At 40.2% G+C, this 72089-nt stretch overlaps 1 protein-coding gene across 1 annotated transcript; it reads left to right on the top strand.

Moving 5' to 3' along the window:
• Window positions 1-39493: 39493 nt before the first annotated feature.
• On the top strand, window positions 39494-69636 carry OPN5 (opsin 5). Its single transcript, XM_006093215.1, has 6 exons — window positions 39494-39645; window positions 43306-43425; window positions 46877-47047; window positions 50748-51082; window positions 65531-65772; window positions 69573-69636. Exons 1-6 carry the CDS (start codon window positions 39516-39518, stop codon window positions 69634-69636), a joined length of 1062 nt encoding a protein of 353 aa, XP_006093277.1. The 5' UTR covers window positions 39494-39515.
• Window positions 69637-72089: the final 2453 nt, after the last annotated feature.

Here is a 72089-nt window from a genome sequence, read left to right as displayed (position 1 = left end):
AGAAACATCAATGATGAAAGAGAATCATTGATTGACTGCTTCCTGTGCACCTCACACTGGGAGTGAGCCCGCAACCCAGGCATGTGCCCTGACGGGAAATTGAACTATGACCTCCTGGTTCATAGGTTGATGTTCAACCACTAAGCCATGTTGGCTGGGCTTGCTTTACTGTTCTTATATCATTTCATTATCTGAATAATTAAGGTGTCATAGGATACATTTTTCTCTGAGTAATTTCACAAGTTTCTGTTGTCTTTACCATACTGAGGCTTGTTCAGCAGTGGCCCTTACGTAGCCAGAGTTAGGAGTGGCTGGCACCCAGGGTTGCTATGAGTTGAATCTCTGTAGCTGTGTGAGAGCTTCTCTCTATGACTCATCTATTAGTAAGGGTTTCATCCTATTCTACATAATGCACAGAAGACTTGTTAGCACTGTTTGTATTTACTTTTTGCGCACAGACAACACCTCAGAAGTGAGAGAGAAAGAGAGAGGAAGGGAGAGAGACTGCATTTGTTAAAAAGCTGTCCCAAGCTTTGTCCTGTGTTGCAGCCATAAACATTCAGAACCTCTTTAATATCCTCTTATACTGCTATGTGATCTATAAATTCCCTGTAGGGGCTGGAGAATCAAGTCATGGTTAACTTCAGTTAAATCTAATGCTTACTTTATTCCTATACTGGAGAGGTCAGTGTTACAAGGGGCTCACAATGTAGCACCTAACCCCCAACTCAGAGAGCACACCATCATTAATCTCAGGATATACAGTATTCCCCCTTATCCATGGCTTTGCTCTCTATAGTTTCAGTTACCCATGATTAACTATGGTCTGAAAATATTAAACAAAAAATTCCAGAAATAACCAATTCATAAGTTTTAAAGTGTTGTTGTAGTGTTGAAAGATCATGCTGTCTTACGTGGGTGTGAATCATCCTTTGGTCCAGCATACCCACACTATATATGATGCTTGGAAATTAGTTTCTTAGTAGCCTTATCTGTTGTTAGATTGATTGTCATCGCACCTAAGTATTTGTGTTCAAGTAGCCCTTATTGTACTTACTAATGCCCCCAAGGTGCAAGAGTAGTGATGCTGGTGATTCGGATATGCCAAAGGAAAGCCAGGAAGTGCTTCCTTTAAGTGAAAAGATATCCTATCTAATAAAAGAGTAATATGCAAATTTACCATCACTCCAACACACAAGATGGCCGTCTCCATGTGGCCAAAGATGGCTGCCCCCATGTGGACACAAGATGGCCGCCACAAGATGGCTGGCAGGGGAGGGCAGTTAGAGGTGACCAGGCCAGCAGGGGAGGGCGGTTAGAGGTGACCAGGCCAGCAGGGGAGGGCAGTTAGGGGGGACCAGGCCTACAGGGGAGGGCAGTTGGGGGTGACTGGGCCAGCAGGGGAGGGCAGTTGGGGGTGACCAAGCCGGCAGGGGAGGGCAGTGAGGGGCAATCAGGCTGGCAGGAGAGCAGTTAGGCATCGATCAGGCTGGCAGGCAGAAGTGGTGAGGGGCAATCAGGCAGGCAGGCAGGCGAGTGGTTGGGAGCCAGCAGTCCTGGATTGTGAGAGGCCTAAACAGGCAGTCGAACATCCCTTGAGGTGTCCCAGATTGGAGAGGGTGCAGGCTGGGCTGAGGGACACACACCACCCCATGAACGAATTTCGTGCACAGGTCTCTAGTGTGTGTATAAGAAGAAAACATAGTGTATATAGGTTTTGGTACCATCTGAGGTTTCAGGAATCCACTGGCAGTATAGAAAGTATCCTCTGCAGATAAGGAGGCACTACTGTACTTTTCTTGAGCTTATCTTTGGGCATCAAATCCTGATACCTCATCCCAAATGATAATTCTGATATTCACATTTCAGTCTTTACTTCTTAATTAGTATTAGTGGAGTAATAATGGAATACATAGGATTAAGACTCTCATTTTATATAAGGCTGTATACTTCAGATTTTTGAGTTTGTGGGCATTATCAGATACTCTCCAAAAAACCTTTTGACTGTGTGGCTGACATTTATTGACCAGTAGAAACATGGAAAAAATGCACATAGACATCAACACTTCTTCCCATGAAAAGAGCGTAAACTCTATAGAAGAAAATCAGGGCTAGTTAGTGACTGAAGATCAAAAAATCAGATTTTTAACTAGTAGAAAGCTCTCTTCTCTGTATCATTTTCACCTAGTATGCCAATGTTACTGCATAGTTTTGAATAACAAATTGTGACAGTGTACGGTTTGATAGTTCTTTCTATTTATATGGATGTCTGTCTGTTTTATATCTATAGCTAATAGATGTATTGCTTCAAGTTACATACTCAAATATATGAGAAATAATTTCTTTAAAATATTGCAACTCAGTCTTCATTTTTAGCCTTTGCTCTATCTTAAGCAAAAGAAATTATGTACTATATATAATTTATATCTTATATAAATAATATACAATTATAGTACTTTATGTATTATATAAATAATATATAATAAATTTATTATCCATTATATATGTATGTATTTTATACATATTATATATCACAAATTCTACATATTATATGTATATATATATATATTTTTTTTTTTCATTCAAAGTAAACTTATATCCTCTAGGTCAATTTCAATCAGTTCAGAATACATCCCCCTTATCCCATCCCCATTCCAATCTTGCTGAGATTGCATTTAAGTTCTAAGAACTTCCACAGGAGTCATACATCAACAGAAAGGAGATGCTGAAACTTGGGCATGCCTATCACATATTGACATCTACTGTGTTCCATCAAGTCCTTGGGCACAGTTATCCCTCCATGCTGGCATGTGCTGAGATTTCTGTGAATATATTTGGTCCTTGGCCGTATGGTTTGTCCCACTTTCTTTCTCCTAACTTCCAGGCCCTTTTCTCATGTGTGTAGAGAGGACTCAGCTGTCATTCCATGACTCTTTGAAGTCATGCAAAACATAAGCTATTCCCACTCTATACTCCTTGTCAATATTGCATGAAGAATGTTCATAAATTTCCTACTTTCCAAAATTCCAGGCAGGGGTGTGAACAAAATCTTCCTTTTCTTGGACCCAAACTCATCATCTTCTTTTTCCTTACATTCTCTGCCAGTCTGTCTAACCCGAGGACAAAGGACCTGTCTCAAACACCTTCAACATATGAAATGATCTTCCTGCTTCCTCCTCTCTCTCCTACAACCAGGATCCCAATCTATTCTGTGGATGAAAAAACCCATTCTGAAATTGGGGAAAAAGACTCTTCAAATGAGTAAATTAAAAAGTGTGGTACATCTACGCAATGGAATACTACGCTGCTCTAAAAAAGAAAGAACTCTTACCATTCGCAATAGCATGGATGGACATGGAGAGCATTATACTAAGTGAAAAAAGCCATTCAGAGAAAGATAAATATCACATGATCTCACTCATTTGTGGAATATAATGAACAATATAAACTGATGAACAAAAATAAATCCAGAGACAAAGAAGCATCGAACAGACCGTCAAACTTCAGAGGGAAGGGGTGGGGGTTAAGAGATCATCCAAAGGACTTGTATGTATGCATATAAGCATAACCAATTAACACAGACACTAAGCGAGGTGAGGGCATGTGCTGGGGGTGGGGGTGGCCAGGGAGAGGTCAATGGGGGAAAAATGAGACATATGTAGCACTATATGTAATAAAGTATTTTAAAAAAAGATTCTTCAAGTACTATTTTAAGTCTTTCTATCTTATCCACAAAATAGGTTTTTCAAAACTAAAGTGCTAGGAATGTGATATTTGATTCCCTGGCAATGATTCTAGCTCTAACTGATGTCCACTTCATGTCTGTAAGCCCAAATGGAATGAAGAAAAAAGTCGTGAAATTAAAAGGAGTTTGTATGTGTGAAAAACATTGATTAATGATTCACACCTATCTAATTATCCATTTATCCATCCATCCATCCATCCATCACCTTATCCACTGATCGTCTGAATTCTCTTGACTTGGAAATGACAGGAAAAAGTATTAAAAACTGAAGCGTGTTAGAAGTTCCAGAACATATGGTAGGTAGCATTGTATAATGGCCCAGAGGATATATATGTCCTGTCCCTGAAACCTGAGTTATGTTAGGGAATTAAGGTTGTAGGTAGATCTAAATTTGCTAACCAGCTGGGCTGAGATAGGAAGATTATCTTGGATAATCCAGGAGGGGCAATGCAATCACAAGGGTTCCTATAAATGGAAGAGAGAAGCCAGAAGCAGAGATTTGAAAATGCTATGCTGCTGACTTTGAAGATGGAGGAAGGGGCTACAAGCAAAGGAATATAGGCAACCTCTAAAAGCAGGAAAAGTCAAGGGAACGTATTCTCCCTTAGAGCTTCTAGGGGAAATGCAGCCCTGCTGATAACTTGATTTTAATGCAGTGAGTCCCATTTTGCACTTCTGACTTGCAGATTTATACGATAATACATTGTGTTGTTTTAAGACCATAAATTTGTAGTAATTTGTTACAGCAGTCCTAGAAACAAATATAGAAGCTGTAACTATAAAGTCATAAGTAATTTACTGGCAAATTAATTTAAAACTTAGCAAACCAATAATGCAGGCACTTTATTTTAATAAATTAACCACTTAAGTGTCACCTGGTGGCTGAAATCCTATAGTGATTAATTTGCAATGACATCAGTTTATAGCTATCCAGTAAGAAGAAGTACCATACTCCAAGCATGACACTATGTTGACTGTCTGTGATCAAATGCTTTTTAAAATGTTGAAATGATTCATTTAAGTTAAAAATAATACATTGTAAAAAGAAACTCAACTTGTAAACATTCAGAAATGCAGCATCTTATAGCAATGACAGGTGATAGAAAATAGGCAGCTAGTGAGACCAGGCTAGGGAGTGAAAAGAACAAGAATGAATATTGTTAAGTAAAAAAAAAAGAGCAAGGAGCAGTGTTCATCCTATCTAATAAAAGAGAAACATGGTAATTAGCCGTACATCCGCTACCCTTCCCATTGGCTAATCAGGGCGATATGCAAATTAACTGCCAGCCAAGATGGCGGCCGGCAGCCATGCACTGAAGCGAACAGGGAGGCTTGCTTGCTCCAGTGACGGAGGACTCCAACGTTCCCCGCCTGACTTGCCGGCCTCTCAGCTGCAACTCTAAGCAACTATGTTGCAAATATAGAAGCTAAACAAAACCCCAGAAACCTGCTTTAGTCAGCCAGGCTTCAGCCAGCCAGGCTTCAGCCAGCCGGACCGCAACATTGTATCAAATACAGAAGGTAAACAAAGGCCAAAAACCTGCTTTCGGCAGCCGAGGTCTCATAGCTGGAGCCCGGCCTCAGAGCTAAAGCTGACCCAGAATTAAAAAAAAAGAAAAAAAGGACAGGTTGGGAGCTTCAGTCACCCGCCAGCCTGAAAACAGCCCTCAGCCTCTCACCCAGGCTGGCCAGGCACCCCAGTGGGGACCCCCACCCTGAAGGGGGTGTGACCAGCTGCAAACAGCCATCATCCCCTCATCCAGGCTGGCCAGGCACCCCAGTGGGGACCCCCACCCTGAAGGGAGTGTGACCAGATGCAAACAGCCATCATCCTCTCATCCAGGCTGGCCAGGCACCCCAGTGGGGACCCCCACCCTGATCCAGGACACCCTTCAGGGCAAACCAGCCGGCCCCCACCCATGCACCAGGCCTCTATCCTATGTAGTAAAAGGGTACTATGCCGCCCGGCACCGGGATCAGCGGATCCGAGAGGCCTCCCGGCACCGGGATCAGCATGACAGGGGGCAGTGCCCAAACCCCCTGATCGCCCTGCGGTTCTGTGTGTGACAGGGGGCGGGGCCACAACCTCCCTATCCACCCTGCTCTGTTCATGACAAGGGAAGGCACCCCAACCCACTGATCGCCCTGCAGCTCTGTGTGTGACAGTGGCGGCGCCCCAACCCCCTGATCAGCCCTGCTCTGTGTGTGACAGGGTGCGGTGTCCCAACCCCCCAATCGGCCCTACCCTGAGCGTGACTAAGGGTGGAATCGCAACCTCCTGATCCGCCCTGCTCTGTGCATGACAGGGGACGGTGCCCCAACTCCCCAATCGGCCCTGCTCTGAGCCCGACCAGGGGCTGCACCTAGGGATTGGGCCTGCCCTCTGCCACCTGGGAGCAGGCCTAAGCCAGCAGGTCATTATCTCCCGAGGGGTCCCAGACTGCGAGAGGGCACAGGCCGGGCTGAGGGACCCCCTCTCCCCCCCCTCCCCCCCGAGTGCACAAATTTTTGTGCACCGGGCCTCTAGTACATATATAATACTGAATCTTTTGTGTAAGAAAAAAAAAAGCTAGAGTAAACACATGTATTTGTTTATTTAAAATTATACATCCACAGGAAGGATAAAGCAGAAAGTGGAAAAGATGGTTACCGATAGCAGCAGTGCAGGATGGGATGGGAAATGGTTGGACTTGGTAGGCATGTGTGTTAGTTATGGCTGCTGTAACAAATGGTCACAAATTTAGTGGTTTAAAACAACACAAGTCTATTACAAGACAGTTCTGGGGTCAGAGTTCTCAAATGGGTCTCATTGAGTTAAAATCAAAATGTCAGCAGGGCTGGTATTTTTCTGGAGGCTCTAGGGCAGAATAGAACTCCTGGCCTTTTCCTAAGGCTGCCCACATTCCTAGACACTCTTCTTCCATTTTCAAAGCCAACATGATGGGTTGCGTCCTTCGCCCATCGGTTCACTTTGACATTGTCTTCTATAGTCAACACTCCCTGTGCTTCACTCTTCTAACTCCCTTTTCTACTTTTAAGGAAAGGTGTGATTGTATTGGGCCCATCCAGATAATACAAGATAATCTGTCCATATCAAAATCCTTAACTTCATCGGCAATGTCCCTTTTTGCATGTAAGGCAACATATTCACAGGTTCTGGGGTCTCTGATATGGACACCTTTTGGTGTGTATGTGGGAGGTGGGGGTGAGCACTTTTCTGCCTCTCAGAGTATACAAATGATATTATAATGTTTTAACTTTGCAAATATGTAAATGTTTTCATATTTTAAAAAACACAAATTAAAAAAAACCCCACAAAATGTAAAGAGTAAACATGAAAAGAATATGTACCAGGTACATTTTTTCATGATACAATCTGCCCTTGTATCTAATCTTCCATAAAATATAGGAGGTGGTGTTATCATGTACAGGTAACTGAATACCTTTGCTCTTTATTAATTTACTAAAATTATAAAGCCAGTTGATGGCAGAACTGTGATTCAAACTCAAGTTTTCATGACTTTAGAATATTTCTCAAGGTTATTTAATTCCACTAGCATTTAAAACCCAAACTAATGATCTTTCTGTTTTCATTGCTGCCCATGGTCAGCACACAAGTCTTTCTTCTCTTCAATCTCTTGTTTATATTAAGAGAATAGTAAAATCTCCATCACTGACAAATTAGGAAGTGTCCTTTTGATATTATTTTAGAAGTGTTAGTATGAGTTGCACATGTAAAGCTCTCATAGCTGGGATCTGCTAACTAGGGACTGATCTGGCTTTAGATAATAGTAGCTCTGGTAGCAGGTGGAAAGCAAGAGTCAATGATATAGAGCTGATGGGTGGGCAGCATCAATGGTGAGAGTCTGTGAAAGTTCCTTACTGGCTGTTTCAGTTTTCTCAGAGAAATAGAAAGACCAGAGTGGGGGAGTGAGAATGAGGGAGCAGGTATGGGAATTGTGGAGGAAGGAATGTGTCATTTTGGAGAGTGGGGTATCCTTTGACTCTGGACAGCATAAAGGTGCCACTGGATTGATGGTCATAATGTAACGAGGATGTAAGCAGAGAAGTCCGTGAATTGGCTTTAACCTAATTATGGGTTGCCAAACATGTAGGAACAAGTGAGAGAAGGATGAGAGAGTAAAGGGTGAATGACAAGGATTACTACTGGATTTCAGCTTGATAAGAAGGGCAGTGAAACCATCAAGAAGGTGAGGAACAGTAAAGAGGCTTAGAATGAAGAATCAATGATTGTAGATGTAAGCTGGGTAGAAAGATCTTTGGTTCAAGGCATTAGAGAGTAAAGCGTGGGATGCACATACCTGAGGTTATGAGGGGTACAGCTCTGTAAACAATGGTAATGATTAAGGTCTAAGGCTCTGGCCAAAGGAGTAGCTCAGGGGATGGGATTCTCAACTACAAGTGTGCTGAAATGACTGAGGATTAGGACCAAAGTGAATGAGCAGCAGTGAACCAGAGTCCCCTTGGAAAATGAGGAGGAATGGCTTGGGGTCAATAGATGACAGTTAAAATGTGGTTCAGAATTAAGGGGAGGAGAAAATGGCCTGAAATCAGCAGTCGGCGGGGAAGGGGGGGGGAGCGCGGCAAGGAAAACTCAACCTCCCTTCCAGGTCCAGGGGAAATGACCACAGCTAGAGATGATGCAGGATACACAATGTCCCCATGTCCCCCTGAAGGGGGGACATTGTTGGAACAAACAGTGAGGAAACATTTGGAAAAGAGGATGATAATGGAGGGGTTGTCCTGTATGACCTGCTGTGAATCTGGTCAGCACAGGGCAACAATCTCAGGATCTGGGAGGAGGTGGAAGGCATGAACAGAACTGAGGATATGGACAGACGCTGAAACTACAGTATGAGAGCTGAGGGATAACCTGAGGTTTGGGGCTTTTGAGGAAATTCTAATAATCGGGGATAAAGTGAATGTAACCAAGGGAGGGAGTGCAGGGAAGGCTTTGAGTAGAGGGTTGGACAGGGTGGAGCCCCATCTCTGTCCTCCATGGTGGGGGTAGACTTGTTCTTAGAAAAAGTATGTCAGCTCTCCCTTTCTCTGCTGAGGGGGTGGCATTACCCCAAGAGTGTCTATCTATCTGACCCCCTTACAAATATCCTGGAAGATTTCTGTAGATGCAAGTGCAATGTCAATCACACCTCTCTTCACCCATAATAATAAAGGTTGAAAATTTCATCTTGTTTCTACAACAATAGAGTATGACTTTCAAAGAGCAATGGGCCAGGAAACAGAGTTAAGTTCCCTTAAAGAGAGGGAAAACCTAACTGAGAGTACCTGCAAAAGTGATGCAAGTTTACATCACTGTCACAGGAAGCAGGCAGAGGCACTGAGAACAATAGAGTCCGGAGCTCTTTCTCATCAATTGATAGTGGGTGTCTGCTCCTCACCTAGCATTGTGCGGGGTGCTGCAGTGCATGCAACAAAGGAGTGAAACACAGCCTGCCCTTGAGGTGACTGAGTTAGAAAACAATGGAAAGCATTATATATACACTCCAGTGCTGTTCTGAGGGACACAAGCCATACAATGGAAATTGTTGGCATTTATCTTCATTCTTTATCTAGAGTTTGACTTTCATGAAGTATCAGCAAAGCAAAAGCAAAAACACCAGAGATTGATTTCTGTTTCCTTGTATTGCTTTCCTGTAGGCATTTTGGAATTTTAAATTTATTATTACACAAATTATATATAAACTGCAGCCAGAAATGCTAATGTACAAATCAAGTTTTTTTCTGTATTCTTAAGATTAAAATATTAAGAACTGAGTATCTTTATTTTATATTTCTATCTGATCATCACAAATAGCTAAAAAGTGGTAGATCAGGAAGTTCAGTTAATTGATTTCTAAGTTCATATTGCCTAGTTTGTCTCTCCTGTGATTTTTTTTCTCTTCCATCTAGATCTTGCCCTGTACCACCATCTCTCTTGATATCAATTATATTGCTGAATCACTGTCAACTATAGGGACTCATATGAGTGGGTCATCTAGAAACCTTTGTCCTATTTTAAGAACAAATTAAAACTTGCCTCAGTTGATGGTGTCTAACTCTTTAACTTAGAAGAGAGAAAATATTAATAGGACTCAACCCTGCCTATTTAACAGGTTGAGTTGGTCTGTGATGTCCGCGGGGATGCTTGAGGACAAGCTGATTAGCACTGAGATGTGTGGAAGCAGGATCGATAGTTTTCAGTCACTGAGGAAGATTACCAGAAGTCAGGGGAGCTGGACCAGGGGCCGTGCAGCTCTGAGCCAGGCCTGTCAAGCCCTTGGCAGGCGACGGAGAACGTCTAATTGTGGCTGATGATGAGTCATTTTACACTATTGGCACACCTTCTTTCTCCTTGTTCCATTTTAGGAACAGGATAACTGGCCCAGCCAGAAACTGCCTAATTTAAACCCCGACTCTCACCTGTGTGGATCAAAATGACTCAGAAAGTGCAAACACAATATTCTCGAGAAGGCAGTGTCTGTTTCAGTTTTCTTATAGCGCCTCTTCTCAGAACTGAGCCCACATGTGCAGAAGAGACACCAGGACTCAAGCACTGAATTTGGGTGGCAAGGGGAAGAAGAAAGTCCCGCAGGACAAGAAATCAGATCTTACACATTTCTCTTACTTGAGGATACAGGGTCGGCTGCTTTAAAAGGATGGTCAAAGTTTTAATTATACAAAAAATAAAGTATCGATTCTTTTAAAAGAAGAGAGAATTGGTGCCCTTTTAGTGTAGTTAAAACATTGATAGTAAACAGAAATAGAGGGTGTAGATATGTGTACAGGCATGCCTCGGTGATATTGTGGGTTAGGTTTGAGACCACTGCAATAAAACAAATATCACAATAAAATGAGTCACATGCATTGTTTTGGTTTCCCAAAGCACATAAAGGTTATGTTTGCATTATACTGTAGTCTGTTAAGTGTGCAATGGCATTATGTCTAAAAAAAACCTGTACATACCTTAATTAAAAAGTACTTTATTACTAAAAAATGCTGTTATTAAAGCTTTCAGCAAATGATGATAGACTTGTTCAGCACAGGGTTGCTACACAGCTTCAGTTTGTAAAAGCTGAAGTTCAATAGCCCTGACCAGTATGGCTCAATCGGTTGGGCGTTTTCCTGTGCATGGAAAGATTTCCCATTCAGTTCCAGGCCAGGGCTCACACCTGGGTTTTGGGCTCAATCCCTGGTAGGGGGCATGCAGGAGGTAGGCAATCATTGTTACACTCTCACATCTATATTTCTCTCTCTCCCTCTACCTTCCTCTCTCTATATAAGTCATTAAACTATTTAAAAAAAACCTGAAGTTCAATAAAGAAAAGCACAATAAAATGAGGTATGTTTATACACACACACACACACACACACACACACACACACACACTCTAATCCTCTATTTTCAGCTCCTATATGCCACCCATCCCCTACTCTCTGGGTCTCAACCATTCCCCAGTGTCCAATGGCTTTAGTAATTCTTGATGAAATGAGTAAGACTAATCTACTGTTTATGGCTAAGATTCACTTTGTTCCATTATTATTTATTAAATTACCACAGCCTAGATTCTAAAAAGAAGACTCCAGCCCTAGCTGGTTTTGCTCAGTGGATAGAGCGTTGGCCTGTGGACTGAAGGGTCCCAGGTTTGATTCCGGCCAAGGGCATGTACCTTGGTTGCGGGCACATCCCCAGTGGGTGGTGTGCAAGAGGCAGCTGATCGATGTTTCTCTCTCATCGATGTTTCTGGCTCTCTATCCCTCTCCCTTCCTCTCTGTAAAAAATCAAGAAAATATATTTTTTTTTAAAAAAGAAGAAGACTCCAGAACTCATAAAAGCATGGCATATGAAGTGAAGATCAGGTGACACTGAGCAATTAGACAATTCACAAGACACCATTTATTCCAGCATCCAACAAACATTTATATTTACAATAACAGCCTTGGATCACCTAGAATGCGATAGCTAACATTTATTTTTTTATAGTAAAATTCAGTTTTGAAGCTGCTTTGATATTTGCTCAAGTGATGTGCTTAATATTAAGTGATCCCACAAATCATGTATGTTGACTCCTAATGTAATGGATGGGGTAAAAATATATAATGCACCATCCAAAAATCTTGAGCATAAAATTCTTTTTTTAAAATATATTTTATTGATTTTTTACAGAGAGGAAGGGAGAGAGAGAGTTAGAAACATTGGGCCGTCGAGGACCCCCGCCCCGCCAGAGAAAGAGGAGCGCGGGGAGTGCCTGGCAAGAAGAAAAGAAAAAAAAAAAGAAACATCGATGAGAGAGAAACATCGATCAGCTGCCTCCTGCACATCTCCCACTGGGGATGTGCCCGCAACCCAGGTACATGCCCTTGACCGGAATCGAACCTGGGACCCTTCAGTCCGCAGGCCGACGCTCTATCCACTGAGCCAAACCGGTTTTGGCGAGCATAAAATTCTTGAAATCTTTGAAATAGTGAGGATGTAAAGTAATTTACTTTAATTATCCACAATATTTACCTATGTGAAACACATAATTTCCCTGGCTAATTATAGTTTAAATATAGGTTGTAATTTTAATGTGCAGGTAATTATTTCTCGATTTCTTTTTAAATTTTATTTTATTTGTAACATTAGGTTGTTTAAGAGCTTTCTTTTTTCTTAAGATAAGCATTTATGGCTGTAAACTTTCCTCTGAGAACTGCTTTTGCTGCATCCTGCTTGCAGTTTACTACTGTTTGCTATAGTCCTGTGGGACTTGTGATGCATGCCCTGTTGGCTCTCAGAGTTGGTTGATTTGGGGGTCGGGCCCTCAGGCGGCAGCTGAGTAAGTTGGGGCACTAGATGTGTGGGCAAGCTCCTTCTGGAGAGATACCAGCAAGTTAATTTTACTGTTGGAGCGAATAGGAGGGAGAAGATGGTGAGAGTGACCATTAGCTCCTCTAGACTTGGGAAGGATCACAGCCAGCCCCTAGAATATGTTTGCTAATTAGAAGTTAGGCCCTCAGGCAGCCCCTAGTAAACTATGCAAACTTCTCTCAGGGAATTACTGGGAGGCTGGTATTTTTGCCTGCACTCTCTGTGCTCAGCCTCCAGAGGCATAGCCTCTGCAAGTGCTTGGACATGAACCCAGCAGGAACTGCTGACTTGGCCCTAACCGGTTTGGCTCAGTGGACAGAGCATCGGCCTGTGGACTGAAAGGTCCCAGGTTTGATTCCGGTCAAGGGCATGTACCTTGGTTGCGGGCACATCCCCAGTAGGAGGTGTGCAGGAGGCAGCTGATCATCTCTCATCGATGTTTCTTACTCTCTCTCCCTTCCTCTCTGTAAAAAATCAATACAATATATTAAAAAAAAAAACTGCTGATTTGTTTACTACAGTCCCATTGTCTCATAAATGCAGCCCGCCCTGTTGGACATCAGAGCCAGGCAATCCACAGGCCCATCCTTCGGGCAGCAGCTGAAAACACTGGGGGGTTAGGCTTGTGTACAACTGCTTTCCAGAGGTATTTTGGTGACCTAGTCTTATTGTTGGAGTGAACGTCTTTGATTTCTTTTAATTTAGCTGTTTCTGTTATATGTTAGAAGGTCCCTTTTTAACACATTAGTAATGTGTTTCCATATTGAATTGTGGTGTGGATTATTAATATAGTGTAACATTTCTTTTTACTTATTGTAAAGGTAATGCGTGTTTATCATTAAAAAATTGGGAAATAAATGAATATATTTGTTTTCAAAATAAAAATTACTGAGGATACCCATTCTCTACATTTTATTGTACTTTCGTTGATTTTATTTTCTTCCTATCCAAATATTTTTAAAGAATGTAGCATACATTAAATAATTGTGTATTATTCTTCTTATTATTCCATAATTTTTCTATCTCATTAAAATTTCTTTGAATATGTTTTAAATTGCTCTATAATGTCTCATATATAATTTATATGCTACATAATTTATTTAGCCATACCCATATCATTAGACTATTTTCAATCATTTTGTAAATATCAATAGTACCAGGATGAGTTTTGTCCAAATTGAACCCAGTCATACCATTTCTAGGACCCTTTCCCAAAGAAATAGTAAAGTAAATTACTTTAATTATCCCTAATAGTTACATATGTGAAACACATAATTTCCCTGGCTAATTATAGTTTAAATATAGGTTGTAATTTTTAATGTGCAGATAATTATTTCTTGATTCCTTTTTTAATTTTATTTATTTGTAACATTAGGTTGTTTAAGAGCTTTCTTTTTTTCTTAAGATAAGCATTTATGGCTATAAACTTTCCTCTGAGAACTGCTAGAGTCCTAAAAGTGGTATGACTGTGTCCAATTATGCAAACATTTTCAGGGGTGGACATACATTGCCGATTGGTTTCCAAAGAACTTAACCCCCAGCTGTGCAGTGTGCCGTACTAACCAATGTGGAAGTATTTGAATGGAATTAGTGTTGAAAGATGTATTATTACTGTAGAAACAAGGTTTCACAAATTTGGTGGTCAGAGTAACACAAATGTGTCATCACATAGTTTAGATAGCAGAGGTCCTAAAAACTTAAGGTGTTAGCAGGGCCACATTTCTTCTGGATGCAATTGCGTTCTTGCCTTCTTTGGCATCTACAGGCTGCCTCCATTCCCTGGCTACTGGCCCCTTCCTTCATCTTCAAAGCTAGTCATGTAGTATCTACAAATCTTTCCTTCTTTGATCCCTGCTTCTATCCTCACAGCTCCCTCTTTTTCTTTGATGCTCCCACTTAACTCCCACTTTCCTCTTCTAAGAAGATTTGGGATTATATTGGTCCCATCTGGATAATCCAGGACTCTTTCCTTCTCAAGATCCTTAACTTAATGATATCTGCAAAGTCTTTGTTGCTGTGTAAGGCAACATATTCTCAGGTTCTTGAGATTAGAACACCAGCATCCTTGGGAAGCTATTATCCAGCCTACCACTGACATAATTTGACTTTCTATTCTAACAAAGAGTTTGTAGAAAAACTGCTAATAAGTGTACTGATTTTCTTGTCCTGCTAATAAAAAAATATTTCATCAGGATTTTTGCATGGTGGAAGACATAAAGTAGAATGGAATATGGTATTGATTGAGATCCTACTGAGGAACCAGAGATTCGGAAGTGGGGGGCGGTATGAAACATCTCAAAGGGCTAGAAGATGGATGGTCTGTCTGACTTCTAAGCTCATTACCTCTTGTTGCTGTTTATTTGTTTTTACTTATATGATCTTCAATTAAAAAATGAATACTATGTTTATCAAATGGTCATGTTGTACATCTTAAACTTATATAATGTTATATATCAATTATATCTCAGTAAAGGTGAAAAAACCTTTATTGATATTATTAATAAAAAACCTTTAATAATATTAATACCAAAAGTTATAGCAACCTTCTGGCTTTAAAGAGTCAGTTGTTAACTCTAAATATCACTGCTATTCTGAAAGTAGCCCATTCCCATGTCAGTAATAGAGGCGCAGTACAGGAACCATCGTGGGAAGGTGTCCAGGCCTGTAGTTTCCCTGCAGTAGGGTGGCTGCTGGTAACCATATATATGTCAGCCCATTTATCTTTAGAAATCAAATACGGATCTTAAAAGATATGTATACATTTAAATTTCTAGAAGAAACATGTTAGTTAGAGGAAAGCATATTTTAGTGAGCTTCATGTGTCAGGAAAAAAAGGGTGTTTGTTTTTTAAAGATTTTTGTATTGATTTTTAGAGAGAGAGAGAGAGGAAGGAAGAGGGAGAGAGAGTGAGAAACATCAATGTGAGAGTGAGACATTGAACAGCTGCACACCCTCTACCAGGGATGGAGCCCACAACCTGGACGTGTGCCCTGACCAGGAATCAAACGGGCAACCTTTCGATGCATGGGATAATGCCCAACAAACTGAACCACACTGGCCAGTGCAAGAGAGTACTTTATAAATACTTTTATGTCATTAGCTACTTGTGGGAAGGTTTAAGTCCAAGTAAGTCTCCAAACTTGGGAGCATCCTTTTGGAAAACCTTACAGAGTCTTATAAGAACAATCAACCCACTCATATTCCTTCAAAGTATTAAAGACAAAATGAACACCTGCCCATCCATTACTTTAGCAAGTATGTTTTAGAGAAAATACATGAATAATTATATTTAGTGGTTTGGGCCAGATGAAATTACTAAGTTTTATATCTGACTCTGTGGGTCTGTAATTTGATATAATTATTTATCTTTGCATTAAACTGTTCTTGCTAATATTAATTCCTGCTATTTATATTAATCTTTCTATTATCAGTGATATAAGGATTTATATCACATTTTGTAATCTAGTATTCAGTTTATGTCTGGAATACCAAAAGACAACCTCTGCTCTCCTCCCAAGTATGACAGTTTTTAGGCAAATTACTATCAAGATGACAACCAAAGATTTAAGAGAAGGATTGGTGCCTTTCAATGAATGAGCAGAGGTTGGAATATCTTATCAATTTACTTGACATAGTTGTCAATACTTGTATCTGCTTGGCTTTCCTCAGGTAGCAGTCCAGGTTGATTTGTTCACATTCATAGCAGGGTTTATGGAAATCCAGGAAGGCAGAGAAGCGTGTGGATCACATAATGAACTGGACTAGGGATCTGCTGTTTCAGGAATGCAGGATTGTTCTTCTAACTCACAAATGCCTTTGAAGAAAGGTTAAAAAGTTGGCTTTTGAATCTTAGTCAATTTTGAGGCCGTGAAGAAAGGCATGATGCACTGCAGAAAGAGGTCCTTGCTTCTAGACTCTGCCAGGAATCACTGAGAAAAGAAGTCTACAAAGGTCTTGGTTGTGGAGCAGACAGGAGACATATTCAGCATTGCCCACTTACTAGTAGATATTTCTATTATGCCAGGCAGCGCTGATCATGCCATTTTACAAAAAGCAACACTATTATTTATTACTTTCTTTTAAAAACTAATTTATTGTTGAGAGAGAGAGAGAGAGAGAGAGAGAGAGAGAGAGAGAGAGAGAGAGGAAGGGAGAGAGAGAGAAACATCGATTTGTTGTCGCACCCATCCATTAATTCATTGGTTGCTTCTTGTATGTGCCCTGACTGGGGATCAAACACACAATTTTGATGCATTGGGATGATTTTCTAACTGAACTACCCACCCAGGGCTATTAATGAATTTTTTATGGCATTGTACAAGTCAGGAATATCCAAAAAGTGTTCAGGACACTCATGTGATATTCCCACATTCTTTATCTGAATATTAATTTCTAACAATTTAATCTTCTGATTCAAAGTCAACAGCAATGATCCTTGCCTTCATTTTGATTTTTCCCCTGTTATTTCATTGAAAATTGTTTCAGTTTATCTTGTGATGTACTGATAAGCAAGCCTTCATTCTACTTTTTGCTAACTCTTCTATATAAAAGGTCCAATTTCATCAGTCTACCTGTGATGAGTGCCTATTCGATGAGCTAGAGCTTGACACTCTCCTCTTCACCTAGTGTCCATACCCCAAGAGCAGTGAAAAGTAAGAGATATATAGGGCCAGTAGGCCATAATGCCAGTACCTTCCCATGCAGGAGACCAGTGGCCAGGATAGCACGCTCCATAGTTTTCAATTAGGCCTCCTAGTCTTGTGAATATAAAATGAAAGAATGAATCCAAGAGGAGGCATCGACCATGGTGCTGTGGATCACTATTTTTATAAACTTGTAATATCGGTTATAGGATAAGAAGACAGAAAAATAGACGATGATTGTCTGAGAAGCAGAGCTAATAGGTTATGTTATAAGATCTTGATGATAGAGAAAGTAGGCATTTCAAGATTTATTTAACCTATTTATTTCTTCACTCATGACCATGCTATTCCACAAAGGATCTGAGGTAGTTTAAAGGAGGAAGACAATAAAATAAAAATATAAATTAAAAAAATAAGTTAGAAAAATATTGACAAATAGCAAGGCTGGATGAAGGAAAATTTAGAAAATAGAGCAATTTGTGTTCTTCACCATCCTGAAGTTACAGGGCAAGAAGAAAAGCATTCTTTGGTTCTTGCTACAAAGACTTTCAGGGTGTTAATGGGAGCCTGGTGCTCTGGGGAAGTTTACTGTAATTCACTTTACTCTCCCTAGTAAACCCACTTAATATTTTATCTTTAAATAGATAGAGCTTTTTGATGGCTCCTTGTTTATTATCCTTTTTACTTACACTATTGAACTTTCTGATTACTGCAAGTGATATTTTTTTAGCATCCAATTAAAAGTTTAGACCACTAGGGACTTTGTAGAGCCCAGTTCTAAATCAAACAACTGGGTGGACAGTATTCACACTTTCCCTGTCTTTGTAAAACAAGTACTGAACGTGCAAATATAAAAGAAAGTGTCAGTTTCTATAATGGCTTGTTTTCTATCCTATTTCTGCATGCATTGAACCCAAGTGAACTGGAATGGTTCGTTATTTTTCTAAAAGTAGTTTCTGTTTGATTTTCTAAAATAGAAAAATAAATGGAATAGAGAAAAAAAAGAAAATCCTTTTCAACTATCCACCAGTTCTCCCAGAAATAGAGAAAATATATATTATCTATTTATGAATCATAATAGTTACTTCGTTAATTATATCTCACAAATCAAAGCCCATTATTATATTTTAGCAATACAAAGTTCTGCTATTTTGTGGATAAATACAGAATTATCATTTCAGAATTCCCACCAGTGTGAATGAAAAATTAAATTGAACCTTAAAAATGTAACTATAATGCTACTCATTATGCTATGGTCTTTCAAGTTGCTATTTTTTTATAACTCAGCAGTACCATTAAGATATCGTGTGTTTTTTTTCAAGCTAAAAAAGCATGTTTTTGAAAATGTTTAAAATATAGTCTTTTATAATTTTAAGGCAAATAATATCTAAATACCCTCTAAGGACCTTTTATATGATATTTATTTTTAAATACATACTATTTACATATATATATATATATATATGTATATATATATATATACATATATATATATAAAATTTTGAGTTTCATATTTTAAGAAACATTTGTTTCTCTCATGTTGTTTTGTGTTCTCCATATTTTCCATTTTAACGATTGCATGATATGTGACTGTTTAATAATCCCAAGGTCTATATTACTGCATTTTTATCATTAGTTCTTTGTCTTTCCTTTTTTAAATATTTTTATTGATTTCAGAGAAGAAGAGAGAGTAAGAGAGAGATAGAAATATCAATGATGAGAGAGAATCATTGATCGGCTACCTCCTGCATGCCTCCTACTGGGGATCAAGCCTGAAATCCTGGCCTGTGCCCTGACTGGGAATCAAACTGTGACCTCCTGGCTCATAAGCCAATGCTCAACCACTGAGCCACGTTGACTGGGCTTTCCTTTTTTCTTGATATATATGCCTGGTAATTTTTGATTGAATATCAAAATACTGTAGAGGCTCTACTAGAGTATAACCTTCCTCCAGAGAAGAGCAATCATCTTAATTCAGTCAGGGTTTAAAATGATTCTAAGCTTTATTTCAGTCTTTCTAAACACATGATCTATTTCCACCTTACCTTAATTTAGGACAAGTCCTTTTGAAGCCTTGGATTATTTATCAGCATCCTTCCCAATAAGCAGACACATAACTCCAGTTTTTATTTGCTCAGCACAATGAGATTACCAACAGTATTGCTGAGATTTTAAGCCTCTTACCAGGCAATCTTTGTTGACCATAGACATTAAGTTCACTTTTCTGAGTCTTTCTTCTCTACAGGATTTTGGTTGCTCAAGTTCTAATTGCATTGGTAGCTCTAAACTTTAAGTATATCTTTCCAGCCACTTAAGACTGCTGAAAATTATACTTAAAAATTCTCCTGTTATCCAGTTTTGCTCTACTTCCAAGCTCCTTGATCACATCACTTATGAATTAGCAAATGCCTTGAAGAGCAAAGCAAAGAAGAATGTCAAACTGCCCTGGTGGTGTGTCTCAGATAGTTGAGCATTGTCTCATGCACTGGGAGTCCCTGGTTGATTCCAGGTCAGGGCACATGCCTGAGTTTCAGGGTCAATCCCCAGTAGGGGGCATGCAGGAGGCAATTGATAGATGTTTCTCTCTCCCTCTCCCTTCCTCTCTCTCTAAAAAAAATCAATAAAAAACATAATTTTAGAAAAGAATGTCAAGCTCACCACTGTGATCTCAGCCTCTTATGTCCCGGCTGCCTTGGTAGCATTTTGATACTTGCATTTAGATTTTTTGTTTGTTTCTTTGTTTTGCATTTCACAAATCCCCCCCCCCCAATTTTTTTATTCTTAGTGGGAGAATTGGCTTTCTCCCAGTTAAACTTTTATAGCTGGAAGCAGGAATCTTTCTAATCCATAGAAACTAGAATTTACTGTAGATTTTCTTCCCTTAATTACATAAAGTATAAGTATTTGTTTTAGCAAATCTAGATAGAAGACCCAGAACACATTAAAAGAAGTCATTCATCTTTCTGATAATGACTTTTAACATTGATATATGCTATGGGCTAAACGTTTGTATCCATCAAACATTTATGTGCTGATGCTTTATTCCCAATGTGATGGTATTTGGAGATGGGGCCTTTGGGAGGTAATCATGCCAGGGGTCTGATGGGCTGGAAGAACTGCATCATCTGAGGAAACCTTTTGCTGCATTGAGGGTGGAAGCAGCTGAGACTGTCAGGAGGTAGATAACAAATGAGATAGCCATCAGTGTTGGAGACTGAAAGATCAGATGAAGAGGAGTTGGAAAGGGTCAATAAAGTAGGGCCAATCAGCGATGAAACAGACACTGGAAAGAGCCATCAAAGAACTGGAGGTAAAGAGCAGCATTGGTGGGAGTAGCATGCCAATGTGACAGGTGCTCATGTAATTGGAAGCCTGAGAAATTGAGAGGTGAGAGAGAAATGCAGGCTTCATCCCTCTTGATTTATAGCCCAGGCTCTGGATCCCCACCCTCCCTCCCCCCATAAATAATGTAGCTGAGAGAATCATATGGGTTTTTGCTGTTACTCATTTTATTCTAAGTAACTTATTTTCCTCCACTTGTAATAAACATATTAACCATCAACAAAATAGGGCCTTTTGCAAATTAACCAAGAAATCAGATTGCTGAATCACGCTTCTAGAGCCACTTGGAATAAACATATTAACCATCAACAAAATAGGGCCTCTTGCAAATTAACCAAGAAATCAGTTTGCTGAATCACACTTCTAGAGCCTTCTCCTAGAGCAAAATGGCTGCCCCTAATCAGGAAAATGCACAAGCAAAAAGTAAAGCAAAACAGATTACAATTCAGAAGAAAGTTACAAAGGTTGGGGAAAGCATCTCTACTTGGGGAAGCTGAATATACCTCATGACAAGTGGCTCTTGAAATGAGCCATGAGTGGCATATATTATAAGACTAATAATGGAAAGAGCTCCAGACCAAAGTGCATGCACCAGAGGCACAGAACATGTTGGTGATTAGGCATTCGTGAGATAATGGTTAACTGGCCCATAGGTTTTCCATAGGAAGTGAGAATCAGTTAGAAAGCACATTTGAGGCCATATAGCATGCCAGGCTAGAAAAACTGCAATGAAGCAGGAACTAGGGAAATTGCTAAATAATACTGAGAAAAAATTACTTTCTTTGATTTCTCAGAATAATAGTCTAAAATCTCCATCCTCGTTTTTTTCTTTAGACATTTTTCTTTGGTTTAAAAATCAATAGCGGACTATAGAACATTTGGGTAGAGAATAAGAATAGAAAAAAACAACACCCATAATTTTACTACCTGGAATGAACTTTTGGATGTATTTTTTTCTACAAATATTTTTTACATGTTTATGACATATTTGCATTCATAAAGCTTTAAAAGTTATATATATATATATATTTATATAATGTTGCACTATATAAGTATTTCTTTATGCTAGTATACATTTTCATAAATACCTATTAATAACCTCCAGTGTTCCATGATATTGACGTTTCATAATTTAATTAATAATTTGCTTCCTGTTGGATTTATGGGTTACCCCCTTTTTTGGGAGGGTAGTAAGCTGGAAAAACAGTAAGTAAAAAGATATTTGCAGCTTAGAATAATAACTAGAAATAAGAAAATTTAATAAGGATATATGTATAATCCTTTTAATAAATTAATTTATAATTTTAGTTTCAAAAAAATAAAAAGTACCTGTAAGATAGCAGAAAAACTAACATGAAAAGGACCCAGGTGGTTAATTTAATTGAACTCTCATTGAAATGATAGTTGTGACCTGTGACATTGTGATTTATAATAAATACCTATTTGGTCTTCCTCACTCTCTGGCACAAGGCTCATAAAACCCTTGGGATTTCCTAAGTGATGACAGCAATAAAGGAGTCTTTTGTTATGTTAGTGAGGTGACTTTTGGAAAACCTCTAAGTCAAGCATGTCAAACTCAAAGGCCAAATAAAAGAGGTTTAAGTTTATGTGGGCTGCAAAAACACAAAAGCTTCAATTTTCATAGAAACAGGTTTATTTCAATAGAGACATGCTAAATACAAAGGGCTGAAATAAATGAGTAATTGTTAGCATAAAATAATAGGACATCTATAATAATAAAAGCATAATATACTAATTAGACCGGCTGTCCTTCCTTCTGGACAAAGCTGCAGTGGGCGAGGGCCAGGGCAGAGGCGGCAAAGGCCCCCAGCTGTGGCCTGGAGGCAGCGGGGGGGTGGGGGGGGGGCAGGGCCAAGGCCCTTGCATGGATTTCATGCATCGGGCCTCTAGTTTTAATAAAACTTAATATTTTTTTCTTGAACATTAACTTACTAGACACTGAATAACTGCACAAATTAATAAGTGTAATGCAAATAAACCTATTTTTCTTGTTCTCCGAAAGCAAAATATTTCCTGTTGTACACACCAAGAAAGTCAGTTACGAGACTAATGACATAGCAATCTGCTGCTAAAATATTCACTGCTAGCACTGCTAGTATTAGTGGAGAGAAATGATGTGCCTGTGGGTAAGGCACGCAAGGGAAATGAATGCAACACGATTATAGTAATCAGTCATTAGTGAACATTGTAGTTCGTTATTAATAACTAGAGGCCCAGTGCATGAAATTCATGCACTCATGGGGGGGGGGGGGTTCCTCAGCCCTGCCTGCACCCTCTTGCAGTCTGGGAGCCCTCACGGGATGTCTGACTGCCGTGGAAGTGGGAGAGGCTCCCGCCACTGGCACTGCACTCTCCAGCCATAAGTTTGGCTTCTGACTGAGAGGCACTCCCCCTGTGGGAGCACACTGACCACCAGGGGGCAACTCCTGCATTGATCATTTGCCCCCTGGTGGTCAGTGTGCGTCATAGGACCGATAGTTACACTGTTCAGTCAATTTTCATATTAGCCCTTTATTATATAGGATTATATATAACAGGATAGTGTAAAAATTAAGTTACAAAATATTTATTAAAACTTTTCTTACATACTGTTATATTGGCTGGACCACAAAAATATTTGTTGTGGGCCACAAGTTTGACATGCTTGCTCTAAGTAAACTAAAGATGTGAGCTCTTTGCCAATGGAGCTATCCACCTGATTAGAGGGTTGGAACTTTCAGTCAGCCCCACCCACACCCCTAACCTCTGGGATGGGGATCAAGGATGGGGGCTGGAGAAATATAGTCTTCTTGACAAAGGTCATATTCTAGCTAGATAACAAGCTGTGCTTGAAAGTAGATAAATATACCTCAAAGGTCTTTTTAATAACCTGGTTGAAATACAGGAGGTTTTCTTCCTTTAGTTAGTCAGAAAATTATTAATAATTTTGCTGAACAGTGTGCATTACAGGCCGAATCTCCTTTATTCTTCACTGCAACCCTGTACCAACATAGGCATTATGTTGTATCCCATTTTGCTTCTGGTGAAATGAGATTTAGAGAGTTTCATTATCTTCTTTAGCTCACCCAGCCTGACCTGGTATTTGAATCCATTTTCTCAACTGCTGTTTGTTTTCTAATCATTCACACTTATTTTTTGAGATGTGTGTGGGTGGATGCATATATATAATGATTGCTTATTATTACCTGACCACATATTCATTAAGCCTCACTACTCTCCTATTTTAAATTTAACAGCATACCTTTCTATGCACTATTCTAAACATTTTGCTTTTATTAACTCATTTCATCTTAAGTGACTTGCCCAAAGGCACAAAACTAGTAAGTACTGGAGCTGGGATTTGAACTTAGGATGTAGGACTCATTTTGTTTTTTATTTAAATATATTCATCTAACATATAATCCTATCTAATAAAAGAGTAATATGCAAATTGACCGTCACTCCAACACACAAGATGGCCGCCCCATGTGGTCAAATATGGCTGCCACAAGATGGCCGGCAGGGGAGGGCAGTTGTGGGAAATCAGGCCAGTAGGGGAGGGCAGTTTTGGGTGACTGGGCTGGCAGAGGAGGGCAGTTGTGGGCAACCAGGCTGGCAAGGGAAGACAGTTGGGGGTGACCAGGCCTGCGGGGGGCGAGGGGGCAGTTAAGTGCAATCAGGTCTGCAGGGGAGTAGTTAGGCGTCGATCATCCTGGCAGGGGAGTGATTAGGGGGTGATCAGACTGGCAGGCAGAAGCAGTTAGGGGCAATCAGGCAGGCAGGCTGGCGAGCAGTTGGGAGCCAGCAGTCCTGGATTGTGAGAGGGATGTCCAACCGCCCGTTTAGGCCCGATCCCACCGGGCAGTCGGACATCCCTCGAGGGGTCCCAGATTGGAGAGGGTGCAGGTTAGGCTGAGGGACACCCCTGCCCCTGTGCACAAATTTTGTGCACAGGGTCTCTAGTTATGTATAACATAATATTAAGATATTTAAGTAGACTTCTATTTAAATCTTAGTAAATCCTTCAATTCCTTCTTGAAGTCATCTTGAGAGGATTTTAGAGACAGGAGAGGCAGTTAGGGAAAAGGGAGGTGCATGAAAATGAACGCATACAGACAGGTGGAGACAGCTCCAAGCCACCAGATTGTTTTCTCTACATACACAGAGGAGAGAAGAATGTTACAAGAAAAGGGGAATAAGAAGAGGGGGGCACCAGGTGAGCTTTGAAACTGATACCATGCAGGGAAAAGGCGGAAATTGGCTGATTAGGAAAAGCATGGGGGATATGAAATGAGGAAGCGTCCAATTAGAAAGTGGCATGAACAGACAAAGAAGCTGCCAGCATTTATAAACCCTTAGCCAAAGAGACTCCTGATTTTTTTTTTTCCATTTTGGGGACTTCTTCCCAGAGAAGAGTGTGTATACGCTTATAGTAAATTTCCATGCTTTTGCTTAAAATCTTGTAATCTGTGAATTTTTATCCTTCAAAGTTTGTAGGACAAGAACCTGGGATAGAGTTCCAGCTTGCCATTCGGGGCATCAGTCTCACCTATTAAGCTGTCTCCTACGGTCTCAGGCTGAGCTCCCCAGCCTCATGTAGATATGTAACTTACAGCACTGCAACCTTTCTGCATTGGTGTGTAGTTATTGCACTACACATGTTCATTTCTTTGCTCTTACCAGACTAAAAGCACCTAGAAGTAAGCATCTATCACTGACATCACCCTAAGCCACTTCTTCTCTCCCTTCAATGTTTGTCACCTGGAAAACACTTAAGAAACATTTGTGTAATGACTAAGTTTCAATCATAATTACAAATATCAATTCATTATTATATGGTGCTATAGAAAACACTGATGTTCCCAGATGCTACTACCATATAGAGAGCTGCTTATCTTGACTCTCAGTATCTCTGCATTTTAATGAATTCACTATTTTGTTTAATATATATATATTTGAGTTTCCCTTGCTGGCTTGTGCCCTGCAATCCCCTCTTTTTAAATTAATAAACTATTTTTTAGAGCAGTTTTAGTTTCCCAGCAAAATTGAGAAGAAAGGACAGGGAATTCTCATGTAACTCCTGTTCTCACACATGGACAACCGACTATCAACATCTGTCACCATTGATGAACCTACCTTGACACATCATGATCATCTATCTTCCATAGCTGACATTAGGGTTCACTCTTGGTACTGTGCATGCTATGGGTTTTGAAAAATGTATAATGTTTGGGCTGCTTCCAAGTCACAACAATTATGAATAAAGCCGTTATAATTCTGTATACAGGTCTTTGTGGAAATTTAAGTTTTAACTCATTTAATAAATACCAAGCAGTGTGATTACTGGATCATATGGTAAGGGTAAATCTGGAAAGAACTGCCAAACTCTCTTCCAAGGTGCCTATTGCTTTGCTTTTGAAATACATTTTCTCTGGTTATAGAATTCTAGGCAAGTGTCCACTCTACCACCCCATTTAGCGCTTTGGACACTCTGGTCCATTGCTTCTTGTTTCTGTCTGTGACATCTCCAGTTTTCCTCTGAACTTTGTTTTTTATTGAGGTAACACATAACACGAGGTTACCCACTTACAGTTTTAAGTGGACAGTACAGTATTGTAACTATACACACTTTGTTGTACAGCAAATACCTAGAACTTTTCATCCTCTATGACTATTTAAAGAACATATCCTTGGGTAAGGATCTTAAAAATGTAATGAACAGCGCAATAAGAGTTATATAAAATATGTAAATGAAATCTATTGTTCCAATATCATTAGGTAGAGGTCCCTGATGCCCGCCATCATTAGCTGACAAGCTGTCATATTTATGCCCTGCTTGACATGAGAGAGGCTGGGAAAATTTTGTTTGCTGTTAAAATAAATTTTGAGGGTTGATGTATTTTTAAAATTCGGTCCTCGTGTTATTATAATATTCTTCTCATTGCAAGAAAGTGTCACCTGAGTGGTTCTCAAATTATGTCTGAATGAAAATTTCAGTTGCTACTAAAAATAACTATGTCTTAAGATATCACCTACTTCACCTCATTCACTTTCCTCTCTCTTTGAAACTTCCTGTGAATGGAAGTATATCTGCACTTTGCTCCCTGTAAATCTCCAGAGTTAATTCAATGAAAACTTACAAAAATTCCATTCAAAACACACCCACACAGCTGGTTTTTGAGTTTTCTTATCTGACAGTCTCTATGTTTCATTTGATCACAACATTCAGCATTTGCACACTTCCCAGGGTATTAGACTAGCGTTCATGAATGTGCCCAGTCATACTGCAGCTGGTTTTGACTCCTCGTCTTCCTTACTGCTTCATTGGGGCAGGAAGCGTTGCAAAATGAAGCATTGGGTCTCCAACTGATCACCCAATGGTAGTTCATGGGCTTGTATGGGTTCAAGCAAAGAATAATAACTTTTAATAACCTAAAATATGGTTGTGATGAGCATTCTTGGCTTGTTGACCTAAGATGTGTATTTGTCAGTTACCAGAGTTGTGTTTTTTTTTTATAGCATGTGAACCTGACAATATTATACTTCTCTCTCTTCACTCCTAATTTTTGTAATGTTTTCATTTGCTTTGTTTTTATATATACTGTACATCCCATATGACATTTTATTATTTTGGCTTAAACAGTTGCATTTCCAGAAGATTTAAATAATGAAAAGAACATTTACATACTTGCCCACATAATTATATTTCTGTTGCTCTCCATTCCTTTGTGCAGATTCATATTTCAGTCTGGCATCATTTTTCTTCTGCCTTAAAGAATTGCTTGAACGTTTGTAGTGTGGTTCTGCTGCTGCTGAATTCTTTCGGCTTTTGTATGTTTTAAAATGTCTGTATTTACTTTTGCTTTTGAAATACATTTTCTCTGGTTATAGAATTCTACGTAAATGTCCACTCTACCACCCCATTTAGCACTTTAAACACTCTGGTCCATTGCTTTTTCTCTTGCATTGTTTCTGGTGAGAAATTTCCTGCCACCCTGTGTTTGTTCCTCTGTGTGTGATGTGTCTTTTATCCTCTGAATCCTTTTAATTTTTTTTCTTTATGATGCACCTTGATGTAGTTGTGTGTGTGTGTGTGTGTGTGTGTGTGTGTGTGTGTGTCATAGTTGAAGTTTGTTGAATGTCTTGGATATATAAGTTTAGAGGTTTATTTTATTTTTTAAAAATATATTTTTATTGATTTCAGAAAGGAAGAGAGAAGGAGAGAGAGATAGAAACATCAATGATGACAGAGAATCATTAATCGGCTGCCTCCTGCATGCCCCCCACTGGGGATTGAGCCTGCAACCGGGCATGTGCCCTTGACGGGAATCAAACCCAGAACCCTTCAGTCCACAGGCTGATGCTCTATCCACTGAGACAAACTGGCTAGGACTAGATTTAGAGTTTTAAACAAATTTGAAAAAAAATTCACTTATTATTTGAATATTTTTATGCTAAAGCAATTGCACATATGTTGAACTATTTAAAGTTTTCCTGCAGCCTACTGATTCACTTATCAATTTTTTTAATTTTGTCTTCTCTGTATGCTTTATTTTTTGAGTTTTGAGTTTTTTTTCAGGTTCACCAGTGTTTCGATCTAGTTTGTTTAATATGCTGTTACTCTCATCCAGAGTTGTTTTGTCTTAATTTTTATCTCAGACATTATAGTTTTCATTTTTATCAGTGTGATTAGAGACACTTTTACCAGTATATTTTATATTTTTCATGTCTCTGGTTAACTTTTGAGCATGCATATGGAATACAGTCATAATAACTGTTTATATGCACTAGTGTGCTAATTCTAACATCCCCATCAGATCTGGATCAATTTTGATTGGTTGATTCATCTCCTCACCAGAGATGGCATTTTTCCTTCCTTCCTGATTGGTTGATTCATCTCCTCACCAGAGATGGCATTTTTCCTTCCTTCCTTCCTTCCTTCTTTCCTTCATTTCTCTCTCTCTCTCTCTCTCTCTCTCTCTCTCTCTCTCTCTCTCTCTCTTTATTTCTTCATCCCCCAACTCCATCTCTTCAACTTAGTAAATCCAGATTCTTCCTCCTTGAGTCACACCTGGAAACTCTCAAGGCAGGAAGCTGGGCAATAGAGTGGCCATGGAAGGACACACTGTAAGGGTGTCATTGGGGCAGAGTATGAGGGAAGTGAGCGGGAAATCTTTGAGGATGTCGAGAAAACATCTTCTTTTTCAAAATACATAAAAACAAAACAAAAAACAACTGACCATATCTTATGTGATAAAGAGAATCTTACTATATTTCAAAGCATAGACATAATCCACCCAGCATCCTCTTACCATGGCAATGCAACTAGAAATTAATGATACCATTAACCAACAAAACACCTGCCCACCGAACAGGCTACTGAACAGTGCGGGTGCAGGCAGGGGGCAGGGCTGGGGCTGCAGCTGGGGCTGCAAAAGCTTACCTTTGCATAAATATTGTGCATCAGGTCTCTAGTTAATTATAACAAAACTTGATGCTTTTATCAACCTCAGTGCCCTCATCAAGCACATCCTCTCATTTCCCTTGGCCTTTGAGTTGTTTTCCCATCTCTAAAGTAGAGAGTTGAGGACACAGATTTTGGAGACATTTATAATTCTTCTAAATGGTTATTGGATAAGTACTTATCCGAATTATAATTAAATAAATTTTGCTTAGTGGCCATGCACCTCCATGAAAATGTAAACTATGAAAACAGGAATACATTTGTCTGTCCCTTTTATTGTTGTATCCCCAGGACCTAGTACATTTCCTGACTCATAATGAACAAACTTATATATTTTTTTCATTTAAGTAGCTAATATTACCCCTATGGTCATATGGATATTATTATATTGCATAGAAAATGCCAACATCTTTCAGTCCCTTTATGCCTTCCTCCTCAAAATTCCAATGTTCAGGCCTTTTTTTTTTTAAAGTTAACTCTTACTTTTTGTGGCCATTAGTTATCTTTTCATATAGATTGTAAACACAACTAATCCTGGAACTTGGGTTTGCTAAATCTACAGTCAGAGATTTCATTTTGTGGCAAGCATGAATCCATGTACAAGGCATGATTGGACATGAGTAGAAAATCACATGCAAACTAAGGAAGTTAATGTTCTTTGCATTGTCTCCCCCACCCCCCCCCAAAAAAACACAAAACAAAACACACACACACTCCCATTTAAGCATCTTTTCATCACTTTTCTCATTCCAGTATCTTTCTTTGGAGAGACATAGGATTTTTAAGGTTTAAAAAATAAATCATACACAGACAATCCAGGCTTTTGAAAATAAGGTATCTATTTTATCTCCAGGTGGAGGATAGGTGAGTGAATGGGAGATGAATTGAGGCATGAATTATGGTGAGAATCTTCAAAAATGGGATCATATAGAGAGCCAAGATATGGAAAAATCTGTGTCCATCAAGGGAGGAAGGGATAAAGGTGAGGTATTTTTGTACAATGGAATATTATTCAACCACAAGAAAGAAGGAAATTCTTTTAGGACAACACAGATGGACCTTGAGGGCATTATGCTAAGTGAAATAAGCCAGACAGAGACAAATACTACATGGTTTCACTTGTCTGGAGAATTTAAAAAAGAAATTCAAACTCATAGAAACAGAGTCAAAAAATGATTTCTGAGTTTCTCTTCTTCTATTTTAGTACTGTTTGTTTGTCAAGCATTTATATTAGGTAATTGAAGAGAGTATGTTTTGATAAAAATTAAGCGATGAAAACAAATCATTAATAAAAGCTTTAGGATTAAATTCTTGATTTTTTAAAGATTAACCTGAGACTTTGAAATCTGAAAAGAGAAAAGCAAGTATATGGTGTCTTAAAGTACATTCAGCAAACAGCACTGTTCTAGTTTCCGATCAATTTAAGAGCCCAGTGGCTGCTGCTGGGTTTTTAATCACCAATAAGTTAAGCTTCCAAAAATTGCATCTCTCCTCACAATTCAATAAGATGAGATTATATTTTCCAAGGATGTGATTGGTCCTTTCAATAGAGGGGTGGAGAAAAGAGGACAGTCTAGAAAATGAATACCTTTCACTTGATAATGTCTGGAAGCAGCTGGGTGCAGAGTAACTAGAGGGAAGAACCAATAGGAAGACATTACAAGATCTGAGCAATTCCAGCCGGAGCAGCCCAGGAAAAGAAACTTGGTGTTGGCAGGCCCTGAAACTGGTGAGTTGTAACAAGGGGATCACTAAGAAACAACAAATGCTAAGGTTTACTGCCTGGACAGCAGGAATTTGAATTGCATGGTCACTTAAAGGGAATTAGGACGATAGCCAACGCATGATTCATGGGGCACAGAGACAATGGTGAATTAACTTTTAGGGATTTCCCCTCTCTTTTTTGTGGTTATAAGAACTAAGATCATGTTAGAGCCTTTCTGTTAGACTCTTTATTCTGAATACCACTATGTAATTGATGACATTAACTGGATTTTTTTTCTCCTGTTGAGTTTAACCCAAAATTTATCAACTAATCTTTATCAACTTATGTTTGAAAGGTATCTCAGGAGCAGAAATTCAGATCATGAGTAAAATAAGGAATGCACCCAGCAGTAGAATAATGAAAGACTATAAAATTACAGTTTCTGACCTGTCTGATGTTCTCGCCAAAGTAACTGTGTGTCTAACCTGTTTGTTCCTCCTGGCTTGTATTTTTTCAAACCTTGTGTGGTATGGTTCATTTGTTTTTGAGAAAGAAAGTATACATTCTATTGTTGACAATTCTGCATGTATTTTATGTTCACTGTTATGATTACTGAGGGCAACTTTAGAAGCATAAGTCACAGCTAACATGATCTGTAGAGATGTATGATCTCAAAGCAGGAGTATTAAACTTGGGGAGTAAATAGGGGATTTCTGACTATGTTTTTCAAAGTTATTTTATTTTGCCTAAGTTTCCTTTCACAATAGGATTTTAGAGTTGGAGGAGGAAATACAATGTCCACAAAGGGTGCAGATGAAAAGTGTCCCAACTTGAGAGGGATTTGCAGATCCTGTGTTCTGTAATGATGCTGAGGGTAGTCTGAGGTTCTAGTTTCATCCCTGGGGTTTAAAGTGTCCTGGATGTCCTTAAGCCAACCTCTAGGCCAGGTGTTACCTTCATTATCTTCAGAGGTTTGGGCTATTTGATTGTTTACTTAGAATGGGCTCTTGAGTGTATGGGAGATCCCCCCAGAGAGGAATAGAAGAGTTCCCTGCCAGAGCTGGGCAACACTGTCTGGTACATGAGTTGAAGGGGCCTCATGTTATGAGATAGAAAAGTATTGAGGGCTGGTGATTAAAATAGTAATTATTATATGAAATGTGCCCCTCATCCCTTTTGCCTGGGGGGAGTAGATTGGAGACAATGTGGGATAAACTCATTTGAAATTTTGTTACTCACAAGTTCAGAAAGAGGAGAGGTGGTTGAAATAAGGGTTGCATGACAATTGACACTTTTAAAAATTAATATTAAAAGTTTAAGACAATATTAAAGCAGACCTCTCTATTGCTCACAATTCTCCCATTACCTGAGACTTGTCAATTTGTGTCCAGCTGAGCACCTTAGGAAAAGTTGACACAAAGGTTATTATTCTCTACAGACAACTCTGCCCCTTTTTTGAATGGCTTAGGTTAGGAGATATTGAGTTGAATTGATTGCTCTCTTGTTGGCTTTATTCTATAGAGGAAACTATTATTTTTTTCTCTCCTCGTTCACTTCTTTCCCCCTTTCCTTCCTCCTTTTCATTTCTGTTTCCTGCCATATTTCTAGTTAAGTGGATCAAAAAATATGACTATTTCATTTCTCCTCTAACATCATATTGAACCATGGCAGGAAAGCCTGAAGGGCGTGCGTGCATTTCTGTTTGACAGCCAACCGCGGCTGATCACTAGTTTTCTTCATGGCTGGGACAGTTCCCCTGCAGAGAAGGCAAGACTCTCATTAGCACTAACTAATAGATAAAGGTCACGGGGGCGGCGGGGGGGGGGAATGGGAGGACTTCAGTTCTTCAAATTATTTATTTTATTCTTGATTGCCACTTTGGCAAAGTGCTTACAGTTTCCTTTATAATGTATATAAAAGACGATATCTTTACATACGCAAAATAATCCAAATCCGTGCAGGAGGACACAGATTTGATCCATAACATATTAGCATGGGTGTTATTACTGCTTGGTGCACATTAAGCACCTGTAGCTGCTGACACAGAAAAAAAAATCATTATGAAGTTCAGGCTTATGCTTATTGAATTTACAGAACACTCGGTGAGTAAGAAGAAGCACAATTACTGGGGATACGCTCCCCAGTGACACCTGGGGCCACAACCTGCGGCTGCCACACAGCCCAGACCGTGCTGGGCATGTGAGCAGGAGCACACGTGGGAGCTGCCACCTGCGTGGTGAGAGTTCAGGGCCATGAAAGGAGTCCTTTGCTGAAAAATCCTCTATCTCAGCTCCTGGGAGGCACCCCATTAATGGCAAAGCCCCAAGGGGAGTAACTCATGGACTCAGGAGGGCCCTGCCACATGATCTGTGGTCACTAAATATTGACATAAATGGATGAATGAATAAAATGTCACTAATGTTATAAGTAATCTGTAGCAAATCTTTCATTAAACTATAGATAATATAGATTATAAAAGTAACCTAGCATTGCATAATTAGAAAATGGGTATGTCAAATAGCACCCCAACAAAGAGTAAAGAAAAATCGTATTCCTACCATCACTAACATAATAACTAAACTATCACTATTCATAATTTAGAATTTTAATCCCTTGACGTATATCTTTCTGTATATTTTTCACTATGCTTTCTTTATCTTAAACAATGTTTTCTAACACCAATAATTGTATTTCTCCCACCAAGTATATTATGAACATGCTACCATGTCAATAAAATGTGTACTTTTCCAGAGGAATATGACAGGAAAGGAATGGGGGTGGGAGGAATGTCATGAGACACCCCGGTGCTCAAATGGGGAAGACAGAGGTAGAAGTTGAAGAGAAGAGAGACCAGAACAAAGAAGCCAAAGAAAACACCCCTTCCTGGTCTTTAGCGACATCCTTCCTGCACACAGAGGTGGACCCAGGCTGGCTGTCATCAAGGTTGAGGTGCATGGAAGTTTGGTCCTGGGTTCTTGGCTCCTCACCATAGAACACCAGCCTAAGTCAGTGGCACAAATTTCTAAAGTTGATGTCAAAATGAATTTATCCAGAAACCCTTTCTCCTGCAGGCTTCATGTGGGTAATTCTTAAAGACAGTGGTAAAAATGGGCACTCATTCCCTTGGCAAAGATCTATACTTTAGGCCATCCATAAGATTTCCAATTTTTTTTTAAAACTGTGTTTCCTTGCTTACGTTTTATCAGGCTTAACACTAAGCAATTTTATCCCTAGAGGTTGAATATTTCAATTCTTGCTGCCCATCTTTTGTTGGCACCCTTTCCTAGTTCTTGGATGCTTCTTCGTTAACTTTCCGGACATTTCATGGCCTTCCATGTTCTTTCAAGGCTGCCCATGGATTACACTGTCCCCAGCTCCCTCTTCCATGTCATGATGGATATAACCTACGTCACAACCATTTTCAGCTCCACTGGCTGCTGCTACGTATCAAGTACTTAATCTCATTAATTCCTTCACGTTCAAGTTTTCATGGGTGCTAATAGATTCAAATCTTATGTTCTCAGACAATATATACCTAGAAATAAATTTGGGGACAATGATGCCTTAAGACAAAAAAAATGGCAAAAGTTTCAGAGGCTAGAGCAGGCCAGTGGGAAAGCTCATTTTGAGCAGAACACATTCAGACACTTTGCAAACATTGCTATCCACAGTGTCCATGCTTTTTGCTAACTCCTCCCTTAAAACCAGTGAAAATGTAGCATGTCAAAAAAAATGTGTTGCCTAGCATTTTTGAAGTAATTCAAAGACTGGATAAAGTTGAACTGTATTACACTGTCATCCTTGATTCTAATTTATTGTCCTTATTTCCTCTTAGGAGGTGACACTTTGCCATTCTTTTTTTTCAAACCAGCTAAATAGTGATTTTTTAAAAAGACCATTCAATTTAGGCATGTGAGGACTTGGGTCTGGCCATGTCTCAAATTACCCCTTAATTTTTATTGTGGAATCATAGAGTTGTTGTTTTTCTCAGGTTAATCCTAGTAACTCAAAAATATTTATAACTTTTATGGGTAGTGAGGGTGCGGATGTTTTCAGATTTTTCTGTAATAAGCTGTTATGAGAATAGTCTTAAATATTTTCCATGGTCAAAAGAACCATTAATTAGCACATGTGAGGGCAGTAGAGTGTATTTTGTTGCTTAAAGGATTATGCTAATATGAGTAATGTGAATAATCACATATAATTTACTACAAGAGGTTTACTTTATATGTTTGCATAGAATCGTAAAAGCAGGAGGAATCTTGAGAAGTTGTTTATTTTATTCTCCACTTTTATACAGAATGCTTCTCTAGCAATGCCCTCGACATCTTTTCTGAAATATTAGACCCTTCAAAGAAGTGCTTCCGGTGGTATGCAGAATTTTTCCAGCAACCAAAAACTTCATTCAGTTTAAAGTTATTTTCTCTACATGCAATATGCTTTTCCAATTCCCAGTCACAAATAAGTTATTTAAAGTGCTGTTTCTTTAATGCAGTTTTACTAAAGCAGCATTTCCCCACGTATGCTTTCTCTCTGAGCACTGGTACAAGGAGATACTATGAAAGAAAAGTTTCCATGGTTACAAGATTTGGCAGCTTCTGCATACTAAGGGACCCTGTTGGAAATGATCTTTGTGTAGTTACCACAGTCTCTGAAAATTGTCTCCAAACCACATAATCTAAAGAACAACTAGAACACAATCAACAACTAACATAAAAAGCAAACTACTAGTAAGTGCACAGGTATTCAGATGTACAGCTGGTTGAGAACCATTGTTGTCTGTTTAATTGTTTTGTTCATCCTCACCTGAGGATATTTTTTCCATTACTTTTTAGAGAGAGTGGAAGGGAGGCAGAAAAAAGAGAGAGCAAGAGAGAAAAAGAGAGAGAAACATCCACGTGAGAGAAAGACATCGATTGGTTGCCTCCTGCATGCACCCTAACCAGGGCCGGGGATCTAACATACAACCCAGGTACATGCCCTTGACCAGGAATTGAACCCATACACCACTCTAACCACTTAGCAACACTGGCCAGGGCAAGGGAACCATTGTATTTGATTGTAGGATGTCGTCCCAGGAACTGGGACATGCAGTGATGAGGATCCTGAGCACCTGGAGAGGTAGAATGGGACTCTATGGGCCATAGACAGTCTTCAAACACAGGTGGTAAAACAGGGGAAAAAAATAAACAACCTTCTTTTCATTTACACCAGTGGTTCTCAACCTTCCTAATGCCGCGACCCTTTAATATAGTTCCTCATGTTGTGACCCAACCATAAAATTATTTTCGTTGCTACCTCATAACTGTAATTTTGCTACTGTTATGAATCGTAATGTAAATATCTGATATGCAGGATGTATTTTCATTGTTACAAGTTGAACATAATTAAAGCATAGTGATTAATCACAAAAACAATATGTAATAATATATGTGTTTTCCGATGGTCTTAGGTGACCCCTGTGAAAGGGTTGTTCGACCCCCAAAAGGGGTCGCAATCCACAGGTCGAGAACCGCTGATTTACACAGTGAGGTAACTCAGGTCCACTCAATAGTGAAAAAGGAAAATGAACAAACACAACCATGACTGTATGTTGTATCGATTATTTGAGGTAGTAGAGTTAGCGTTGTTCTATAGATACCCTTGTGATGGTCACATTGCTTCATCCTGCTTTAATCCTACTCAGAGGATGAAAGAGCCCCACCATAAAGTAATGAGAATGATCGCAGAGCCAATGCTCTTTGTGCATTGGTACCTCCTCCCTTTTTCTTTAAAAGCTATTCTGTGCCTGTGAAGGTAAACAAGAGGAAAAAGGAAGTAAGTGAAGCATGAATAAGTACCCCTCAGAGTACTTTAGGGAGTGGAGAGAAGACAGGTTCTTTTCTCAAGTAACTATTGAAGGAGCAAAATTTATCTTCTGAAGGATGTGGACTTCGGACAGGGGTCTGAAGGTCAAGTAGAGTATGAATAGAGGAGGAAGAAAGGGAACAGACACTACATGGAAGGGGAACAACACTTGTAAAGTGTGGAGTTGAAAATGAGCCTTTAGTGTATGGGGAAAAGTGAAGAGTCCCCAAATACCCTAAATATTTAGGGTTTTATTACCAACTTCTCTCATTCTGCCGCAGGAAACTATCTAATTTTTGTTTTGAAAAGAATCGGGAAATGCCTACCCTCAAATATGTTATTGACAAGTTATTTTCATAGCAAAAATTTGGATCAGTAATTCTAGTGTGTGGGGGGAGGGAACCCATATATGATTTGTCAAAAGCAACTCACGCCAGGCATTCCAGGCCCCATGGGACAGAATCCCATTGTAGCAAGCCAAGGTGGCTGTCCCTCCTCCCATAGGGACGCTCTATCCCAGTGAAGCCAGCCTTCCATTCTTTACATGTTTTATGTTCATTTTTGCCTCCAAACATTTGCTCATGTTATTTCCCCACTGAAAATTCCCCCCACCGTTCTCACTTCCCCTGAAAGCCCCTCAAAACCAAGCCAAAGTTTTACAACATCATTAGCAATACCAACATATTGAGTATTACTCTGGAAGTCCTGGGGGCCCTCCAGATATAGAAAGAAAAGTTTTGATATTAAGACAAGCACACACACACACACACACACACACACACACACACAATCTACCTAATTTCTCAAACCATAAATATTTATGTTATGTATATAACACACTTATTTTCTTGCTTTAAAAAAATTACTGTCTAAAGCAAAATAAGGCAGCATCTTATTGTTTTACATTTTTGTGTTATTATTTTCTGATCATTAGTTGTTTCATCCAAAATGAAAATTATATTCCTTACGTCTAGATAGCATGCTACATATCTCTTATCCTATCTCATAGAGTTGGATTAAAAATAGGTGCTCAATGAATATTTTCATTGTCACACAAGCATACAATTATTTAGCTGAGGACTCTGAGGAAATTTGTTAAACAATTGCTAGTCTTCATGGATGGGCAAGTTTGGGAAAAGCAAGTGTCCCAGCACATAATAACTAGACAGGATTCCCCATTTACAATGTGCTTTAAATCCAATATCCTATTGTTTCTACAACAAGCATGAGTGGTGAGTAAAAATGTTAATACCCATTTTACAGATGAAATGATTGTGGTCCAGAGAATTGAAATAAATAATCTGCTCCATGTTAGAGGGTGGGTGTCACAGCTGGACTCAAACTCTCATTTTATGATTGTGAATCTAAAGTAGAGGACAGGGCTGGACAGCCAGTGGGCAGGGGGAATCTGCGGCGAGGAGAGAATTTATCAGAAGGAGGGTCAATCCATGGAGAATGAGTTCTGAAGATAAACTTGGACTTGAGGCAGGTCTTACAATGGGGTGGGATTGGTAACCAGATGTTTCTCCTGGAAGCTTCACTTCCTACAGCTCCTGGGAATAAGAATTTTGAATGGCCATTAATCACGTGACTGTCCTCCAGCTGTGTGTGTGGAAGTAGACGGGAGTTTCAGCTAACTTGGCACCAAGAGGGTTAAGAGTGGGTTAAGAAGTCGTATTTCAGCTGTAAATTGGCCATTAGCAAGTGGTTAAGCTGTGCCTTTTGTAGAAAGTGATTGGCATCTGCTAATCAGCCTGTCACCAATTATGAGGTATACATCTCCAAGTTACACTTGTGGAGTGAGAGGTTCCACCCCACATCTCTTCCTACAGGGCTGAACAGTGGCATCTAGTGGTTTGTTTTGAAATAAGCAAGTCAAGTTCAAAACAGGTTGGAACATCCACCTTAGTATTTCTCCTCAGGACCTGCTCAGCAGTACGTTTTATCTAAGGAATAACACAGCACTCCAACTTTCAGTACTGGGGTTATTGTGTGATATATGCTTGCACAGGGCCAATCAAAGACTTTTTGTAAACTTTTGAAAATCAAAATGTAATAGAAACACTTCAAAGGCTGGTGTTTTTTTGGGAGTTCCTCATTGCTCAAAGTTTCATCCAGGAATGAGCAAATTTAGAAAGTGAATTAGAAGGGGTTACAGTGGGAAATAAGGAAGTTGCTTTCTGCTTTGGAAAACTTGAAATCCAAATCTTCCTGTGGATGAATTGTGAGTTACAACCAAAATTGATTCTTTTCCAAATGGCTCCTCAAAAATCCAGCTCTTAAAATTATTTAGTGAAGTTTCTATGTTCCTTTGTACTTAATACCCTAATATCAACACTATTGATTCTCTTAAAATACACTAAACCTTATAGAGATTTTTTTGAACAATTTGTGTAATTTTAAAAAGCACCTATAATCCGGAAATTTGTAAAATATTTTATATATTTAAGTTATCTATCTATCTATCTATCTATCTATCTATCTATCTATCTATCTATTATTTACCTATCTATTGTAAACTCCATACAATATCTTCTCTTAGTTCAGACCTTTACAAAAATTGCGAAGAAGCAGTAAAATGGATAGGATTTGGCCTTCAACTTCATAGTCACTTCACCCAAGGGAGGAGAGAAGTAGCCCAAAGAGGGTAGCATGATGAAGAAATGAAATAATGTAGGCATGGATAATCAGCACACTGAATAATTAAATATTGACATATTTAGATCATCGAAAAGAATGTTAAAATGTTCTCCAGTTATTAATTAGACAACCAAACATGACTTTGGGAACTTGTTTTTTATTTTACAAGTGACATGGTTATGAGATGGTTCAAGTTGCCTTATTCAGGTTTGTTGAGATCACTCCCAATTTGCTTTTCAGACTCTTGGTTGCCTGAGAACAGCATGGCGCTTAACCACACTGCCCTGCCCCAGGACGAGGGTCTGCCACACTACCTTCAAGACGGAGATCCCTTTGCTTCCAAACTTTCCTGGGAAGCAGATTTAGTGGCTGGATTTTACTTAACAATAATCGGTAAGCTTCCTTAATTTTTCTGTGCAAAAGCTGCATCTAGAAAATTCCTGGGCTGATATGTTGATTTTGCACAAAGATAACAACACTCACATGGATATTTTGAATGGAGGTGAAAGTGGGAGGAAGGCAGAAGACGGGGTGGATTCTCTATTATCTTTATTCGTCGAGATAAAAATTCCCTTGATGATTCAAAGTATTTTACAGCAAAAAAAAATTTACTTTGAGACTACATTTCATTTTCATTATTTTGGTAGTAAGATTGTCTTCTGAATAAGAAAATTAATGATAATGAGCTCTTATTTAAATACAGTGCTTTTGCTTCCTAAAAAATGCTTTGATATAATAAAAATATTATAGGCTTAGAATGGACCATGATAAAATAATTTGGGTGAGAGTTGAAAAGATGGATTGATAATAAATGGGAGTCAGTCCAGGGCCAAAGGCTTTTGTGCATAATCCACATTGGCTTCCAGACTGTGCCATCCAATGCGGTGGCCACGTGGCTCCTGAGCTGTGACTTTTCCAAACTGAGATGCACTATAGTGTAAATACACACCAGACACTGAAGACTTAGTACCAGAAAAACCATGTAAAATAGCTCGTTCATCATTTTTACAAATGATGACATGTCCTACCCATACATTTTGGATATATTAGGTTAAGCAAATATTAAAATTAATTTTGTACTATTTTTACTTTGTTTAATGTGGCTACCAGGAAAAATTAACTATATGTGTGGCTTACATTTCTGGTTTACATTGTATTTCTATTGGGCAGCACTAGTGTAGGCACTCAGAATTCAACCATAATGCTTTTCTGAAATTTAAAATTGTTTCAAATTTGAGCAACCAGTGCACAGGTGGGTTATGTCTTTAGGTGTGTCTGCCTTTCATCTTTTCAGATGTTGGGTCAAGCTTTCTCTTTCTCTCTTTCCCTCCCTCCCACCTTCCCTCTCACTGTCTCTCTCTCTCTTTCTCTTCCTCTCTCTTGTCTATTTATTACTGGATAAGAATTTTATTTAAACTCCTGAAATTAGCAAAACTCACTAGAAAAGTCTGGAGACCCCTCTATGGTCATTGCCTGAGTCAAAAGAAATCAAGAAATTCTGCTGCAAAGGGATTCCCTGGGTCCTTGGCTTTATTAGAAGTAATTATGAAACTGATTTAAATTCTATATTTTATGAATGGGCCTCCACATCCTTTCACACACAAATAGATACTGAATGCCCATTCTTCACGACAGTTTAAGTGACTTGGAAAACAGCAGTGAACAAAGGGTCCAAACTCTCTGCCTGCATGGGGACTATCTATCTGGAAATAAAATCCACATGGCATTTTTATTAAGCATAAGTACTTTCAACGATCAGAAAAGACAGAAAAATAGACATCATATAACTTGAATTTGTCTCAATTAGTTGCAAGGAATGAATTAAAAAGTAGCATCTTTAACCTGACCAATTTCCCCAGGCAACACAAACTAGGGAGGGAGAGCTGTCCATTCCCACCCTGGCAGGAGGGATCCAGGAGAAGAGGCAGATAGAGTGGCTGTGGGTGGAGGAATACAGAGAATTTCTCACTTAATTCACCTGGGGCTGGAACTAGGAAAAAGAAGTCCAAAAAGAGTTCCCAAAGGGATCATTAAGTGACTTAGGGAGCTGGGGGTGGAGCCAAGACATGTTCCAGAGCATTCAGTTTAGTCAGAGGCACCTGGAGGGAGGTGGATTCATCCTAGACCCAGGTCTTGGGCTTGGTCCTGTGCCTGGTTTTCATACCCTCCTAGGATAGGATTACAGGAAGTTCCTTTAAGGAACCAGAGTAGAATGATATTCTTGGTGGGCTTTGTTAAGTACTGGAAGTCTTAGGGAAAACTGGGAGATGAAGAGATAAAACTGGAATGGAGGAGAAATAAACTACAGACCTATTCCCATCCTCTACTCTTTTACTATGACTTAGTTTATTATCTGTCAATATTTGAGAGTTTATATTTTTGTATTCATAGAAAAAGTCAGGATTTTCATCATATGAAAATGTTACCCCTTTAGCCTTTATTTTCTTAACCTGATTTCCCTTTAACTATCCTTTAAAATCAGTTTGCATTCTCTTGATACCCCCATGCAGCTAAGATTGCCGGTGGAATAATCTAAATGCAACTCATAGTGAGTTGACTATGTATGGATAATGCATTGGGCACTGGGTGAAACCTTATGTATCAGAGGTAGTTAAGAAAGGAAAAGCAAGAAAATCAATATTCTCAAAAGAAATATGGAAAGACAAAAGGTATTTAAATGAGCTTTGTGTTTTAAATGCATATGCATACTTATTTCAATCTCCTTGGATACCAAGTAGATGGCATCTGTTTATAATTTTTCGAGTCATGTTTCCACATTTTAATTTCCCAGTGTGCCTTGCTAGCTGATTTCCTTTCATGAGCTGTAGGTTTCACTGTAGTGGGTTTATTCTAGAATTCCACACTCTTTTCTATTTTTCACTCTTCTGCCCTAAGAAAGCTAAGGAGAGTTTAAGGGCCCATTAAGCAGCCCTGTTCCGGGGATCAGAACTTCCTAAGAGCACAGGGCAGCCAGTTCCTGGTGGTTTCATACCATCAGCTGAAACGCACACTTTTCTCCTTGCCTCCCAAATGAATTGTAGTGGAGAGGTAGAAGTTAAAATAGAAAACTCTGGGTTTCTCCTGTTAATACTCTCCTTATTCCTTACTACTAAAGGCAGCTGTACCAGATTCTCATTTATACACAGCTACACTATGAAGCAAGAATTCCTGAAGAAATCTACTCTACATGTTAAGCTATGGAAGTAGGTGTATTCTTTTCTTAAATAAAGTCAGTAGGGATTGGGTCATTTTGGATTTAAACTGGGTTTGTAAGAACTTTGGAACAGTTTCATTGTAATGCCATAGTCAATTAGTCATTAATGAAAGGATATTAAGAAAACAAGTGGGAACACGTTGATACCATTGTTGGTAGGTTGGTGGGTGAGGGTCACTTTCTCTCCCTTTGGTGGGAGGGGAGAGCCCATATTATCAATTGTCACCCACTTCCCCTCTATACCCATTCTAGTAGCAGCTGCAGACACCAATGTCCACGTGGCCTCAGGAGGCTGTGGTCCTGGGGTGTGTCCCTAGGAGATGACCTTTCCTGGACAGGGGCCTTGCCAGCTTCATCTGGCCTCGGCCTCTCTTGAATCCCTCAGAGTCCGCAGTGATAGTGAAAGGAGCTAGTTCGGTTTGTGTCACTTTAACTTCAGGACTTACCAAGAGCCAAGGGGTTAACCCATCTTAGCAGAGGGAGGGAGTTCTAGAAAGTTAATACTCCATACAAATGCCTGAGGAAATATTTTGCCGGGGACCAGTACAAGTACTGACTGTTAGGATGCCCACACCCTCCTAGGCTCACTGGGAAGTTATGGCTCCTTTTTCTGGGTAAGTTCAGTTTTATAATCCCTGGTTCCTATCCTTTTGGAGGCAACCATCCCTCACCTGTCACTCATGCTTTTTGTTTCATCTTCTTAATCTAAATTTTTATGTAGAGTCCTCTCACCACCCTCTAACCCTATGGTGTCCGTTTTTGAAACTGAGAAGTGTTTCGTGTTTGAGTGAACTCTAAATCCCAGTTTTAACGACGGGGATTTATATTTTTCCTTGTAGGGATTCTGTCCACAGTTGGAAACGGGTATGTCCTTTATATGTCCTCTAGACGAAAGAAGAAGCTGAGGCCGGCGGAAATAATGACTGTCAATCTGGCAGTCTGTGACCTGGGGATCTCAGGTAACACAATCACGCTGTTTCTTCTTTGGAGGGTGGAATTGTGTCCCATTCTAAAGTCCTCCCTGACTCCGATGTCACCCCCATCCCATCTCCTTTGCTCCTCCCTTCACAAGTCATGTTTACATTTTGTGGTAAGTCAACAAAGTGTTGTCTGGCTAAAACAATCATTCCTTCAACCTTTATTGAACTCTTTCCATGTGCCAGGCATGTTAGATGTTGAGGAGACTATCTGGAATAATGCAGGATACCTCAGACACCCCCATATGTAGTAGGGCTTACTGATTGAGAAAACAGAAACTTACCAGCAGGCTGTAGATCACCGTTTTGAGCTCCATTACACCCCTTTATTCCCATATGGAAATCTGTTAAAATAAGCACCTTTTATATCCAGCAACTTTCATTTAATTGGTTGAGACTGTCACCTGGATATCAGGATATTTAAAACTAGGGTTTTCAGATGCGTTGACTGTGAGTCCAAAATAGAAAACTGAAGGGCTGCTGGTAACCCATCAAGAATTTGGAATAAAGTTTCTCTTTAGCTGTAATTCATTTTTACAAATATGAATGACTTTGGGGAAAATAACCTCCCTTTGCTTTCATCTGTAAAATTCCCGAGTTGCCTAGATACATTCAAATGTGCCTCTGGAGCCCACAGCCTGCTGCTATTTAGCACATAGGGTCTTCAATCACTAGAGCTGGGGGTATGGAGTTGGAACAGCACACATCCACTCCTCTTTCTGCTGAAATCCTTTTAAAAGTCTCCCATCTAAAGCATCCCCTTGAAAAATATTTCCTGATATTTGTTTCTCTCTTCACATGGGGATCTTCCTGCCACTGCCAATCTCTGAAACAAGGCCCAATAATAAGCCTCCCCTACTGAGTACTTATCACATGGCGGTGAGGTGCTGCCCTCTTACTGAGAGTTGGATGGTGTAGGTTATTTGGAAAGGTTTTACTCAGCATGGACAGACTTAAATAGCATGAACTCTTACAGGGAATACACAGGCACATTAAGAGGAGCATAACATGTCAGGCCCCTCTCTGTGAAAATAGCCAAGATGAACCCCAGGGAATTTTCGAGGCTGCAAGATGACTGCCATTTTTGCTATTGCCACACGATGGCGCTGTCACAACATACATGCAGCTCTCCTGGTCAGCTAGCCCTGCTGACCCCCGATGGTTCTCTTCCTGGTACTGAAGATAAAGAGCTTGAAGAGTGCATTCTGTAAACTGGACACACATCTCCTCCAGAATGAAACCTGCTATTTCAGCCACCGATTTCATCATTAAATCATACCCCACTGATGCTTACGGCTGAATTAGACTAGGCTTGAGTAAAATGTCCTTAAACGGTTGTTTACATTGAAAATGCACTCAACTAAGCAATTCTGCTCTAGAATTGCACAAACCACCTCATCAGTCTGCATATGTCTTTAGAGTAATTCCCCGGGAAATATTTTCTTCCATGTGATAGCTTTCACTGGTTCTCAGATCATTTTTTCAACTTCTGAGGGATATCTCTAATACACTTTCCCTTTCCAATAAACCTTAAAATATGTTATGTCTGTATTATTTTTGTACTAGTCAACGATATTCCATTATAAGCACCTTAAGCAAGGACATCCTAGAGACCAGGTGTCTATACTCTGTACAACTAGCATTTGTTGTTTAAGTACCAATGGCTTGCAATCATGTATATGTATTAGAATCCCCTGGGGGAGTTAAAAAAAAAGTATATTGAAGCCTCAACTCACTGCAGATCAATTAAATCAGACTATCTAGGTATTGGAGTCCTGGAAATTAATATTTAAATAAATCAAAAGAATGCAACCAAAACAATTCCTTCAGCTATTCAGAACCAGATAGGTTCATTACCATTCCGCTAAGCGAAGAAGGGAAAGACATTCTACGTGACATTGCAAAGGTTCATCAAATGCTCGCTCCAGAAGGAATCTTAAAATAGCTTTTGTTAATGGGTGGAAGGCACAACTGACACCAATTACCCCATGCGAGTCACTTTCACTTGTCTTTTGTTGCCTTCAGCACCCATGGCAGACACTTAGCTCAAGCTTTGAATTGGCTATTTCCTCTGCCTAGGACATTTTCCCTCAAGATATTTCCACTGATTTAGGCATCTGCCTCAATGTCATATCCTCAGAGAGGTCTTCCCTGGTCTCATTATGTAAACAACAATTTCTATCTATCCCCTTCCTCTGCTTTCTTTTTCTTCACAGCACAAATCACTATCATTCCATTACATCGTATCTTACACTACAAATGATTTGTTTCTTTTGTCTCCTCTCTCTGTTAAAACATGAATTGGCGAATCTTGTTCTCTAGCACCCTGCTCTGTTTGTGATAGAAGAGGCACTGAATAATTACTTGTTGGATACAAGCAATTCTTTTACACTTGGTTTCCATGCTGACACGGGTTAGGAAGCTCTCAGAATCTGAGGGTGCACAGTCTAGCAAGATGAGTGTGTCTAGCTGTCTAGACAACTGGAGGAGATGTGTGTCCAGCTTACAGAATGCACTCAAAACTATGTGTTAACTGATGGAACTAACAGGAACTTCTACATACCTTTGTATACCAAGGAAGGGGCACTCCAGGGAGGGGTGGGGCAGGCCAGCACCTGCAGGCAGTGAATATCAGTTGCATATTGGTTACTGGGTTCTCCTCATGCAGTAAGGTTCCAGAACCCTCTTGATAGATATGTCAGGTAAAGAGTTTGAAGAGCTTTGTGATCACATTCCCTTCAGGGAGGTGGAGATTGAGTATAAGGACTTAACAAGCTGGGAATGAAAGTACAGATGCTCCTCCACATGCAACGGGATTACATCCCTATAAACCTATCCCACATTGAAAATATTGTAAGTCAAAAATGCATTTAATACACTAACCTAGTCCATCCAGCCTACCTTAAACATGCTCAGAACACTTACATTAGCCTACAGGACAGCAAAATTATCTAACAAAGCCAATCTATAATAATAAAAGCATGATATGCTAATTAGACTGGATGGCCGAATGACCTTCTGGATGAAGCCAAGGCTGCGAGGGCTGAGCCCCTTGCATGAATTTTGTGCATCGGGCCTCTAGTTTTACAATAAAAGTGTTAAATATCTCATGAACTTTATTTATTACACATATCACTTTCACACCATCATAAAGTCAAAAAATCATTACATTGAACCATCATTGGTTGGGGACCACCTGTAAAAGAATATTTTCTAGAACATGAATAGCAACAACAACGTAACTAATGGACAGCAAAAGGAATAAAGAGTTTAAATCCCAGAAATCTGGGCCTGATTGGAAAGAAATTGAACCTAACATTTACTAAAATAGCTATCTCTTGTTTAATTAAGATGTAACTCAACAGTGAGTTGAGGTAGGTGGGTAAGTGTTAACTGGAGGGAACTTCCCTTCACAAACTGCTTGGCGCTCTAGTTGTAGGCAAACCGTTCACGATCATCTCTTGCTTCTGTCACCGCTGGGTGTTCGGCTGGATTGGCTGCCGCTGGTACGGATGGGCTGGATTTTTCTTTGGCTGTGGAAGTCTGATCACCATGACTGCTGTCAGCCTGGATCGATACCTGAAAATCTGCTATTTATCTTATGGTAAGTAGGAAGGTTTCTAACTCCCTGATAGTCAAAGCTAGATGGCTTGTCAGAACTGTCCGTATTTCACCCATAGGCAATAAACAAAGATAATTCATAAACGCATTAATACTCAAGCGTATGTGTATTTATAACCTATCTTATTCTAACATATGTTTAAAGGTTTGAACCGGTGTCAATGTGGCTTTCTTTTAATACTACATGTATAAGAATGTCTGGTGTTTGCTTTTAAAAGTATCCTTTCCTTGTATAAAGTGTGTAAGCTTCTCCCATGTTTTGCCATGCAGACAAAGGACACAAAATGCTTTGGAAGGATGTTAGGTCCATGATGCTTAGCTGGTTCCCACACAGTAAGTGTAATTGTATGAGCTGTTTGTGATTCTCCTCAAGCACCCAGGCTCCCTGTGATGGCAGAGATGAGGAATTCAACGGTCTGCCTCTAAGTTAGACAGCCGGGCAGCTGGGTCTGCAGAGAAGGACACACACAGAAACGTCACTCAACGTCCCTTTTGTGGTATTGGTACACAGGTAGAAAGAAGAGTTGACGTGCCAAGAATAACCAAGTTTCCAGGGGCTAGAGTTTTTCTTTTGTTTTGTTTATTTGTTTTTGTTTTTTTAGTGATTAGAATATTCCACATGTTAGAATAACTTTTTATTACCTTTACTTCTTGGGGTTCTGGGAACTTAGTGAACCCACAATAGATGCATTTGGGCTCGTGAGTTCAATATTGAGAACCGAGAGCAGCCAGGGAATAATACTGGCTCCCTCTGGATTCAGCTGCTCTGTCTCTCAATCTGCCAATCAGAGTGACTGTAACCGTGAGGACAGAGTACAGTCTGGAGCCCGAGGTGGGAAAGGTTGAGTCGACTTGCCACTCTCAATGTAATGGGGTTTTCCTTTATATTTTAAAAGTTTACAATCCCCAAATCCAAGGAAATCATGCACAGGAAAGGGGAGGGTCCTGATCCACCATCTTCACAATCCGGCACTCATTCTTTTATTTTTTTTAAACATTGCATCTCCTTTTGTAAACAGTTTAAAACTTCCAACAGAAATAGATTAAATTAAAATTCCCAATAAGATAAAATACACAATTATATATATTCTAAATGACTTCAGAGTCAAATTCTTTCTATAATCTTATATTTGGTCATATCAGTGATGGAAAAAGTCTTGATTTGGGTGGTGAACACATAATGCAATATATAGATGATGTATTATAGAATTCTACACCAGACACCTATAGGATTTTAGTAACCAATGTCACCCCAATCAAGTCAATAAAAAAGAAAAATGTGAACATGTATACACTAGTACAGTGGTTCTCAACCTTCTGGCCCTTTAAATACAGTTCCTCATGTTGTGACCCAACCATAAAATTATTTTCATTGCTACTTCATAACTGTAATGTTGCTACTGTTATGAATCATAATGTAAGTATCTGATATGAAGGATGATCTTAGGCGACCCCTGTGAAAGGGTCGTTCGACCGCCAAAGGAATTGCCACCCACAGGTTGAGAACCGCTGCACTAGTATATTATATCTGATATAATATATAGTGTAATATGATATTTATATATATTATAGACAAGAAGGCAAAATGTTCAACTTCCTGGGAATATTGGAGGTATATGAAGCCTTAATGTCTCTGCTTTTTAAATATTTTCTTAAACATAGGCTTTGTGTCAATTAAAGAGGTGATCTTCTCCATCCCTAGAATGATTGCTGGGCATAACTCCCATGGGAACTGTGTATATTTATTTCCTAGCTTCTTCTAAGGTGGAACTGCCATAGGATGGTCTCATCATTTGATTTGACACACTATTGAACCCTCCACACAATGTCTTAGACTGTTGGAATTAGAAGATGGCTTGGGGATATGTAGACCTTTCTCCCATATAATGTGATAAATTGTTTTAAGACATCCCTGATAGACAGCCACTTGGCCTCTTCTTGAATAATTCCAGTGACCAGTGACGGGGAGCTTACTACTGCACAAGGCAGCCCATTCTCTGATTGGTCTGCTATCATTGTTACAATGTTATTCCTTATATTAAGACAAAACTGCCTCCCAGTAATCTCCACCCATTGGTCCTAGTTCTGACTTCTGGAGCAACACAGAACCAACCTACTAATCTACTCCCTCCTGTACTTGACAGCCTTTCACCATACTCAAATGTAAGTATAAAACACCTCACCAAGTAACCCTAACCATAAATGCTTGTAAGTATGCCTCTGCACATTCCGTAAATATATGGGATTTTCCATGCTCATGTTTTATCCATTATAATGGATAACCAAGAGTTGACATATATAGTTGTTATCCCTATCTGCTTGTGCTCAAAAATTTTTTAAATGCCATGTACTTGAAAAAATAGAGACAATAGAGTATATAAACAATCTGTTCTATTTCTTGTTAGCACTAAATGAGACAAATCCCAGGAGTGAAAAATGTACGTTACTGTAGTTCTTTATAGCTTGCAAGAGAGGCTTTGCATTATTTCACTTAATCTTATTAAAACCTATAAGCAATATAGTCTTACTTCCGTTTAACTCATAAGAACACTAACATTGACAGGTCCCATGAAGGTCAAATACTAGAATTGAGACGTAGGCCCTGCTGCCTTCCCACACCTCACAGGGCACTCAGTAGGGGGCAGACCTTGCCCAAGAAGTCATTCTTTTTTTATTAATATATTTTGATATTTCTTTTCTGCTACTGTAAGACCAAGGCAGGAAGGGGTCACTTCTCAGGCCCTGTGGTTTGAGGTGATAGGCAGGGGGTGGAAATAATTTCCCATGGGCTGCAGCCAACCTGCCCGTGGTGGTTGTGTTGAACTTTGGGAAATGCTCACCAGTGCCTTCCAGCTCTTCCAGATGATTGCACTGTTTTTTTCCTCCTGGAATTCTCTTTTAGTTAATAGACACTAGTGCTGACAAATGGAGCTCATTATGTTTTTTTCTTTTGTTTCATTTTCCTGAAAATATTTTCACAGAATATTTTGTAGAATGTAATACCATCTACCTAGATTTCCTCCCTCTTCCCCTAAGGCTGTGTGAGTGTGGCTCTTGTGTTCATAAGGTTGAAAGTTTCAAAATCTGCCCTCACCAAGCAGAGTCAACCATTTCAATGTCACCTCAAACAGCCATGATAAATGGCCCACAATTCCCACTCAACAAGTGTTTAGGAAGACAAGAGAAATGAGAGACACAAAAGCTTTTAGGGAGAAGGGTACACATGTAGAAAATATAAGCAATGTCTTGTCATTTGATTCTACCTTGGATGACCCACTAATACATGCCTTTTTTAGTTCAGTCTACCAGTTGGCCTCTTGCATTGAATAGGATCTCAAAGTTCATTCTGGATGCTTCCCCAAGATCCTCCACTGTCTTCAGCATCCTCTCATCTTTTTTTCTGTCCTCTTTCCCCAGCTTTTGTCATGTCCCTCTCCAAAGGCTCCCAGATGTCTAGAGCAAACTATCCCTGTGAAATCACTTCCAATTTTGTTCTCTTAGAAAAAGGTCCAGCTCTGGAACTTTCCTACCTTCCCTCCGCTCTCCCTCAGGCTTCAGTTATCTGACCACTTCTCCCAGAAGCTAATGGAATAACTCTTTGGATGTGGAATTTGACATATCGAGGGGAGGTATTTGGGTGGAGGGCAGATTATATCTTGGTAATGGTTTTCTTCCACCTCCAGGGGTTTGGCTGAAAAGGAAGCACACCTACATCTGCCTGGCATTCATCTGGGCCTATGCTTCCTTCTGGACCACCATGCCCTTGGTAGGTCTGGGGGACTACGTACCAGAGCCCTTCGGAACCTCCTGCACCCTGGACTGGTGGCTGGCCCAGGCCACAGTAGGGGGTCAGATTTTCATCCTGAACATCCTCTTCTTCTGCCTCTTACTCCCAACGGCTGTGATTGTGTTCTCCTACGTGAAGATCATTGCCAAGGTTAAGTCCTCCTCCAAAAAAGTAGCTCATTTTGACAGTCGGATCCATGGCAGCCACATGCTGGAAATGAAACTGACCAAGGTAACTGCGGTAATCCTTTACAGAGGTGTTTTCTAATCACTTAAAACTTCAAAGGGCAAAAAGGATAGGGAATGTTGGAGACTGGGAGATCTTAGAATCTCTACTGTTTATGTCCTTCTGAACTTTGTTATTATTTATCTAAACCTTGTGGTATATCTTTTCTCTGTCTCTGTCTCAGTCTCTGTCTCTCTCTCAGTCTCTGTCTCTCTCTCATTTATACACACACATACATGCACACATACACACAATAATTCTAATATTTACCAAAATTATACAGTTGATCTATGGAGACTTATTCTCTCTGTTGTATAGAATATTAATGGTTCTTATACATTATTTTAGCATAAGAATCATAACTTTTATGAATTATAAAATGCCTCACAGAATTTACTGTTTTGTATGGACTTTGATTGGTGACATGATTAGAGACATTCTACCCTCACACTTTATTTATAGAGTAAGAACTTAATACATCTGCTTTCCTATGGAAAGTTAACACAGGAGCAATTTCTGTAGGTTTGAGTCCCCTGGTAAATGCTAGTTTTCAGAGTTGGCAGCAAATTAAATATTGTGACATAAGGAAAAGGGCAGATAATTTGCAAACAAACTAGGTTTTTAATTTTATCACCAACACTTGCCAGGTTTGTGACCCAAAGCTAGACACCTTTAAATCTCTATTTCTTCATGAGTATAATCTATCACATTGGGTTATGGTGGAGACGTAATGAGGTAAAACATGTTATCCTGTCATCTGGTGCATAGAAGATGTTAAATAAACCATAACTTCTTCTTTCTCTTTACACTTTCATCACGTCTCATCCTCATGTGGAAAATACTTTTCAGCTCATATTATCACAATAAGTGACATACAGATAATATCAAGCTGTGTAATTAATATTTGTACACTGGACTTTCCATCTTATATTTTAAAGATAAAAGTAAATGTAGATGGAAATTCTAGTACTTCCTTCTGGTATCCCAATTAACCATGTTGCTGGATAGCTCACCTGCAGGTGTCATCACCGCCTACTTTAAGGACCAAGGTCTCAGGGACCTTACTAATTCCCTTACTAGTTCCTTCTTGACTGGAGATGGCTTCCTAGTAAGTCAGGGCCTTCATCTTAGTCATTCTTCTCTCCAAATTGCTGACTTTCAGTTGTTCTAAGATCTCTTGGTTGCACAGTTGAGCTAAAGATTCTTTTTTTTAAAAATTAAAATACAGTTGACATCCAATATTAGATGTATAACCTAGTGATTCAACATTTACTAATATATTCCTTATGAGATCACCAAAATAGTCTTGTAACTGTCACCATACAAAGTTACTATGATAATATTGACTGTTTCTCCTATACTATACTAGTACATTACATTCCCATGACTTATTATTATTATTATGTTTTTTTAAATATATTTTATTGATTTTTTACAGAGAGGAAGGGAGAGGGAAAGAGAGTTAGAAACATCGATGAGAGAGAAGCATCGATCAGCTGCCTCCTGCACACCCCCTACCCGGGATGTGCCTGCAACCAAGGTACATGACCTTGACTGGAATCGAACCCAGGACCCTTAAGTCCACAGGCCAACGCTCTATCCATTGAGCCAAACCAGTCAGGGCTATTATGTTTTTTATAACTGGAAGTTTGTACCTTTTCTTCTCCTTTCCCTTTCTTACCCATTCCCCACTTTACTTCCCTCTGGCTACCATCAGTTTGTTCCAGTTGACTTTTGCACCCTAAACTCCACTTGCTAGGCAGGAGGAAGTTTGACGGAACTTTTCATCATTCATAGTCTTTACCAATAACCTAAATATAGAGCAGCTCTTCATAGACAAAAATACAGAATTGGGAATCATGATCTCCTTCTATCTTATAACTGGCTAAAAGTAGGGAAAATTTTTTCATAAAATGTAGGATCATGAATTAATTTATTCATGTTCAGCTCTTCCTTGAGTTCCTATCTTAAAAAATAAATAACTCCAAGTTACATATGGGTTACATTTAATCCAAATTCTATTCTATATCAAGCACTGTTCTAGGAACTGGGTGAATGCAACAGTGATAGTGTTCCTTTCTGGTCATTGATGGAAGTTGGCCCAGGGAAACAACACGATGTCTATCACACTGCTGTGGATTTCAGTTGACCTTGCAGCCCTGTAATTTCACATACCCTGAGGGTGCTGAGATGTCATATGACTTTCTCTTCTTCCATCCCCCAGTGTCATTGGCTTTGAGACATTTTGATAGTCTTGCCTAGTGAATCTGGGTCCTCATATGCATGAGGCCCTTCTCTAGTTTCTTCAAGTCTGTTACTCATCATTCTATCTCCTGTTTGTTTAATTGCTTGACTTGACCTACTCACAACTATGCATATGCCGGAATCTTGTTGTTTTCTTGTGTATTCTTAGAGGGTTGGTAACTTCTGAAGCTCATTATCCATATGAGGCGAAGCTCAGCACACACCATTTAATTTGATTTATGATCATTCTCCTTGTCCTGGACTGTATAGATTAAACAGGCTCACCCAGACCAGATTAACCAAACAGATGTTAAATGAAAAGTGTAGGTATATATGTGCATGATTTTATTTTATGTATATTTTCTAAAATATATACTGAATGATATTGTATTATATATTACTAGAGGCCTGGTGCATGAAATTCATGCAGGGGGTGGTTCCCTCAGCCCAACCTGCACCCTCTCCAATCCAGGAGTCCTTAGGGGATGTCCTGCTGATGGATTAGGCCCGCTCCCCGTGGTTCTCTGCTCTCTGCAGGACCTGCCTGCTCAATGCCATGGTGACATGCAAGCAGGCCCTGTTGTCTGCTGTCTGCAGGGCCCGCTTGCTGGCTCGCTGCCGGCGGGACTAAAAGGACTGGAGGACTCCTGGGGGTGGGTCCAGCTGTGCCGACTGCCTGCTGCTCCCCCGGCGGGGCTGAAGGGACTGGGCGCCACCATCTTGTGGCTATGGGTGCTGCCATCTTTGTGATGGAGTGATGGTCAAATTGCATATTTCCTTTTTATTAGATAGGATTTCTATATTTCATTTACATATATAAAATCTATATTTAAATAACCAAACATATAAGGTTTCTAATTATTCATACTTGTGCAAAAACCTGAAGTCAAACTTGAACTCACAGTGAAAAATAAACACAACCTCCTATTGTGGCATATTCTGTACTAAATTAAAACTATTTTAAATTACTAGTTAATTTTGACCTTGATTTTCTATACTGAGTGAAAATAAATAGGAAAAAAAGCCTCCTGCTGGGTCTTTTTCCTTCATTTAGCTACCTCTCAGGACTGGCAATTTGCCTGTTTGCTTGGAGCTTCTGATCTTCAGAACAGCCTGGTCTAAAAGCTTATTACTTAAAGGCCACCTCCGAGGATTCTGGGATCAAAATCATTTACTTTTTTGTGTACTCTAATTATTTCTAGATGGGTTATTACCTGGCCTGCGTTTTGCCAGTCTGGCTTTGTCAACTTAAAAAATTGATGTTTTATTTATAACCCTTTCTCCACATTGTAGCTTCCCTCTAATTTATTTTAAAAGGTGGTTTTGCTAGGCTTTTGTAGCAGGCTGAAATTTCACAGACTACAGAAATTGCAGAGGTGTGCAAAGTAAAATAAAATAATGATAATCCTAAAGAAACCAAAAGGGAAAAAAAATATTCTCTTTATATCGATGTCTATGACTCAGCCTAACCTCATTTTTAGGTCTTCATTTGACCTTGTAAAACAATGTTAAACAATCAGGATAAATTCAGTTGAATCAAGAGTTTTTGTCCTCTTCTCACGTCTTTATAATTCCATGGTGCCAATGGGTGGGGCTCCTGGTCTGCTGGTTGTTTATTGATCCTGGTATTGCTGAGATATTTAAGGTTCCCTCTGGTCTCAGTCATCACTTGTCATGGGTCACTTTGCATCTTTCTTGTCCAAACTATAAAGCCTCTTTAGATTCATTAACAATTCCAGCTATTTCCCCATCTTTTGACTGCAAATGTTGGGAGCTTGGTTAAAACCCTGAAAAGTGAAGCATACATTTTCTGCTCTTCTATCCCCAAAGCATTGAGGCTATATTGCTTCCAGAACCCCATCCCTGCCCCTTTGCTCTCCCGCTCCCCACCCCATGCTAGCTCAGTGGAGCAGCTTCAGAACAGTTTCTCCAGGTCAGCTACCAGCTCCTCTGCTGCCCTCCCTCGCCTTCTGGCTGTAAGCTCTTCACCCACGCTGCAGTGGGAACACTGGCTCCGACAGCACAGGCATCCCTTAAATTGTTCACATAATAAGCCTAATGCCCTGAGTCCTTCAAGTCTCTGGCTGCGGATACTCAAAGTCATTTTAATCCCACTCAAAACCCTCTTCTCTAATGTATGTTCTCTCTCGTAAATTTCCAGTTTCTTTTATGAAACTCAGACGCTGAGAAATGAATGTTTTACTTCTTTGGGTATGTTGGCTTCTAAAAACCTTCACACAAGGCAATGAAGGCCCTTGCTGCTACTTTACAGAGAGAGGTGGTGGAGTCACAGGAAGGAAATACCAGAAGCATAGATTAATTTTTCCAGGTATTATTAGGCAAATTCTATTAGAACTTCATATTTATTCATTTAACAGGTATAGGTCAGCTATCGTGCCCCAGACCTATAGTTAGTATCTAGATCCTGTGGGTACCCAGCTTTCTCTTCATTTTCCTATGTCCTCTAAAGTCCCTGCCTAGTTTAAGACCCTCTGTAGGCCATCAGAGCACTTGGCACGTTTACTTTACTGAATCTCATGTTTGTTGCTCTTTTTTGAAAGACAGTAGGTAGGTGAGGGCAAGCACTGTTTGCTGCTGCCCCCCATCGCCTGGTGCCTGCTAGATGCTTAATCAAGATTGCTGTAATGAATACATAATTGAATAAATGAAGTTAGCCTAATTACGTTTGATGAGTGTTAAGCGGTCCCTTGACCCCTGGCTTCAGCCCCACTTTCCCTTTTATTCCTGAGGAGGTGTTTTGTTTTGTTCTTTCACCATGATTGTGAATTCTTTTTAAAATTCATGAACATAAATGTCTGCTTCCCTCAAAGGATTCCTCTCCTTTGTTGCTCATCAAGTGTCATTTATCATTGATGATTCGCATTCAGGGAACCCCATGTGAATTCTAAGGGTAGTCTGTAATAAGGCTGACTGCATTGTTTTCTTTTTTCACTTAATGAATTGACTTATTTTCTCTGTTTCTTCTTAGCTTAAATATCACTTCCCAGAGAAACATTCCTTGACTGAATTAGTCTTCTTATTATAATACTAGAGGCCCAGTGCATGAAATTCATGCACGGGGTGGGGGGGGGGGGCGGTTCCCATAGCCCCACCCTGCACCCACTCCCAATTGGGGACCCCTTGGGGGGATGTCCGACTGCCAGTTTAGGCCTGATTTCCTGTGGTAATCGGACACCCCCTCACAATCTGGGACTGCTGGGCTCCTAACCACTAACCTGCCTTCCTGCTGGACTGCCCCTAACCCCTCTGCCTGCTGCTGATCACCCGAACTCTCTGGCTGGCTGGCTGATTGCCCTAACTGCCTCTGCTTGCTGCTGAATGCCCCTAAACTGGCCTCCCCTGGCAGACCTGATCTCGCCCCAACTGCCCTCCCCTGCCAGCCTGGTTGACCCCAACTGCCCTCTCCTGCCAATCTGATCTCGCCCCCAACTTCCCTCTCCTGCTGGCCTGATCTCGCCCCTAACTGTTCTCCCCTGCTGGCCTGATTGCCCCTAACTGCCTCTGCCTGTCTGATCGCCCCTAACTGCCCTCCTGTGCTGGCCAATTTTATTCTGATTGGTCAGTTTCTATGCCAGTCAGCGTCAAAAGCTCTGCCTCCTAGGCAGCCATTGGCTCCTCACAGTTGACCCAGATTTGGTTCTGATTGGTCAGTTTCTATCCCAGTCAGCATCTAAAGCTCCGCCTCCTAGGCAGCCATTGGCTCCTTACATTCACCCAGATTTGGTTCTGATTGGTCGGTTTCTATGTCAGTCAGCGTCTCTGGGCCTATCAATGGTGCCTGATCAGAAAGGTGGGGCTGATCAGCAGCCCTGATGGAGGCCTGGAGAGAAATGGAGGTGGGGCTGTTGGCCAGGCTGGGAGAGAAAGAGAGGCAAGTTCTGATCAACAGCTGCCACAAAGGCTACGGTTAGACCCTGCCTCTCTCTCTCAGGCCTCTCCAGGCCTGACCTGCAGCCCCCTAGGCAGTCAGTGCTGGGTCAGGGGCCTAGAGTGGCCCAGTCAGTGTTGGGTCACCAGGGAAACCCAGCACTGACTTTTGGTCTGGTCCAGCCTTCAGTGGTAACAACCCTGGTCTTTATTATATAGATTTTCATGCTGCCTTTATATTTTCTTCTTAGAACGTATCACAATATATAATTAATTTACAATTACATACTTATTTTTGTGATTATTTGCTCAATGTCTGGTTTTACCACTGGTAATAAGGCCCATGAGGTTAACAACCATATCATTTTGTTTACTTTATGGCTAGTTTTGTCACTAGCCTACCAAGAAGTCTCATATAGGTGACATTTGTTATTTATTTTGGCTGCCAGTGGCTGAGCCCCTTTCTGTGACTGGAATTTTTGTGTTGAGGAATTTCCAACATTTTGTGTCTTGCTGAGGAATGTGGGAAAGCAGGACTGGCAAAGATCACCTCTTAATTTAAAAGATACAGAAAAAAACAGTTATTAATTTTCCAGGATTTCCTTGCAGCTAGAGTACAGCTACATCAGCCTGTCTCAGAAATTAGTGACACCAGATAAAGAGGCAGGGAGGTCTCTTCCCAGGTCATGGCTACAGCAGCAGTAGTTTCTGCAGCAGAACTAGTTCAGGGCATAGTTTTGGGTATCATTTCTGCCTGCTTGGCCTCAATTCTAAGTCCAGCATTCTCAGTGAGGCGGTGTCTTCACCAACACATTCCTTTTCTGTTTCACTCAGCCAAGGTCTATTTCTATCGCTTGAACTCAATCTTGACGGATTCACCTTGAGTCAAGAACTTTCCCTCTTAGGACTTTAGTTTTCTCATCTGTGAAAAAAAGCTGTGGGAGGGAATTAAGTGATAACTAAGTTACCTTCTAAAACTCTGAGGTTTGCTCTGCCAGCATGACTCAGTGGTTGAGTATTGACCTATGAACCAGGATGGTTCGATTCCCAGTCAGGGCACATGCCTGGGTTTCAAGCTCCATCCCCAGTGTGGGGTATGCATGAGGTAGCTGATCAATGATTCTCTCTCATCATTGATGTTTCTCTCTTCCTTTCTGAAATCAATAAAAATATATTTTTTAAAAAATACAAATCTGAGATTCTGTAAAAATGGCTGATTGGTTGGATTATTTAAAGGTCTGTGGTGCCCTAGCCAGTTTGGCTCAATGGATAGAGTACCATGATGCCTGTGGACCAAAGGGTCCCAGGTATTACGGCCAAAGGTGATCCTGAGTGGGGGGGCGGGGGTGAAAGGATTGAGAAAAGACAGACAAGAGAATGAAAGCTGGGTCTCGGTGGGACGCTGCTCCCTGATGAGGAGACAGCGCCAGCGCCCACAAGCCGTGTCTTTATTTTATAGCAGATGCCACGAGGCAAAGTAGGGGCGTGATCACGTTGTTTACAACATTCTCATGAGTTCCAACCTCACTCAATTGCATGCACCTGAACTCTAGCACACAGGCACGTGGGGCTATGTGTTCAGACCATAGGTTCAAGCTTACCACCATAGCTGTTGGCTATAATTGTGCTGGGAGGGCCCTGCCCTCCAGCTGGGACTTGCACGTGGCAATGAGAGGACCCTGGCCAAAACACTGTAGCCGCGCCCTACACCCAGGTTTGATTCAGGTCAAGGGCATGTACCTTGGTTGCAGGATCCTCCCTGGGTCCTCATTGGGATGCATGCAGGAGGCAACCAATCAATGTGTTTCTCTCACATTGGTATTTCTCTCTGTCTTTCCCTTGCTCTTCCACTTTCTCTAAAAATCGATGGAAAATTATCCTCAGGTGAGGATTGAAAATTTTAAAAAAATCTGTGATAATAGCTCTTATTTCTAAAACCACCTGGCCTCCCCACCTGAGTGCCTGAGTGTTTGCCCACCTCCAAATAGTAGTATCCCCATCTTGGTTCATCTGTAATGAACAGTGAACTCTCTCTTGTTTTGTTGAACCAGATACTTATAAATGTACTAGAGGCCTGGAGCACAAAATTTGAGCACAGATATAGTCCCTAGGCCTGACCTGTGGTCAGGGCCATCTTTCCCAGCTGCTGACAGCCGGCCCCACCCCCCACCGCCACCCAACCCCAGTTTCCTGTTCCCCATCAGGTGATTGGAGCCTGCCAGCCAGGGGGAAGGACTGAGAGGTTGGTTGGCAGGCCCTGATCAGGCGATGCCTGCGGGCTGGGGGAAGCTCCTGCATCGAGCGCTTGCCCCCTGGTGGTCAGTGCACGTCATAGCAACTGGTCGTTCCACCGTCTGGTCAATTTGCATATTATGTTTATATATATATATATATATATATATATATATATATATATATATATTTTCTTTTCTATATGCCAGCCACTACCTTGTTGGGGAATATTGTGTTCAGTTTTAGATAAAAACTCTACAACACAGATGCATGGAGTGACATGACCTAATTACACTCTCTCCTCTCAACAAGCTTTTGCTTGTTTATAGAGTAGTGGTATTTTAAGATTTGAGAAAATTGCAACTGGGAAGTGCAGAATTCTTCTTCTGCTTCTTTTTTTAAAAGTATGAATTGATGTTCTCTACTTGGATCACAACCAGGGGTGACATATGGCAGACACACCAAAGCTCTCAAGACTTCTTTTTTCTAGAAAAGTGTTTGAAGGAGGGTTTGGGGCAGTTGGCTCTAGTTGTCATCTTGCTGATAACATAGAAGGAAGGTAGAAACTCAAACCATATATTCTTAGAATTGTTGAATTACTTAATTTCTTAAAGGTGGTGTGAAAGGTTAATATCACCACCCTTGCTTTTATATAGATGAGGAGTCTGGGGGCGAAAGTAGGGAGATCATGATGTCAAGTCCTCTGCCTTCCTCTGTACCATTGGAATTATCACTCAATGACAGGCTGGAGTCTTATAACTGGCATCTACTACTGCATTACTATCTTTTAATATCATTTCCCCACTCCAATTGGGAGCAAATCTATAAAATTTCTAACTAGACCCAAGACAAAAAACAAAACAAAACCAAATCTTATTATTCCTATGCTCCTGTCAATTGTAGGACTCCCTAACCATTCTCTCATTGCACAGATGTGGTGATGGCTCTTCTTGTGACCTTATCTCATCCCAAACACTGAAATATATTTCTTATTAGTGGTCTAGCTGCTTCTGCAATCTGATTCAGTCCCAATATTGGTAAGAAATTTCTTCCATCTATTTGGTCTTTCTGTTAGGCCTTTACTTCCACATCAATTCCATGTCCTCTTCACATCTATTTCGTTGTTCGAGAGGGCATGGGGCTTTAGATGCTGGCTGAAGTCTTACTCATATCAGGGCAAAGGAGCCTGATGGGAAGAACTGAAATAGTGGTTCTTAGAGGCTCGGGGATTCTGCCTCATTCACATTGGTCCTTGGAGCTGAACCAAGATGAGAATCCAAAGCCCAAAGTATTTCCAAATCAGTGACTGTCCCTCAATTCTACACCACCCACATGGAGAGGACAGGACCCCCCTTCTTGGAAATCTCCTCTGCTGGGAAGGTTCAGGTGTGTTGGGTCCAACAGCAGACCCTATAATTGGAGAATTTACTTTCAATCCTATTGTTTTAATTGGCTAATTCACTGGACTTGATCCATATGGGCAATATCAGTTACATGACACTTATTGCCAGCCTGCACTGGAGCTGAAACACAATGATATCCCTTGGTCTCTGCAGCAAGATGATTTTGAAAGGAACTGGCCTGCAGATGTGATTCTTTTGTAGAAGCTAAACACGTATTCTGTGATTTTCCTCCCACAAAAACTGCCCAATTTAAGAATTTAAAGTTCTACTGCTTTCCCAGTGAACCAAAAAGCAGTGATGAAAGTGCAGCAATTAAAAACTAAACAACTTAGAGAAAGCAGACAGGTGCAGGTGCCTATGTTATAGCGGGTTTAAGAATATCTGGGAGAAAAATTCTGGAAGACAGAAATGAGGACACACTCAGAAATGAGGAGGGTGAAGAACAGACTACAGAAATGATTGAACACATTGAGTAGAAAATTGAGTAGAAAGTTCTGAGAAAACTGAGCGCTACATGAAAGTTTTGGAAGATTTTGTAGAATATCTTAAAACAGGTTGAATATTTTAATGCTTAATATTTTGTGGAATATATTTTAACATGAGAAGGTTGAAAATAAGGAACATCCCTCATTTTAATTTCGTATTCACTTAAAAAACATAAGTAACATTTTTAATACCTTTTAAATCCACGGTTCCTTCATTCTTTCTGCTTTAAACCTGCTTTCTAATCATTCACTTTAAAGTATTCAGCTTTATTCTAATCTCAGAAAAACCACACTGATTTATTTGCTGTGTTTAAAAACTACAGTAGTTTAATTCTCCTATGCCCTTTTAAAAGGGATAACAAAATGAAAATGTGTTTGATCCTTCCTGTCGCCCATTGCACACTTCCATGATAGTAGAAAATATGTAAAATGTGGAATGTATCATGGACTAAGTGCCGATCTATTTTTTTGTCAATGACTGGCAGCAATACAGAAAACAGCTTTTAATTAAGATACTGTGAAATAAAAACCTCACCAAAAGGAGAAAGGAGGGTGCTATGTTAAGTTCCCAGACAGCTGCTAAAGCAAGTTTTATTTATATAGTTATTGTTTATTGGGGGTTTGAAAAAAATAGACCCTCAGTGTGAGCCTGGAGGCCTCCATTACATTTACAAACAAAACTCACACAGAACAAACCAAATACAATCTCACCCGGGGAATCTTCTGCAGAAAAATGAGAAAGCAAGCAGGCAGGGGACCTGTGCGTGTGTGGTATGCCTGGTTTATTACTGTGAAGCACAGGTGAGAATTTTGGCTCAGGACCTTAACACAAGGCTATAGAACAGGCTTCGGGACCCACGGGAGGTCTGGGCTAATTTGATTCATCTCCTTGGGATCAGATTTTCTATTTGCAAAGTGGAGTGAAATTAAATATTGTTAAGGGGTTTTTGCTGTTGTTTTGCTGCAGTTACGCTTTAGAGATGAACCTTGAACCTTTGGGGTGAAATTCTAGAACCTGAGACTTAAGGGTAGATTTGCTTGTTATTTGACACATCTCACACATGCAGGGTTCCTGGGGCGAATGCGCACTGCTGACAGGCTGTTCACAGGCCAAGCAGACTGAGGGGTATGGACCGTTCCTGCAAGCAGCACTCTGTTCCCACAAAGCACGTTGAAATGCGCATGCACACAAATGACTTTGCTGTAAAAAATACTTATCCAACTAGATTTCTATTATTATTATTTTTAATCCTCATTTGAGGATATGTTTTTATTGACTTTTAGAGAGGAAGAGAGAGAGAGAGAGAGAGAGAGAGAGAGAGAGACTTGGTTGCCTCCAGCATTTGTGTACTGACCTGGGATAGAGCCCCGATCCTGGGTATGTCCCAGAATGGAACCCACATCCTTTTGATGTACAGGATGATGCCACAACCAACTGAGCCCCATTCCAGGGCTCCAAATGGATTTCTAAAGCAAAAAAGGATGCATAAATATTGTTGCTTTAACTCTATTAATAAAATATTTTGTGTCCCATTACTCATTATTGATCCTCTACACCCATTCTTCATGACCTTGATGTTGGGAATTGTTATTTTATTTCTAAATAAGGGGATGGGAAAAGAAGTGGCCCCTGGCCTCTGGTAGCTCCATCCAGGGCTGTAGGGAACTCAAAGGTAAAAGGAAGGCCCATTTCCCTAGAAATTCATGATGGGTTTGATTATACTCTTTCTATTATGTGCCCCTCCCTGTTCCTGCTACTGCAGCCAGGGGCATGCAATCCTCAGGTCAACCTGGTCATGTGATGCCTGGTCCATAAAACAGCCTAGGGTGGGAAGGGAGGCTGGCAGTGCTAAGGTACAGGATATACTCAAAAGAGAAACATAAACCCTAACAAACACAACCAGATATCCTCTACACAGCGGACTGATTTGAATATAGATAGTTTCATTATAGCAGGTCCTTGAATAATGTTTTGTTAGATGTCATTTTGTTCTATTGTTGATGAGATGTTGTAGGAACTTTACTCTTATTTATATCAATTAGCCTATGGTAAAGTTAGTTTTGTTATAAGTTGTTTCACTTATAATTGCAGACCTATTGATGATGTTAAGTGGTTATCTAACAGAAAGAATATTCTAGTAGATAACAGTAAGAATATTTTGAAATTAGTGTACTTTCCATCAATGAGGACCTGAAATAGCTCAAGTTTAAATAAAATTAAAACCAGCCCTAGTGGGTTTGGGTCAGTGGATGGAGCATCAGCCCGTGGACTGAAGGGTCCTGAGTTTGATTACGGGCGGGGCACATACCAGGTTGCAGGCTAGGCCCTTTTCTGGGCCTTTGTGGGAGGCAACCAATTGATGTGTATCTCTCTCACATCGATGTTTCTCTCTCTGTGTCTCTCTCCCTCCCCAACCCCCTCTCTCTAAAAGTTAATGGAAGAATATCCTTGGGTGAGAATTAACAAAACAAAACAAAAAAAAAACCTGATAAGAGTAATAATTCTATGTGGGCAGAGATTGTGTCTGCTTCATTCATTGCTTTATCCTCAACACAAAACATACAAGAGATGCTCAATAATACTTTTGGATCAGACGTATAAATAATGACCTTTCTATCTCCTGGTTTCCTCCTCCTCATTTCATTTTACTGGTTAATCTTCCTAAGCACAGCTCTCATTATGTCTCCTGCTCAAAAACCTACTAGTGCCTCAGAGCGTATGGAATTAGGTGCAAGCTCAGTTATTTGTTATACAAAACCCTACATACATGGATGTTATCTTCTTTCCAGCATTATCTTCCTTTGCTGCTTTCTCATACGCCAAAGTATATTGCTCACCAATTCCTGTATGAACTTCACACATACCTGTCTGTGCCTTTGCTCACGCTGGTCTCACTACTGTTCCATTATTTCCACTTGCCAACGTGAAGGTTATATGCTACATCCCTCATGAAACTCAGTGTGTCCCATAGCATGTAATTGTGTCCTCCTGGCACTTAACTCCTGTTCAGCCTTGTCCTGTAGTTATTTGTATTCTAGAGGGATACAGTCAGGCACCTTGGATTCTAGAGGGATACAGGTACCTCCACAGCACTTGTTAGTGTCTCTTGCCCAAAGCACTTTTTAAAAAGCATTTGCTGAATGAAAGTGAGAGGATCTATTCTATAGGGCCAGGTAGATGGTTGCAGGGCACTAATTAAGGCTACATTACTAATGGGACTGAATTGCAGATTGTGAGAAACTCGAGAGGATGTTTTAAATCCTATTTCCTTTTATTGTTAATCCTCACCAGAGGAGGATCTTTATTCCATTGATTTTTTTAAAGAGAGTGGAAAGGAGGGGCAAGAGAGTGAGTGAGAGAGAGAGAGAGAGAGAGAGAGAGATCAATGTGAGAGAGACACATCATTTAGTTGCTTCCTGCACACACCTGACCAGGGTGGGGATTGAACCTGAAGCCCAGATACAGCCCTTGGGTTCTCAGGCTGTCACTCTAATCACTGCTCAGGGCTTAAATCCTATTTCTAATTATTCTTTGGCCTGAAAGTTTAGAGGCCTTTAATGTAAATATATTTTTGTGAGAGAGAACAGGGCTTTCTGGAAAAGTCTCATTTATACAACTGTGTCACTTTGGTTAAAGCTTGGTGATTCTTTTACTTTGTAGCTAGTGAATTTCCATGATCTGAGCCTCAGTAAGAAAGACTTGAACCAAAAGAAATAACATTTAATAGAAATCTCTGAAGAAGATTCATATTAGAATTTCAAACAAGGGCAGAGTCTCTAAGTTTCCTGAGGCAAATACGGGTGATGTAAAATTTCATCAAGGTGAACATATTTTCCATCTAGTTTTTAACTCAACGTGGGCTGAGAAGTCAAGAAATTGCAGAAGCAATGATGTCTTTTTTGCATGATTTCCAGCGCCATGTAGGCACTGTGGGACAGTGTTCATAGGGTTAAACTTTGGGCCTTTGGGTACATTCAATTCTGGAGTGAAGAATACATGAAATGTGGTAAGTGGGATAAAGAATTGTAATAACTTCTCCTAGCCTAGCATTTTAGAAGTTCATATGAGGTGATTTTTACAGACAGGAGAAATGGAAATAAAATAGATTGTATTGAGTATACATAAGCTTACCTGCCTTTCCACCACACCAGTATTCCCAGCAGGTGTCTTGATTTTGTTGCCTGTTGCCTTCTTTCACCAGGTGGCCATGTTGATTTGTGCGGGCTTTCTGATTGCCTGGATTCCTTACGCAGTTGTCTCTGTGTGGTCAGCTTTTGGGAGGCCAGACTCCATCCCCATACAGCTCTCTGTGGTGCCAACCCTACTTGCAAAATCATCAGCAATGTACAACCCCATCATTTACCAGGTCATCGATTACAAACTTGCCTGTTGCCAAACTGGTGGTTTGAGAGCAACCAAGAAGAAATCTTTGGAAAACTTCAGGTAAAATTTCAGAAGCTGGAAATGAGTGACACTCGTTGGTTTCAGAATCCTATGGGGTTCAAGCCACTCCAATGTGCTTCCTACTTAGGGTTAGTGCTTATCACTTAGGAGTAGGATTGGCTTTATTTTCTTTTTTTTAAAAAATATACTTTATTGATTTTTACAGAGAGGAAAAGGGAGGGATAAAGAGTTAGAAACATCGATGAGAGAGAAACATTGTTCAGCTGCCTCCTGCACAACCCTACTGGGGATGTGTCCGCAACCAAGGTACATGCCCTTGACCGGAATCAAACCTGGGACCCTTCAGTCCATAGGCCGATGCTCTATCCACTGAGCCAAACCGGTTAGGGTGGGAAAGCTTTATTTGCTTCATCAAAATTCCTGAAATCAGATAATGAGATATGTAGGAGATGATGACATGAGAGTGAGAACAGTGATTCTATTTTTGATATTTTACTTATTTTTTAATTACAGTTTACAATCAACATTACTCGGTGTTAGTTTCAGATGTACAACATAGTGGCTAGAAAATCATGTACTTTACAGAGCAGTCTCCCCAAATGTTTCAAGTACCCACATGGCCCCATTCATAGTTATCACAATATTATTGGCTATATTTCCTATGTTCTAATCTCCATGGCTGTGACTATTCTGTAACTACCAATGTGTACTGCTTAATCCCTTTACCTTTTTCTGTTTTTGATTGTAGAGCAACTAAGATATGAAGCTGTGTTCATTTGAACAACCATTATGTATCACTCTTCCTTATCTGGGACCAAACCCATTGAACTCCAAGACTACAGTTCCACATGGCACTGATCCAAAATTAAGTTCTCACAACGGGAAAGATTCTCCTGTTTGGAACATTTCTATCACTAGCTGAGAGTATAAGACTTGGGCAGGCAAAGATAGGAGAGAAGGGGATGACATTGTCACTCTGCCAGGTTCTTTATTTTATTTTCACAAGAGCCCCATGTTATCCCTTCTCTTATCTTTTTCAGATAAGAAAACTGAGGTTAAGTGAGCTGCCCGAGTTTACCTAGGCAGGATGTAGCAGAACAGGGATTTAAATTCAGGTCTATTGAGTTTCAAAATTCATTCTCGTTAATCTATGCTGATTCTACTTCACAAGGAACAAGTGAGTTTGGGGATCCAGTATCATTTCCCCTAAAGGCTCAGGGTAGGTAAAGAGTTGAGGATTGTAGGTGGTCTTCTGTGTCCAGTCAGGGCCAATCCCAGCAGTAGAATGTGGAATAGGTACCTGAATTTATGATCTGAAGTGAGGGCTATTGAGAAGGCCCCAGGTTCTCTGAGCCCACTTTTTTCTTACTCACTTGAGGTCTAGTTATTTTTCAAAAATATTTTCTGCGAATAAGTAGGAAACAGAAGTGGGGGTGCTATAGAACTAGCTGTGAGAAGATGTGGGTTTTTATCTTGTTCTCTCACTGTGCTTAAGTGACCGATCTCTTGACCTTTTGTTTCCTCACCATGTAGGTACAGAATCAAATGAAAAAGATAAAATGAAAGTACAAATAAAAGGAGGTGTTGCCATTTTTTGCTATGGTACAGGGGAACAAACACACAATATGGAGGTAGAAGATCAGCCATGCTATTTACAATAGGTCTAACATTTGGGGGCAAATTAACAACTTAGAGCCCAGGATTGGAATGAGCTGATAGCCCTACTCATGTTCCTAAATTGTAAAAATTACACAAAATTTACATGTGAAAAGGGCTAAGTAACAACTGTTAACCCCTTACACACACACACACACACACACACACACACACACACACTGTTGGTGTTTAATGCCTTCTCTGTTGAATTGAAAAAAAATTCAAATACTAAACCAAAATGCATCTATTTTGGAAGTAATAACACTTTGTCCTTATCAACTATTGATATTCTATTATGAATAAAGTAGAGAGAATACTTTTAATAGAGCAGTTATGAGATAAAATAATAGGACACTTCTTCTTCTGAAGGAGATGGGAATTTGACAGGAAGGGCTGAAGGCAAATTTCATCCACCTCATAATTTTGCAGCAGATTGACTCTGTGTTCTGCACATTCACTCACAAGTGTGAGCAGCACATACATATTCAACACTCAACAATGAAAAGACAGGAATTTATGTGGAAGCAAGTGGCTTAAGGCTACAAACCTTTAGAGAAACCAACCAGGAGAGAGACAGTTCAGCACACCTGCTCCCGTGAGTCATTTATAGGAAATAGGGCCATTGCTTTGCCAGAGGAAGACAAGGGCTGTTTCCTTACAGAGTGTCAGCTTTCAGGGCAAACAGCAGGCAGTCAGGCTGAAGCAAGGAGGAGCCCTTAGGTTCTAGGGGCTGAAGCATCTCCAGGGGAGGTATGCTGAAGAGTATGATGAGTTGCAGATTTTAGAAGGATCTGCTTCAGACCAGAGTAGAAGGGTGAGAAGTGGCCACCAGAGGTTTCTTTATAACTTTCCAAAGGAAAAACAAACAAACAAACAAACCTTGTTTGTCTTTGTTGTTATTAAGGAGCTAAGAAAGTGGGTGACATGCAGTTCCCCCCACACCCCTTGTAGAGTGAGGTGATATGAAGCCAGTCTAGAATGGGTAATGTTTTACCAGAACAATTCAATCAAATTACTCTGAATTAATTGATATCTGTGTTCTTTCCTTTTCTGAGTCTGAAATGTATTTGCTTTTAATGGAAGACCCTCTAGAGAAATAGTTTGATTTCAAAGAAAAGAACTAATGTGTTGAATATGAGTAACTCTAACAGTTCATTGAGTTAACCCAGTCGTCGGCAAACCACGGCTCGAGAGCCACATGTGGCTCTTTGGCCCCTGGAATGTGGCTCTTCCACAAAATACCACGTGCGGGCACGCACGTACAGTGTGATTGAAACTTCGTGGCCCATGCGCAGAAGTCGGTTTTCAAGAAGTGGCTTTAGAAGAAGTGGAGGGTGTCAGTTGATGGGAGACATGGCACAGGCAGGGCTGCGGGATATGCAGCGCAGGGGGGAGTAGATTGTTTGAGGTACGTTCGCTGAGGTGGACCCCTTCCAACTCTCCATCACACTCGTCTATCTGAAACAGTATACAAGACGAGTGTGGATGGGAGAGTTGGAAGGGGTCGACCTCAGCGAACGTACCTCAATCAGATTGAGAATGTTTTTAGCAAAGGCCAGCTTTGGAGTACCCTAATTAAGTTAATAACAATGTACCTACCTAGATAGTTTAAGTTTAAAAAATTTGGCTCTCAAAAGAAATTTCAATCGTTGTACTGTTGATATTTGGCTCTGTTGACTAATGAGTTTGCCGACCACTGTACTAGAGGACAGCAAAATCACTAGAGCACAGGAAATGTGGCATGAACAAGTGGCATGTTTTTGAAAAGCTCTACCCAAGGGATTATTTTTACTTTGAGAATTCTAAATTGAATTATTAATTTTTATCTTTTTGAAAAAATATGTTATTGATTTTAGAAAGCGAGGAAGGGAGAGGGAGAGATAGATAGATAGAGAGAGAATCGCTGATGAGAAACATAGATCAGCTGCCTTCTGCATACTAGGGATAGAGCCCTCAACCTGGGTATGTGCCCTGACCTGGAATAAAGCCCAAGATCTCTCAATGCACAGGTTGATGCTCAACCAACTGAGCCACATCAGCCAGGGTTCTTTTTATCTTTTTAATTCAACTCTTGTACATATAATATTCATGCTAGTCAATGTTGACATGACGTGCATATATATGTGTGCGTGTATATATGCAAATAAAATACATACTAAATTGCATTGTTCTTCTCTATCTAGGCTGCACACTATAACTACCGTCAGGGAGGCTTCTGCTGTGCTGGAAATCCATCAGGAGGTATGAAGATGGACACAGCATCACATGGACACCATTAGTCACTTCTTTGCCTCTTCACTGCTGTTAATGTTTAATTGCAAACACACTTTTCTCTGTGTTATATTTTTATATTTTGTACACTTTTCCTCTTTCTCCTTAAGCCAGTATTTACTGGGAAATATTCTAATGGTCAAAAGGAATCTAGATTATAAGATGCTGCTTAAGTAATATTACTAGGAAGAGACTCCTTGAAATTCTCTTTTTATTACTATTTTAAAACCTATTGTGATGCCAAACAGTGTTAAGTCTGAGATATGAAGAAAAATGTATAAAAGTTTTATTTATTAGGGCATTACTTAATTCCATTGCCTCATCATTGTTATTTCTTAAGGTGGGCAGTTTCTGGGGTTCAGGGAGGTGGGTGATCGCTGGGATCCTGTGCTGGACTGTGGCTTTGACTGGTAGATGTTTGGATTCTCACAGCCACTCTCTTCTCATGCAGACAGAGGTTCCAAGTCTAATGGTAGAGATTCTACAAAGTCGTCCTCTGGGGAAATCAATTTTGCCTTAATTCCCCCAAAGCTCTCTTGTATCTCAGAATTTGAGGACTGAAATAATTTGAGGAGTGATCATAATTTTACCGGTGTGGGTTTTTCTCATTAAATTCTACATGCTAATATAGTGGGTGTAATAGGCCATTAGCAACTATAATTATTCCAGAAACAAATTTAGAGAAAATAATGACATATGTGTCATTTCATTGTTTGTTACCTTTATTCTTTCTTGTGTCTGTCTTTTGTTTTCAATAAATACCTTGTAAGGTTAACAGGTAATGAGCTACAGATAAAAATGAGAGAGAATTTCAAAGGCTGATAGATCCATGTCTTTTAAGAGTTAATGAAAGGGCAGGCATATAAATACTAGTCCAAATTGGTCTTCAATTCACTGTCTATACTTGATTTTCTTTCTTAATCCAAGGAGTCGGGCCGCCTATTTTAACTCAAGCCCTAGGCAGGTATTCTCCAGGTTCTCCTGCCCCATCCACCACCTCCTTCTGCTTGAATCTAAGCCCTGCTCACCAATTCTGATCCTACCTTTCTGATCATATCTGGTGAGATAAGTGAGAAAGGAAAGAGAGAGACCCCTCTAGAGCCACTGATAATCTGTCCATTCTTTGCATTCAAGTATTTATAGAGAACTAGAGACCTGGTGCACAACTTTGTGTACCAGTGGGGTCCCTTGGCTTGGCCTTCAAGATTGGGCCAAAACAGGCTTTCTGACATCCCCTGAGGGGTCCTGGATTTTGAAAGGGCATAGGCCAGGCAGAGGGTCCCCACCAGTGCAAAATCAGGCCTGGTGAGGGACGCAGGAGGTTGGCCAGCCAGGGAGGGACCGAGGGAGGGCTCCAGGGTATGTCCAGCCTGTCTTGTTCAGTCCAGATCGGCTGGACCCCAGCAGCAAGCTCACCTACTGGTCGGAGCGTCTTCCCCCTAGTGGTCAGTGCACACCATAGCGACTGGTTGACTGGTTGACTGTCTGCCCCCTGGTGATCAGTACACATCATAGCAAGCAGTTGAGCGGCCTTAACTTATCATTAGCATATTATGCTTTGATTGGTTGAACGGCCGACTGGATGACCAGACACTTAGCATATTGAGTTTTTATTATATAGGATGGGACCTTCCTCCAATGTTCAGCCCTGGTACATGGCACCTTCAATTTCTTTGTTTTTTTTTTCATTTTCTCTAGAGTTGGGGTGAAGGTGAGGAATGAGCTGATGTGGAGCAGTAGTTTAACATTAGTACTGAATAGATGTGTGTATAAAACAGACTTTATGATTACAGCAAGAGAAGGGACAATTCTGCCTGGGGCTTGGGACTGCTTACCAAGTCTGGAGAAAAGAGGCAGAATTGTCATGAGAATAGAGAGGCAAGTATTAAGTACAGAGGTGTGAAAGCGTGTGGGGCCACAGGTGGATGGGACACAGATGCAGAGCACAGAGTCTCTGCCTATGTCTACACCCAAACTCAGTGCCCTTGGTAAGCCTGTGAAATGGGGATAGTAACAACTGTTCATTTACAGAATTGTGAGGCTTAAATGGTATAAAAACACCATGACTGAGGAAATACCCCCTACATATCAGCATCTGCTATAAATATTATTAAGGTGGGTGCTGGTGGTCAGAGGTGGGGCTAGAAATGGTAGTTAGGCAAGGCCAGACCAGACACAAGGGGCTTTGTTTATGCTGTTATATGAATTTTACCTTGAACATAATGGAGAGACCCTGCGGGATTTTAGGCAGGAGAAGGAAGTGATGAGATTTATAATTTTGAGAAAGATCAGTCTTATAGCAGTATAAAGGATGGATGGTCCTGAGTGGGGGTGGGGTTCAAGATTAGAGGTTGGGAGATCAGTTAGGTAGCTTCATCAAGAAATTAGAATTTATGAGAGTTTGAATTAAGGAATAGTAATAGAAATGG

The sequence above is a fragment of the Myotis lucifugus genome, unplaced genomic scaffold (assembly GCF_000147115.1).
Source record: "Myotis lucifugus unplaced genomic scaffold, Myoluc2.0 scaffold_111, whole genome shotgun sequence".
Taxonomy (NCBI): Eukaryota; Metazoa; Chordata; class Mammalia; order Chiroptera; family Vespertilionidae; genus Myotis; species Myotis lucifugus.
The sequence above is the reverse complement of the archived record's forward strand: the minus strand, read 5'-3'. Positions and strand labels throughout refer to the sequence as shown.

What these genes read in the sequence shown, in the direction of transcription:
- OPN5 (XM_006093215.1), top strand. Translation starts at nt 39,516, where the DNA reads ATGGCGCTTAACCACACTGCCCTGCCCCAGGACGAGGGTCTGCCACAC. An exon ending in CTGTGACCTGGGGATCTCAG is followed by an intron (nt 43,426 to 46,876) that starts GTAACACAATCA and finishes TTGGCGCTCTAG; the next exon opens with TTGTAGGCAAACCGTTCACG. An exon ending in AATCTGCTATTTATCTTATG is followed by an intron (nt 47,048 to 50,747) that starts GTAAGTAGGAAG and finishes TTCCACCTCCAG; the next exon opens with GGGTTTGGCTGAAAAGGAAG.